This window comes from Mustelus asterias, chromosome 3 (genome assembly GCF_964213995.1).
Source record: "Mustelus asterias chromosome 3, sMusAst1.hap1.1, whole genome shotgun sequence".
NCBI classification, from domain to species: Eukaryota; Metazoa; Chordata; class Chondrichthyes; order Carcharhiniformes; family Triakidae; genus Mustelus; species Mustelus asterias.
The window spans coordinates 106218459-106286290 of NC_135803.1; the positions used below are offsets into that span (position 1 = coordinate 106218459).

Below are 67832 nucleotides of genomic sequence, written 5' to 3' on the forward strand. Positions count from 1 at the left end.
TGCTGCAACTGCTGATTTCATCCACATCCCCGAATGAATAAAGAAAATGCCTTGCAAGATTGTGTAGCCTAAATCAGAAGAATGACAACTGTCACTAAAGGCTGGACCTTGTCAGGTGCCAACAATGAAACAGGCTGCCAATCATCAATACCCTGGAGTGCTGTTGACTCTTGGTTATCAATTACCAAGTGTACTACACAGCAGGCATTTCATTCTGGAGCCAACTAAACACTGAACTGGTCTTGCTTATCCCCTGCATAAAATGTATGAATGTATTTCCACTGTGTCCTGACCACAGCATGGACGCATGCTATGCTAAAGGAATGGCACAGAGCAATAACTGACCTCTTTCTAAGCCAAAGTAAACACTGAACCTAGTTCACTCTATGTTCTGATATCCAATCTCCATTACCAAGTAACTGCTCTTCAACATCTTAAAATTTCCTCATCAGATATTTGACTTTTCAAGTTCAATGCTGCATACCAGATTGATTGTCACCATTGTTTAGTCTGGGGTACGATCAGTGGTGAGCTTTGGCAAAAACACATACCATCAAGAGAAGAACATGACAGCACTTTGGAGCGGGAATAAAGGATAGGAAAATAAAATTTATGGGGCCCAAATGCATTATCCTGTTCTAACTCGCAAAATAACTTTGCATCCGTGATGAAGCCAATAGAAAATAAATACTGTGGTTTGGTAATAGCAGTAGACTGTGATGATTTATTGGATTTAAAAACAATTTGTTTTCTTTTAAAAAATCTTTTCAACCAACAGCACTTAAAATTAAATTGAATGTGCTATTCCTCATTAATATATAAGGAGCCTATTTCCCTGTAACACAGTGAATGAAAACATGATTGCAATTTAAGTGACATGGTCAGTGCAAATCACCTGATCCAATCTCATGAGTCAGTTATTTGTTGATGGCTACCTGACACTAAACAAACGATTTAAAACAAATTACTGCAGTACCCACCATTATCTATCTGTATGTATCAAAATAATGGCACACAGAGGCATGCTCAAGATAATATTATGAGAGATGACAATGAACTATTTTAAGTTTTAGGTGTCATTTCAAGCCTTTAATGTCTGATGAACTTTAATATATTCTAGTTGGTGCTCACAACATATGCAGCACAGTGAAACAAAACTTCATATTACTGCAATTTATGTCATGTGGTAATAAATTGCTTCAATCAGAAGTGTGTATGCTATACCAGATAGTGTGATTCATCAGTCGCACTTACAAGTGTAGTCTGAAAGATTTGGATGTCTAACTTATCCATCAGTACCATTGTTTCCGAATTTCTTTGGAATGTCAGTATTCTTATTTTATACCATTTATAAGGAATATCAACTATTTAGAAGTCTGCATGAAAATTGTAATGTATTTTGGTATTCAGGTGACATTGAAAAACTGCTTGAGCTTTGCTCTCCTGCTTATGATATCACACCCCCTATCAGAGTACAATGAGAAAATGTCATCTTGCCACAAGAATAGAAAAGAAAGGATCTATTTCCAATCCTGGTGGAGATATACTTACTGCCGTCAGGGTCAGTGGCACCAGTCCAGTACATTGCAAGCTGTAAAAGGTCATGCTGCAGTTCCATGTTAGCTCTTGTTTATGTTTGAACTAGATTTCAGAAAGTGATCCATATTTTAATCATGTGGCTATGGCTAAAATATAATTTTCATAGGCTGGGAGTATTATTTAGTTGGAAATTTTAAATGAAACCTGATTTAAGGCTAAATGTGATCATGAATGGAGATAGAGTTCTCAGAGTGGTACTTGCAATACATAATGTGAATTGCAAAAGAATTATGTTGCCAATCAAGTGAGAACACAATATAAAATATTGCTCTTAAGCTGCCTCTGGCGAGCAGATGGTAAGTATCAACTACAGGAACCAGGAGGAACAGAAAGACATTGTGTTGATTTAATGTGCTTCATAGCAATTCAGAATTTGGACAAGCCAATTGAAAACATGTAACCCAGTAGACTGCAGATCTATAGATCTTGCCATGCTAACTATAGCCCAGTTTAAAAGGAGATATATTCCACAACTAATTCATCTTGAAAACAGAACTATAAGATCTACTGGCAAAATGAAGGTATTTTTAGATAAAAGGTGCATTTTTTAAAATGTTCATGTTAAGGGACCAGGGCTGTGATTTTCTGTGTATTGATGGAGAGGAGGGCAGAGGGTTTAAGGAACTACAGATATTATTTTCCTACCCATCTCCAACCTATTTCCCCAGCAAAATCTCATGCAACCAATGGCAGACTCAGTAATACACCTGTCACAGCTTGAATCTAAGATAGGTGAGAGTGAAGGAACTAAGCTGAGATCACTGTAGTACTACTTTTGAAATTACTAAATACATACATATTTCTAATATCTCAAATGCAACCTGCAGAGAAGACATTACTGCTTACGATTGTTTTTATTGCGATTATACGCTCTGATAGGACTTTCAATTTCATATTTATCAGTTACATGAGGCTGACGCAGTGTGAATGTATAGATCTGCCCCGCACAACGTGTATCCTATGCAATAGTGCCATCTACTGGATGATGCAGGATACACTATAGTGTTTTCAATCAGTTTAAAGCAGCGATTTCTTAAGTTTTTACATGTCGGTCATGTGGGTGAAATGCCACAGGGCTAAATTGATATTATCCTTAGGATTCAGCGGTGATAACATATACAGGCTCGACAATCAATTATGACCTTTGTGGATTATGTAATTCCTAATCTGAACGAGAGAAACAGAATGCTATAGACTACAGTACCTGACTTCCAGTTCAGAACCTTGTGGAAGGTGGGGCTGTGTGTGTGTTTTTGTTTGTCTGAGATGGCAACAATAATTAAAGGAACAAGATAACTTTACTTCAAGTGGATACTTAAGGGGACAAAATATTGGTAGACTTTCATAAATATTTTAGTCTTTAAAAAAGCTGTTCAGATGAGCAAGTGGTTGACAAAGTAAACGTGAAGGTGGGAAACCAAGGCTAAGAGATGGAGTGCTATAACACCTAGAAGTCTATTTCATGACTGATGACGTGGACATGGTGCTGCAGGAGTTGGCTCTATTTGCCATTCTGGAGCACAGAACCCAGATGATATTGGTCCTTGTCCAAAATATGTCAATTACCTGGAATTCTAATGCAAGGCTGGCTCAAAAGAATAAGTGTAAAAACATTAACCTAATTTGCAGCCCGCCCCTTTAAAGACAAAGCAACCCTATAAGTGAGCAATTTATTTGGGTCAAATTAGCAGTGAGGATAAAAATTCAGCTTCAGCATGGGTGCAAAACTGATAGCAGATCAGTCATCTGTATATACCGTGTCAAATGTTATCACCAATATATTTCCAAAGTTAAAGGTGAGAACTAACAAACTAAGTTATATCACTTCTATCCATTATAATATTGTAAATAAATTCCCACCTCTTTCTGGTGTTTCAGTCACCAGAAATGCACGTTATGTGCACTGTGGGCAGAGGTCAAACATAATTGATCATCATTCATATCACATTCCTTAGAGTTCAACTTTGTTGAGGGTGCAAAACTCATTATAGATCACACCCAATTTCTGTCTAGTCCCGTAAGAATTTTACAGGTTTCTATGAGATCCCCTCCTCATTCTTTTAAACTCCAGTGAATATAACCTTAACCGACTCAATCTCGCCTCTTATGTCAGTCCCGCCATCCTGGGAATCAGTGCATTCCCTCCATAGCAAGAATATTCTTCCTCAGATAAGGAGATCAAAATTGCACACAATATTCCAGGCGTGGTCTCACCAAGACCCTATATAACTGCAGCATGACATCCTTACTTCTGTACTCAAATCATCTCACTATGAAGGCCAATTTACCATTTGCCTTCTTCACGGCCTACTGCACCTGCATGCTTAATTTCAGCAACTGGTGTACAAGAGCACCCATGTCTCATTGTACATTCCCCTCTCCCAATCTTATAGCCATTCAGTCGTCACTCCTTGGTGACATTTTTAATTTGGTAATTAAGTAACACTGGGACTAATTCCCACATGTGGTTTTGCTGTAACATACAAATCTACTATTTTAAATCAAAGTCTCAAACAGAAATTAAATGGAAAATAAAATAAAATGTCATAGTCATAGAAGAGTCACAGAATCCCTACAGTGCAGAAACAGGCTATTTGGCCCATTGAGTCTGCACCGACAACAATCCCATCCAGGCCCCATCTCTGTAACCCAGTGGTTCCCAAACTTTTTTCACTGGGCCGCACTTTCGGAATAAAAATTTGCTCGCGCCACACCAAATTTTTTATTGATAAGAAATACATTCAAAAACAAAAAAAAAACTCCTCCTAGCAGTGCTTGATTCATAACATAGAACACAACTACTTTATAATACCATGGGACATTCAGATAGTATAAAACAATGCTTGTTTAAACCATGTTTAAATGTTTCTTTGATTGTCCTTGAATCTTCCCGCCACACTTGCCATCCTCTCTCGCCACACCAGTGTGGCGCGCCGCACCCTTTGGGAACCACTGCTGTAACCCCACATATTTATCCCTCTCACCTACACATTCCAGGACACTAAGGGGCAATTTAGTATGGCCAATGCATCTAACCTGCATGTCTGTGAACTGTGGAAGGAAACCTGAGCACCCGGAGGAAACCCACGCAGACAGGGAGAGAATGTGCAAACTCCACACAGACAGTGACCCAAGCCAGGAAGCGAACCCAGGTCCCTGGAGCTGTGAGGCAGCAGTCCTAACCACTGTGCCACCATGCCGCCCAATATGACAAAATGTTTATTCAGCTACTGAATCTTTAAATGTTTGCAGCAGAGTTTGTTTTAACTTGTGAAAAAACACAAGAACAAATTAATCTGTGAACTCAGTAGAGTTGAGTTTATTTCATCACTCTGCAAAACAGCAAAGGAATATTGTTCCCATTTTAAAAGTAGGTTTTCATTCTCCCATAAGTACTGGGTTGAGACTTATCTAATCAGGAATAAAACTTACCACCATGGCTACAAGTGTCAATTTGACACTCACCACATTTCAGCATTGTCACTGGGTGCAATGAGTTTAGTACTCACTGTCACCACACCGTACTGTCCTCATGGAATTTCTCAAAGCTGATTTCATTATACGTGCACATTAACCTCCTAGCTCGGATTGATGAGAATATTTTATAGTTACAGTTACTATTTAAACAGTTACTTCATTATTTCTGAGCAGAAAACTGGAACTAACTGCTAAATTATGCAGTGTAGCTCTATTTTTGATATTGCTTTGGAAATGAAGAACTGTAGCAAAAGAGTTTCAGAATTCAAGGCATCACTCTGGAAGAGAATTATACTTTCTGGTTGGCAGGAGGATGTATGTGTGGTAAATGTTCTTCTAAACAGCCACAGAGAATGGGTGTAGATAAAAAAAGAAAAGTGAATAATCTCAGGAATACTTCCAAGATAAGGCCAGTGTTTCAATATTCCAGGCAGATGGATAATTATACATGTCACAAAGAGTTTTGCGCACACCTTGTTAAATCTTGACTGAGGCAGTAAGCTGAGATGACATGCTAAACCTTCGTAACATAGCGTTAAGTTTCACTTCAATACCTTTACAAAGAACAAAACAGCACAGGAACAGGCCCTTCGGCCCTCCAAGCCTGCGCCGCTCATATGCCCAACTAGACCATTCGTTTGTATCCCTCTATTCCCAGTCTGTTCATGTGGTTAACTGGATAAGTCTTAAACGATCCCAGCGTGTCAGCCTCAATCACCTTGCTTGGCAGTGCATTCCAGGCCCCCACCACCCTCTGTGTAAAATACGTCCCCCTGACATCTGTGTTGAACCTTGCCCCCCTCACCTTGACGTGACCCCTTGTGTTCGTCACCTCCGACCTGGGAAAAAGCTTCCCACTGTTCACTCTATCTATGCCCTTCATAATTTTATACACCTCTATTAGGTCGCCCCTCATCCTCTGTCTTTCCAGGGAGAACATCCCCAGTTTACCCAATCTCTCTTCATAGCTAAGACCCTCCATATCAGGCAACATCCTGGTAAACCTTCTTTGTACTCTCTCCAAAGCCTCCACATCCTTCTGGTAGTGTGGCGACCAGGACTGGACGCAGTATTCCAAATGTGGCCTAACCATCGTTCTATACAGCTGCAACATCATATGCCAACTTTTATATTCTATGCCCCGTCCAATAAAGGCAAGCATGCCATATGTCTTCTTCACCACCCTCTCCACCTGTGCTGCCACCTTTAAGGATCTGTGGACTTGTACACCCAGGTCCCTCTGTGTGTCTATACTCCTGATGGTTCTGCCATTTATTGTATAGCTCCCCCTTACATTAGATCTACTGAAATGCATCACTTCGCATTTATCTGGATTAAATTCCATCTGCCATTTCTCCGCCCAATGTTCCAGCCTATCTATATCCTGCTGTATTCTCTGACAATGTTCATCACTGTCCGCAACTCCAGCAATCTTCGTGTCGTCCGCAAACTTACTGATCACACCAGCTACATCTTCCTCCAAATCATTTATATATATCACAAACAGCAGAGGTCCCAGTACAGAGCCCTGCGGAACACCACTAGTCACAGACCTCCAACCGGAAAAAGACCGCTCCACTGCTACCCTCTGTCTTCTATGGCTAAACCAGTTCTCCACCCATCCAACTAGCTCACCTTTTATCCCGTGAGATTTAACCTTTTGCACCAGCCTGCCATGAGGGACCTTGTCAAACGCTTTACTAAAATCCATATAGATGACATCCACGGCCCTTCCCTCGTCAATCGTTTTTGTCACCACCTCAAAAAACTCAACCAAATTTGTGAGGCATGACCTCCCTCGTACAAAACCATGCTGTCTATCGCTAATGAGATTATTCAGTTCTAAATGCGCATATATCTATCTCTAAGAATCCTCTCCAACAACTTCCCTACCATGGACGTCATGCTCACCGGCCTATAATTACCCGGGTTATCCTTGCTACCCTTCTTAAATAACGGGACCACATTTGCTATCCTCCAATCCTCTGGGACCTCACCTGTGTCCAGTGAAGAGACAAAGATTTCTGTTAGAGGCCCAGCAATTGCATCTCTCCCCTCCCTGAGGAGTCTAGGATAGATGCCATCCGGCCCTGGGGATTTTTCTGTCTTAATGTTTCCTAAAAAACATAACACTTCCTCCCTTGTAATTGATTAAACTTTAAATCGATGAAACAAAACAAGTTTACAATGCAACCTACCTGTATGATGTATATTCATGGATTCATGTTCAGATAGGAAACAATGGTGAACACTTGAGTGTCAGTCACTTTGTTCTTCAAACATGTGGCAAAATTGTATCTAGCAAATGCATGTCCTGGTGGCATCCGATCCTGTTGTGTTATGATTCCCCCATGGCTGTTCAGAAGGAAATAGTGGCAAACTGTAGCAATAAAAAAGAGAATAGTGATTTTGACAACTACGAGCAGAGCTGCTTATACTGATGATCTACGAAGTCGGCATTCACCCCTGCATTCTCATTTTGTTACTTACTGACTGTCAGTACACGCTGAGTAAAACCCCATGGAGTTCATGCATAGCTAGGATCCTATGTGCAAGTTAGTTAGTTACGTGACTAAACAGCAGTAATGCATTGGACTAAGGAAATTTTACAGAATGAATTAGTTGCAGGACCTCTTATGCCACAGCATTTTCAAGCAGAAAGTATTTAGTCTGAATCAACCAGTGACTCACTGGATACATGCGTGCATCATGCTAGTCCCACACTCTTAATTTGGAACACATCTGTGGTATTGAAGTTTATGAAATCACTGCATATTTGGTTGCATGGAAGGAAGGCAATGGTCACATTAGTTACTTTCAATGGCAGCAATGTAGGTTGGTGAGGTCTGAGGCTGCTTTTTTGGCTCTGAGATTCCATTATAATCAGTGGTGAGGGATCCTGTATTATGGCAGTGGGGATTGGATGGATTGCTTCACTGAGAAGGGAATAAATGCTGAATGCGGCTCGAGGAGTGAGCTCAGCCTGCCTGGTAGTTCTCAAATTCCAGATGCAGGAAGTATTACTTGTTCTGATCAGCTGATAATTCAGCCATGTGCTTGTTGTAGGACAGAATGTAAATAATGTTAAACTGGCCACAATTCCTCAAAGTATGGTATCCTGATCTGTCCAAGACTGCAATAAACTACAAAGGGTCGTGAACGAAGCCCAATACATCACTCAAACCAGCCTCCCATCCATTGGCACTGTCTACACTTCCCACTGCCTCGGAAAAGCAACCAGCATAATTAAGGACCCCACGCACCCCAGACATACTCTCTTCCATCTCCTTCCTTTGGAAGAAAGATACAAAAGTCTGAGGACACGTACCAACTGACTCAAAAACAGCTTCTTCCATGACTTTTGAATGGACCCAACTCGCATTAATCTTTCTCTACACTACATTCTGCACTCTCTCCTTTCGTTCCCTATGTATGGTATGCTTTGCCTGTATAGCGTGCAAGAAACAATACTTTTCACTGTATACTAATACATGTGACAATAATAAATCAAATCAAAGTAATGACAGAAACCATCCATATGTTCATACAATGTTTCTCAGTTGACCTGCTCCTGATGGGCAATCTAAGAGTATACATTTGTTTTTGGAAGTTGACATGGTGAAGTGCAAGTACAAAGTGATTTGTGAAGGTCTGGGTAAATAGACCATCAAAATTTCATCAACTGGTACAAAAAATTATCAAAAAGACTAATGGAATGCTGACCTTTATATCTGGAGGTTGAGAATACAAGACAATAGACCAGATTTGGAATACTGTGTTCAATTCTGGGCACCAAATGTTTGGAAGGATATATTGACCTTGAAGGTAGTGCAGCATAGATTTACTGTAATGACACTTGGACTCCAATGACCAAGGTACAGGGAGATATTAAACAAAAACCACATAAACAACATATCTGGCTTACTATTGACCAAAAACAGAACTGGACTAGCCATATAAATATGTGGCTGCAAGAGCAAATGAGGGGCTGGAAATTCTGTAGCAAGTAACTCAACTCCGGACTCCCCGTAGCTTGTCCACCATCTACAAGGCATGAGTCACTCTGGAGCATCTGAGAGACTGAGATTTTTGTGGATGGGAATGGGTGACTGCCAGGAAAAGTAGAGGTAGGCAGGGAGTGCCAGAGTCCCTTGGGACCATAGACCCTCAAATAGATATGCTGCTTTGGATAATGTTGGAGGTAGTTGACTTCTTGAGGGAATGCAGTGAAAGCCAAGTCTGTGAAACCACAGGTGGCTCAACTGCGCAGATGGGGAAGAGAGAGGTAGGGCTATAATTATAGGTGATTCAATTGTGAGGGAGCAGATAGGTCTTTCTGTGGCCACAAGTGATTCCAGGATAGTTGATTGCCTCCCTGCTGCTAGGGTCCAGGATGTCACACAGCAACTGCAGAATATTTTGGAGGGGAGGGTGAAGAGCTAGCAGTTGTGGTACATATTAGTGCAAATGATAGGTTCAAAAAAGGGGTGAGATCCTAAAAGCTGAATGCAGGGTGTTAGGTGCTAATTTAAGGACTTCCAAGGTTGTAATCTCAGGATTACTCCCAGTGCCACATGCTAGCGAGAGCAGAAATAGAAATATAGGTAAGGATGAATGCATGGCTAGAGAGGTCGTGTAAGAGGATTGGTTGCAGCTTCCTCAGTCAATGGGACACGTTCTAGGGAAGATGGGATCGGAACAAACTGGATGGATTATATCCCAATAGGACTGGGACCAATATCCTTATAGGGGTGTTTGCTAGTGTTCTTGGGGAGGTTTTAAACTAGTATAGCAGGGAATGGGTACCTGAACAGGAAGTTAACAAAAAGCAGAAAAAGTGAAAGCAAAAAAGAAAGACATAGGAATAAAAGGCAATAAACAAACAAACAACTCTACTGTCCCGAGAGATGGGCTTAGCGCAAGGATAAGTGGTAAAAAAACAAAATTAAGAGTTCTGTATCTTAATGCGTGGAGCATAAAACAATGAGATAAATGAAATGATGACACAAATAGAGTTAATTGTGTATGGTCTGATAGCTATTACTGAGGCATGATTGTAGGAAATTAAAGTTGGGAAATCAATATTCAGAGTTATTTGACTTTTAGGAAAAACAGGCAGGAAGGAAAAGGCAGTGGGGCAGTTCTACTAAGAGAGGAAGTAGGTACAGTTCTGAGGGACGATCTATGCTCAGAGGATGTGGAGTTGATTTGGGCAGAATTTACACGTACTAAAGAAAGAAAAAGAGTGATTGGAGTATTTTCTATGCTCATGAAAAGTAGCCACACTGTAGAAAAGAATTTAAAATCAAGAAATATCAAAAGTATGTAAAATAAAACACTGCATTAATCATGGGCAACTTCAATTTTCATAGCTTTGGTTAATTAAATTGGAAATGGCAGTCAAGGGAATGAATTCATAGAGTACATTTGAAATTGCTTTTTGGAGTAATATATTATGGAATCAATTAGAGATCAGGCTATTTTGGATCTGGTAATGTGTATGAAATAAGTTTAATAAATGATCTCATGGTCAAGGATTCCCTAGGAAGTAGTGATCACAGTGTGATAGAATTTAGCATTCAGCTTGACTGTGAGAAAATTGGGACTGAAATATCAGTGTTAATAAAGAGAATTACAAAAATATGAGAATGGAACTGGCCGCAGTGGACTGGTCAGATGGATTAGTAGGTAAGACAATAAATGAGCAGCGGCAGCCATTTAGGAGATAATTCATGACTCCCAGCAAAAATACATCCCAATCAGTAGGAAAGACTCTAAGGGGAGGAAGAACCTACCATGCATAACCAAGGACATTAAGGAGAGCATTAAGTTAAAATTGGAAACATATAAACTGGCAAAGATTAGTGATAGGCCAAAGGAGTGGGGTAGATTCAGAATGCAGCAAAGATGGACTAAATAAAATCAGGAAGGAGAAAGTAAACTATGAGGGCAAGCTAGAGAGTAACATAAAAACAGGCAATACTTTTTTTTATGTAAATGAAAAGGAAGAGAGAAGTAAAAGAATGCATTGGTCCCTTCAAGAATGAAACTGGGGAAGTAATTATGGGGAACAAAAAAAATGACAGGAGTTAAACAGATATTTTGCATCAATCTTTACTGTAGCAGATACTACAAGCATCCCAGAAATAGTAAAAAATATAGGGGACAAATTAAATAGTCACCATCACCAGAGAATTAGTTTTAGATAAACTAATGGGGTTGAAGGCTGACAAGTCCCCTGGACCTGATGGTTTGCACCCCAGGATCTTAAACAAGTTAGCTACAGACATCTTGGATGCATTGGTGGTCATTTTTCAAAAATCCTTGAATTCAAGAACTGTGTCAAATGATTGGGAAATTGCTAATGTGATACCCGTGTTCAAAAAGAGGTAAAATCCACGAAACTACAGGCTAGTTAGTCTAGCTTCAGCTATCGATCATTAAGGAGAGAATAGCAGTGGATGTGGAAAGTGGATCTGATCAAGCAGAGTCAGCATGGTTTCATGATGGGAAATCATATCTGACAAATTTACTGGAGTGCTTTGAGGAGGTATCAGTCAAAGTAGAGAAGAACTAGTTGATGTACATTTGGATTGGCAAAAGGCATTTGATAAGGTGCAACACAAAAGGCAAGATGGAAGCTCATGGTATTGTAAATAATATTCTGGAATGGATAAAGCATTGGCTAACTGACAGAAAGCAGCAAGTAGTGAGAGGGGGTCCTTCTTAGGTTGAAGGGAAGTAACCAGTGGAGTGCCACAGGAATCAAGACCACAGCTCTTCACAATATATATATTAATGATCTGAAGATAGGAACAGAGTGTACTGTGGCCAAATTTGCAGTTGATACAAAGGTGAGAGGGAAGGCAGGTTGTAAGGAGGATACAAATAGCTTACAGGTTAAGTGAGTGGGCAGAAAATTGGCAAATGGAATTCAATGTGGGAAATGTGAGATTGCTCATATGGAAGAAAAAAATGAGAATGCAGGTTATTATTTAAATGGAGAGAGCTGGAGCACACAGACATGGAGGTCCTTGGTCACAAAACCCAGAAATCTAGTATACAGATGCAGAAGGCAACAGGGAAGGCAAATTAATCCTGGCTTATATTTCAAAGGGGCTGGAGTATAAAAATAGAGTTGTTGCTACAAGTGTACAAGGTACTAGTGAGGTCACATTTAGAATACTGTGTACAGTTTTGGTCTCCTTATCTACACCCGAGCTATGATTGTAATATTACGTCCTGCATCCTCTCCTTCGCTATGTACGGTATGGTTTGTCTATATAGCGCACAAGAAACAATACTTTTCACTGCACATTAATACATGTGACAATAATAAATCAAATATTAAAGATATATGTCATTGTAGGCAGTAGAGGAAGTTCACTAGGATGATCCCGGATATGGAGGGACTGACATATGGGGAAAGATTAAACAGGTTGTGTCTATACTCTTGGAGTTCAGAAGAATTAATGATGACATGATTGAAACATACAAATGGTCTGCAGTTTTAACTTTTAATGTGCCGAAAGATCTTCAATCAAGCAAACCTGATTTTTTGGTTAAAGTTGTTTTTTCACTATGCTGGGATTTCTTGTGGTCAGTGGCCTGGAATTTGTCAAAGGACAGGTGTCAGATGTGACAGGTTGTCCTTGGCATGGATGAGTTCTTTTTGGACTTTTGGGAGTCAGTGTTCCTTATCTGGGCATTGGAATGTAAACAATAAGGGGCCTATAGATGGGGAGTCCTGGAGTGACCGATGACATTATCCTGGCTGTATTTGATTGGCCTAATCGAATGATGCAATTGGGGTTCTGATCAATTCATTAGCTGGATGACAGAGAATCTTCCAGGAGTGAGTGGAGAATTGTGGATAAAAAGACATGTGAGCCTTTGTTTGGCAGCGATAACTCGAAGAGACCAACCATCGCAAGACTCATGCCCTGAAGGATGCTTCAGAGAAGGAGAAGATAGATTCTACATCAAGGATATTTCTCGGCCAAGGTTTTCCTAAACTCGATAGCATCAATTTGCAGTTAAAAAGTTGATGTTTAATTAAATTTGATGTTCAGTTAAAGTTAATGTGCAGTTTAAGAGTTAAAGTTCAGTTGAAAGTTGATGTCCAGTTAAAGTTCAGTAAAGAGTTAATGAGTTGCAGCTGCTTATGTTTGAGTCGGTGCTAGAAGTGTTAAATAAAGGAAAAATTGACTTACTGTCCTTGTTTGTCTCATTAAACTGGAATGCTTGGAAGGTGCTTAAATTAAAGCTGTATAACACAAGACTCTTAGAGGATTAGATAAGGTCATTTTTGGGAGTATAGGACCAGAGGGCATAGTCACAGAACAAGCAGGTGCTCATTTACGATGGATATGAGGAAGAATTACTTCTCAGAATGGTGAATCTTTGCAAGTATTTACCCCAGGAAGCTGTGAAGACGGAGTTATTGAACATTTTCAAGGCTGAGATTGATAGGTTTTCAATCAGTAGGGGAATTAAGGGTTGGAGAGAAGATAGGAAAGTGGATTTAGTGAGTGTTATATCAGCCATATCTTACTAAATTGCAGAACAGGCTTGAAGGGCTGAAAAGCCTACTCCTGTTGTTACGAGTCAGGAGTACAATGGAATACTCTCCACTTGCCTGGATGAGTGCAACTCCAACAACACTCCAGAAGCTGGACATCAGTCAGTACAGAGCAGCTTGCTTGAATGGCACCCCATTCACCACCTTCCATGTTCACTCCATCCACTGGCACAGTGGCAGTATTGTGTACCATCCAGACAATGCACTACTGCAACTCACCAAGGATTCTTCCAAATAGAGATTCAAGAGGGCAGCTCAGCACTACCTTCTCAAGGGCAATTCGGGATGGGCATTAAATGTTGGTCTAACCAGTGATGCCCGCATCCCACGAACAGAGAAATAATTTAAAAAATTGTGATTCATCAGTCCATATCTTCAGGTCTCCGAATTGTTAGAGGTTGGTCATGCAACTGAAGATGCAGTTCAGGATCCTATGGGTGTCCTGATGTGTAAACTACTTGGGAATTGGGGTGTTTAAACTTTCAATGAGTATAGTGCAGGGATCAATCCTGGTCTCACTTTTTAGAACCATCTACTTTTCCAATAAATCTATTGCAGGAGGCATTTGGCCTGCAAATGTTGCTGATCACAGTATAATCTAATACAGACACCTCTTGTTGCTGTAGTCAAATCAATAAACAGGAGGCAATAATATAGCAACATAGGAATTAGGAGTAGAAGTAGGCAATTCAGTCCTTTGAGCCTGCTCCGTCATTCAGCCAGATCATAGTTGATCTCTTCCTGGTCTCAAATTCACCTCCCTACCTGTTCCCCATATCTCTAACACATTTTCAAAAAAATCAGAAATATATCTATCTCCTTCTTGAAACCATTTAATGATTCAGACTCCACCATGCTATGAGGCAGCGAGTTCCACAAATTCACCACCCTCTGCGAGTAGTTGTTCCTCCTCATCTGTTTTAAATCTACCACCTCTCAACCTTTACCTGTGACCTCTTGTTCTAGATTGCCCCACAAGGGGAAACAGCCAGTCCACGTTTACTTTATCAATCCCTTTTAGTATTTTATATACCTCGATCAGATCCCCTCTCACCTTTTGAAACTCCAGTGAGTACAAGCCCAAACTCTTTCATGCCCAGAGCCAATCTGATGAACCTCTTCTGAACTGCCTCCAATGCCACCACATCCTTCCTCAAATAAGGAGACTAAATCTTGACACAATACTCCAGATGTGATCTCACCAACACCATATACAATTGCAACAACACTTCTCTACTTTTATACTCCAGTCTTTTTGCAATAAATACTAAGATTCCATTTGCCTTTTTTTAATTACATGCTGTACCTGCATACCGACTTTCTCTGATTCATGAACAAAGACATCCAGGTCCCTCTGCCCAGATGCATTTTGAATCTGCTTTCCATTTAGATAATAATTTGCCTTTCTATTTTTTCCGTCAAAATAGATAACCTCACATTTACCCACATTAAACTCTATCTGCCAAATGTTGGCCCATTCTCCAGCCTATCTATATCCATCTGTAAAATCTTTATCTCCTTTTCATTGCCTGCTTTCCTATCTATTTTAGCATCATCCGCAAATTTTACTATGTCACACTCTGTACCTGCTTGCAGATCATTTATATAGATTATAAACAGTTGAGGTCTGAGGACTGTCCCCTGTGGCACCCCCTAGTTACAGAGAAGGACCCATTTATCCTGACTCTCTGCTTTCTGCCAATCAGCCAATTCTCAATCCAATCGAGTACTCTATCCCCAATCCTATGCAATCTCATCTTTTGGATCAGTCTTTTATGCAGCACCTTGTCAAATGCCTTCTGGTAGTCTAGATATACCACATCCACAGCTTCCCCATTATTCACCGTGCTGGTTATGTCCTCAAAGCACTCAAGCAAGTTTGTCAAGCATGACTTACCCTTCATAAAACCATACTGACAATGGTGGAGTAAGCTTTTAACTTTCCAAATGTTGTCATTTCCTCCTTAATGATTGATTCCAGCACATTCCACACCAGAGGTCAAGCTAACCACCCTATAGTTTCCTACCTTTTGCCTCTCTCCCTTTTTGAATGTGGGTGTCACATTAGCGTGTTTCCAATCCAGCAGGACCTTTCCAGAATCCAAGGAATTTTGAAATATCACAACCACTATTTTTGCTGCCACCTCCTTTAATACCAATCTAAAAACTCCAAACACCTGGTGTTGCAGGTGGCATCAGAACATATGCAACCAAGTCAGCGAAACTAGCAGAAAGGAACCAAATTCTTATACACAGAGTGTAAGGAATTATAATCAAGGCAATTGTGGGACTCATCGGCTTATAGTTGTTGGTTAATAGCTTATCCCAAAAAACTGTAATAGAAAAGTTGAAGGAGACAAGAATTCAAACCACTGTTCCCATTTTTTCCAGATTGTAAATATTGCTACAGATTTTGCTATTGCCATTTACAGCTCCAGACCCATCTTCAATTTTTTTGCCTATTCTATTCCATCCATCTCATTTAAAACTCTGCTGGTGTTCTAACTCACATCAAGTTCTGTTCACTTGCCACCTGGGCTTGCTGACCTACACGGACTCCCATTAAGCAAAAGCTTGATGTAAAAATTCCCATCCAAGTTTTCAAATTCCTCCATGGTTTCTTTCTTCCCTATCTATATAACTTGCTCCATCCCAAAAATTTTCCAGTTCAGGCTTCTTGAGCATCCCTTATTTTAATTGCTCCACCATTGGTAACTATACCTTCAGCTGCAAAGATCTAAAGCTGCAAAATTTCCTCCCTAAACTTCTCCACTTTTTCCATCTTTAAGACAACATTTAAACCTATTTCATTGAGTTTTTGGCTCTCTGCTCTAATATCTCCTGTGTCTCAGTTTTAAATAGTGTTTAAGGTTACTGTGAAGTACCATAGAATGTTTTACTATGCTAAAGGTGCTTTATAAATATAAATTGTTGTTTGGCCTTGCACCATTAATCCTTTCCTCATTTATACACTTGTATTCCAACTCATTACAGACCTTCCCTTTTTATCTTTCCTCCACTAATTTCCTTTCCCTACCTCTGCATTTGCTGAAAGAACTGTTACATTCTAAAGTGCATAGTTCTAAAAAGGCATCAATCTGTAATGTGAACTGTTTCTCTCTCCACAGGTGTTGTGTCACCAGCACAGAAACATCATTTCAAACATTTGTGGTATTTTGCTTTTTATCAGGTATTTTAAATAGTCTGCCAAGCACAGATGAAGGTTCCATGCCTTTCAACATCATTCTCTAATTTCTATTGTTGCTCTCACAAGCAATGTTCTGTGTATGCTATGATGAAAAACCAAACTTTCAAAAGCTGATATTAAGCAGTATTGAGAAGGGTTTTTGAATACATGATAGAAAGAGACAGGCTTTTTGAGGTCACCATTTAAATCAAGGTTTTCCACATTATAGTTTTGTTTCTATCAAAAGCAATCTAATAACATTTGATATTCCTACACATATAATCTAGGCTAACATTTCAGTGTCAATGCTACATTGTCAGAAATACAACCTTTACAATGAAATTGGGGCCTCAGCTGTTTTCCCAAGAGGACTAAAAGATCCAACAGTACTACTTGAAGAGCAGGTGGTATTGATTGTCTATAACTTACCCACTTCTCTCCTTACCCACATCACAATGATGCAAAGATAGCAGAAGGTGGTTCAATCATACATGACATACGCACTGATTGTGCCACTTTAATTTTGTTCCTTATTCAAAAGTTTGGACATCCTTTCAGTCAATTGGCATGTCTACTGGATAAGAACCCAAGGTAAGATTTCATCATGCCAACATACCAAAATTATGGTAGGGTCCTGGAATTTTACAGCTCCTAAAGAGACCAGACAGCTTATCATGCTTGTGCTGGGACTCTGAAGGACTTACCTACTCTGCCACATTCCCTTGTTCTTTTAAATTTTCAAATATTTATCCACTGCTTTATTAACCTATTGTAATTTTGCGCACCTTTAAGTATCAACTCAACTTTATTTGTTTTAGTAGATAAAGCTGCAATTTCTCTGATCTTTCTTCATAACCAGTCACCCATCTCAGGAGAATTATATCTGCACTCCTTCCATGCTAGGGTGCGCAGTAATTTTATGATAATGCAACCAATAATTTCTATTGATTTGGCAAACCATTTTCCATTTGCACCTTACACCTCTATTCGTAAAAAACTAGCGCCAAAGGGCTAGGATGTTGCAGTCAGTGGTGAGTGGAAAGCTGTAGCCTTTGTAATAGTTGTCCACTAACTTTCTTTACATACCCTTTTGACTGAGTGCCCAGGTTCACAATCGTTTATGTTACCAGTTTGAACAAACATTTTTTTTCGTTCCAATCAACTGGAACTGAAGCATCTGCTGAATCCAGCAAAAGCCTGAGGACAGGTACCAACCGACTCAAGAACAGCTTCTTTCCTGCTGCCATCAGGCTTCTGATGGACCAACCTCGCATTAAGTTGATCTTTCTCTACAACCTAGCTATGACTCTAACACAAAATTCTACACTTTCTCCTTTCCTTCTCTATGTACAGTGTGCTTTGTCTGCATAGCACACAAGAAACAATACTTTTCATTGTATACTAATATATGTGACAATAAATCAAATCTTCCTGATCAATTATTTTGAATACCACTTGTTTTTAGATGTTCACTATCCCTTGCAACATTAAAGTGGCAGCTCCATCCCGAGCTTATACATCAACAAGTTCCCAGCTTGAAATTATGCCGAATTCTTCCTCCGCTAGCTTTGCCCCACTATTTCCTTTTGTGCTCCTCCCCTTTGCCTTGCTGAGCTTCCGAATCCTCCGAGCATATTTTGATTTCAAACTGGAGTCACCTGAGTTTTGACATCACCCAACTCACTTAATATGTCTCCCACAGCACTATTTGGTCTCAATTCACTTTTTTTTCAATCTTTTAAGTGTTGTGATCAAATCAGCCAATGATCATGTCATCATTGTGTGCTTTAAACAGTATCTATTTGAATCCTATCTCCATGTAGCCAAAAGAGGGTGCTATCAGACAATTACCAAACTGTGAATGAACATCATCCAATAAAATAAACCATGCACAATTCTATCAATAAACAAAAATCAATAACAGTGGATTTAGCAAATTTTATTCAACAAAGAAAAAATATTGAGCAGTATCTGGAAAATGTTGCATAATTCCCCTTAAGGGACTATTCCTGCATACGTTTGTCAGTTGACTAATACAAATAAATGGTATGTATGCTGAAAATTAATGCTTTATTCACCCGATGGCTGTGTTGATTTAGAGTATTTGAGGGGTACAGACCAGAATTGTCCCAGGTTTAATCCTCAGGTTGTACTGTGTTTTATTTCAAACTGGGCAGCAATAGACATTATATTTCACATCAGTAACCTGAAATAGTTGGAGGAAAATCATCCAGGATTCCCATCCCTGATTGTTTGGTAACAGCTCTTGCTTAAAATAATGTTTCTGTTGATACTGGACAAGGGCAAGACCAGACTCAGCTGTTCTGCCCCCTACAACTGACTGTTGATGCACTAAGGCTTGCACAAAAATAATAGCCACTTATGAAACTAGTGACCCTGAAATAGTTGACCAGCAGTCTATGCCTTTTGGAAAAGGAGCAAAGGAAGAAGGTTGAGAATGGATTTTGTTTTCATACCTGTGATGAGTAAAAAGAGAACAGAAGCATGCGCCCTTATCCAATTAATTTCACCAATGTTTCCTCAGTTCAACACATCAAGTTCATATGCGATAGTTAAAAATTTCAAAGCCAGAAGATTGGACTTCACATGCTGACATACTTTTGAATCACTCCTGTGTCCGATGGCTGTTTTTGGCAAGAAAAGGTAGTCCTCGCTATAAGTTTATAGAAATCTCACTTAATAAGTGAATTAAGTAAGGGAAATCACGTTGGATTTTTCAATGTGGACAAGTCTTCACCCCCAATGAACTGCTTATCCATGAAAAATAGGTGCATCTTCTTCAAAATTACAAACAAATCACAGGAACCTTGCTTGCCAGCGGAATCACCATAGATTTTTGAGGAAGGACTCCTCAAAAGGTAAATATTTGGGGGGGGGGGGGGGGGGTTAGTCGGGAGAGATGCCATAACTCGAGAGTGTTATTGATAGAACCCCAGGTGGCCATTAGAGCTCAATGATAAAATGTTTTCATGAATAAAGAGTTTCCACTTTATCAACCATGCAGGTGATTAATGATCTGGGAAATATACTCCTGCATGTCAATTATAATTTCCAGGAAGCAGCAGCGACATGTTTATTCTGTAATAGTCTATTATGTTCCAACTGTCTGAAAATTTGAAGGTTGGCTTTTAAAAGAGCAGAAGCAGTTCCTCCCTATCTATTCTGTCAAGCCATATTTATCTGTCCTAATAATTTAGTGCTCTAGACTTTCATATCATTCTGGTAAATCTACACCATAATCCCCTCAAAGGCCAAAAGATATTCGAGGTCCAGTGCTCATTACGAAGTACAGTATTCTAACTGAGATTTGACCAAGCTTTGAGATAACTGAAGCATATTTCCTCCCCTTTGTATTCCAGCCTCTTTAAAGGTCAGCATTCCATTGTCTTTACTTTCACTATGCTAGTAATTTGCATAAATTCTTTTCCTCCTCCAGCTCCTGGTTTTCCACCATCAAAAGATATTCAAATTTGTCTTTCTTGGACCCTTACTACTCCACTTAGATTTCCATTATCACTTTTGCCCACTCACTTAGTTTGTCTATGTCCCTTTGTAATGTCCTGCATATATACAACTTACTGTGCCTCTTAACTGACCGAACTGATGTCTGGGCAGGCTGAGTGCAGTTAAACTTCTTGATTGCCAATTACTTTGGGTTTGTGCAATCGTGGATCAACAATGAAAGCACACACATTCCAACTCACATAGCAACAATGCAAATTCCATCTGCTCAGACTAACATGCCCATGTCATGGTCACACTTTAAGTATCTTTCCATCAGTAACATCCCCCCCCCCCCACCAAACATCATACAACTAGGTATTATATCTCACCTTCTCAAATATTTACCAAGACCTATGCATTTGCTTTAGTATCCATGTAAATTGTAGTTGTTTTCCTTAAGACAGATGATGTTCCCTGCATGAGATAAATAATGATAGAGGCAACTTAGTTTGGGAAGCTGTGAGATCGTTCCGATGGTTGCAGGGTCCCTGCACCACATATTAGCGTCTGTTTACTTCAGTCCTCAATTTTCCCAGGGGCCCAGCTGAAGAGAAAAATCACAGGATTCAGAGAACTCTAAGAAGAATATATGCCGTAGGAGCAGGACTAGGTTATAAGGCTCAAAAACAGAAAACAAATGTTTTTGTTTTAGATTCCAGCATCCGCAGTATTTTGCTTTTATTTTAGGTTATAAGGTTCATTCAGTCCAAAGAACAAAGAACAATACAGCAACAGGAACAGGCCCTTCGGCCCTCCAAGCCCGTGCCGCTCCCTGGTCCAAACTAGACCATTCTTTTGTATCCCTCCATTCCCACTCCGTTCATGTGGCTATCTAGATAAGTCTTAAACGTTCCCAGTGTGTCCGCCTCCACCACCTTGCCTGGCAGCGCATTCCAGGCCCCCACCACCCTCTGTGTAAAATATGTCCTTCTGATATCTGTGTTAAACCTCCCCCCCTTCACCTTGAACCTATGACCCCTCGTGAACGTCACCACCGACCCGGGGAAAAGCTTCCCACCGTTCACCCTATCTATGCCTTTCATAATTTTATACACCTCTATTAAGTCTCCCCACATCCTCCGTCTTTCCAGGGAGAACAACGCCAGTTTACCCAATCTCTCCTCATAACTAAGCCCCTCCATACCAGGCAACATCCTGGTAAACCTCCTCTGTACTCTCTCCAAAGCCTCCACGTACTTCTAGTAGTGTGGCGCCCAGAACTGGACGCAGTATTCCAAATGCGGCCGAACCAACGTTCTATACATCTGCAACACCAGACCCCAACTTTTATACTCTATGCCCCGTCCTATAAAGGCAAGCATGCCATATGCCTTCTTCACCACCTTCTCCACCTGTGACGTCACCTTCAAGGAACTGTGGACTTGCACACCCAGGTCCCTCTGCGTATCTACAGCCTTTATGGTTCTGCCATTTATCATATAGCTCCTCCCGACATTATTTCTACCAAAATGCATCACTTGGCATTTATCAGGATTGAACTCCATCTGCCATTTCTTTGCCCAAATTTCCAGCCTATCTATATCCTTCTGTAGCCTCTGACAATGCTCCTCACTATCTGCAAGTCCTGCCAATTTTGTGTCGTCCGCAAACTTACTGATCACCCCGCTCTGCCATTCAATGACAGCTTGGTTGAACTTCTATATCAACTGCGCATTCCTGCCCTATCAATTGCCCCGACTCCCTCAGAGCTCAAAAATGAATCAATGCTAATATTAAATATGGTCTGAGTATCCACAGACAACTGAGGCTGAGAAGTAGGGATATAATTCATCCTTTGTTGCAGAGGGATGAGAATATATTCCACACTCTATATTTGATCAAGTCCTTCCAACAGAATTTCAGTGATGTCAAATGGACACTTCTATAAATTTGGTTACATCCAGTGCAAGCTGATGAGATCATAGAATCATAGAAACCCTACAGTACAGAAAGAGGCCATTCGGCCCATCGAGTCTGCACCGACCACAATCCCACCCAGGCCCTACCCCCACATATTTACCCACTAATCCCTCGAACCTCCGCATCTCAGGACACTAAGGGCAACTTTTAGCATGACCAATCAACCTAACCCGCACATCTTTGGACTGTGGGAAGAAACCGGAGCACCCAGAGGAAACCCACGCAGACGCAAGGAGAATGTGCAAACTCCACACAGACAGTGGCCCAAGCTGGGAATCGAATCCAGGTCCCTGGAGCTGTGAAGCAGCAGTGCTAACCACTGTGCTACCGTGCCGCCCATAATGATGATGATCATTATGTGGTGTATATATATATATATAGATGATGCTATAGATAGATAGAGAGATATATATATATATATATCTCGAAGGATACTTTTAAGTGGACTGATCAGTATTTAAAAACCTCTGCGACCGGCCTGAACAAGTACACCACTACAGTAACTGACTTCATTGGTAAGTGTGTAGAAGACTGTGTGCCAAAAAAGGAAATCCACGTGTTTCCCAACTGGAAACCATGGATGAATAGGGATATCCACTGCCTGCTTAAGTCCAGGTCCGAGACATTCAAGTCAGGTGACCCTAACTTATACAAGAAAGCCAGATATGATCTAAGAAGATCCAAAGATGTCAAAAGACAGTACCAGACCAAGCTAGAATCCCAGGCTAGCCACATGGACTCCCACCAACTATGGCAAGGTCTGCAAGACGTAACAGCTAAAAGAGAGTTAAAATTGCCGGCTCCAATGCACCCCTCCCTGATGAGCTCAATGTATTCTATGCCCGTTTTGGGCAAGAGGTCAGCGAGAGCATGCCCTCCACCTCAGAAGTCTCGGATAAACCAGTGTCCAAGGTCACTATTGCAGATGTCAGAGCAACCTTCTCGAAGGTCAACCGACGGAAAGCGACTGGCCCAGATGGGGCACCGGATGAGCACTCAGATCCTGTGCAGACCAGCTGGCAGGGGTATTTGCAGACATCTTCAACCCCTCTTTACAACAACCGAGGTCCCTATCTGCTTCAAGAAGATGACTATCATCCCGGTACCAAAGAAAAGCCAGGCAGCGTGCCTTAATGATGATCTTCCGGTGGCTCTGGCATCCATCATTATGAAGTGCTTCAAAAAGGTTTATCGTGGTACAAATCAATTCCTGCCTCCCAGACTGCCTGGATCCTCTACTATTCACCTATCCTTGCAACAGGTCCACAGCAGACATCATCTCCCTGGCCCTACACTTAACGCTGGAACACCTAGTTAACAAAGACACCCATGTCAGACTCCTATTCAGACTATAGCTCAGCCTTTAACACCATTATTCCTACGAGACTCATCTCCAAACTTCATGGCCTGGGGCTCGGCTCCTCCCACTGCAATAAGGCAATAGTTGCAACAAAACCCCATGATCATCCTCAACACCGGTGTTCCACAAGGCTGTGTCCTCAGCCCTTTACTATTTCCTTGTATTCCTTTGACTGTGTGGTCAAATTCCCTTCCAACTCAATTTTCAAGTTTGCTGATGACATTACTGTTGTGGGTCGGATCTCAAATAATGACAAGACACAATACAGGAAAGAGATAGAGAATCTGGTGAACTGTTGCGATGACAATAATCTCTCCCTCAATGTAAAATAAATGAAGGAGGTACTCATCGACTTCAGGAAGCGCAGTGGAGGGCATGCCCCTGTCTACATCATGTGGAGATGCCGACGTTGGACTGGGGTAAACACAGTAAGAAGTCTCACAACACCAGGTTAAAGTCCAACAGGTTTATTTGGTAGCAAAAGCCACTAGCTTTCGGAGCGCTGCTCCTTTGTCAGGTAAGTGGGAGTTCTGTTCACAAACAGGGCATATAAAGACACAAACTCAATTTACAAAATAATGGTTGGAATGCGAGTCTTTACAGGTAATCAAGTATTAAAAGGTACAGACAATGTGAGTAGAGAGAGCGTTAAGTAAGCACAGGTTAAAGAGATGTGTATTGTCTCCAGACAAGAAAGTTAGTGAGATTTTGCAAGCCAAGGCAAGTCGTAGGGGTTACAGATAGTGTGACATGAACCCAAGATCCCAGTTGAGGCCGTCCTCACGCGTGCGGAACTTGGCTATCAGTCTCTGCTCAGCAACTCTGCGTTGTCGTGAAGGCCGCCTTGGAGAACGCTTACCCGAAGATCAGAGGCCGAATGCCCGTGACCGCTGAAGTGTTCCCCAACAGGAAGAGAACACTCTTGCCTGGTGATTGTCAAACGGTGTTCATTCATCCGTTGTCATAGCGCTACAAGCCATTGTTTTGTAAATTGAGTTTGTGTCTTTATATGCCCTGTTTGTGAACAGAACTCCCACTTATCTGACGAAGGAGCAGCGCTCCGAAAGCTAGTGGCTTTTGCTATCAAAGAACCCTGTTGGATTTTAACCTGGTGTTGTGAGATTTCTTACCGTCTACATCAACAGGGACAAAGTAGAAATGGTCGAGAGCTTCATGTTTTTCGGTGTCCAGGTCATCAACAACCTGTCCTGTCCCTCCATGCAGATGCTATAGTTCAGAAAACCCACCACATCTCCACTTTCTCAGGAGACTAAGGAAATTTGGCCTGTCTGCGACAACTCTCACCAACATCTACAGATGCACCACAGAAAGCATTTTTTCTGGTTGTATCCCAACTTGACATGGCTCCTGCTCTGTCCAAAACCACAAGAAACTAAAAGGGCCGTGAATGAAGCCTCTTCTTCCATGCTGCCAACAGACTTTTGAATGGGCCTACCTCACATTAAGTTGATCTATCTGTACACCCTAGTTATGACTAACACTACATTCTGCACTCTCTCCTTTCCTAAGAACGGTATGCTTTGTCTGAACAGCGTGCAAGAAACAGTACTTTTCACTGTATATTAATAAATGTGAAAATAATAAGTCAAATCAAATAAAGCTTTCTCTTCAATCATTCATACTCTTCAAGGCAGGACCAGTAAAATATAAATTTTCCTGCCGTTTTGGTGTTGGGAGATAGAACATAGAACAGTACAGCACAGAACAGGCCCTTCGGCCCACGATGTTGTGCCGAGCTTTATCTGAAACCAAGATCAAGCTATCCCACTCCCTATCATCCTGGTGTGCTCCATGTGCCTATCCAATAACCGCTTAAATGTTCCTAATGTGTCTGACTCCACTATCACTGTAGGCAGTCCATTCCACACCCCAACCACTCTCTGCGTAAAGAACCTACCTCTGATATCCTTCCTGTATCTCCCACCATGAACCCTATAGTTATGCCCCCTTGTAATAGCTCCATCCACCCGAGGAAATAGTCTTTGAACGTTCACTCTATCTATCCACCTCATCATTTTATAAACCTCTAAGTCTCCCCTCAGCCTCCTCCGCTCCAGAGAGAACAGCCCTAGTTCCCTCAACCTTTCCTCATAAGACCTACCCTCCAAACCAGGCAGCATCCTGGTAAATCTCCTCTGCACTCTTTCCAGCGCTTCCACATCCTTCTTATAGTGAGGTGACCAGAACTGCACACAATATTCCAAATGTGGTCTCACCAAGGTCCTGTACAGTTGCAGCATAACCCCACGGCTCTTAAACTCCAATCCCCTGTTAATAAAAGCTAACACACTGTAGGCCTTCTTCACAGCTCTATCCACTTGAGCGGCAACCTTTAGAGATCTGTGGATATGGACCCCAAGATCTCTCTGTTCCTCCACAGTCTTCAGAACCCTACCTTTGACCCTGTAATCCACATTTAAATTTGTCCTACCAAAATGAATCACCTCACATTTATCAGGGTTAAACTCCATTTGCCATTTTTCAGCCCAGCTTTGCATCCTATCTATGTCTCTTTGCAGCCTACAACAGCCCTCCACCTCATCCACTACTCCACCAATCTTGGTGTCATCAGCAAATTTACTGATCCACCCTTCAGCCCCCTGCTCGAAATCATTAATAAAAATCACAAAGAGCAGAGGACCAAGCACTGATCCCTGCGGCACTCCGCTAGCAACCTACCTCCAGTCCGAAAATTTTCCATCCACCACCACCCCCCGTCTTCGATCAGATAGCCACTTACCTATCCAATCGGCCACTTTTCCTCTATCCCACACCTCCTTACTTTCACCATAAGCCGACCATGGGGGACCTCATCAAACGCCTTACTAAAATCCATGTATATGACATCAACTTCCCTACCTTCATCAACACACTTAGTTACCTCCTCAAAAAATTCAATAAAATTTGTGAGGCACGACTTGCCCTTCACGAATCCGTGCTGACTATCCCGGATTAATCCGCATCTTTCGAAATGGTCGTAAATCCCATCCCCAAGGACCCTTTCCATCAATTTACCAACCACCGAAGTGAGACTAACCGGTCTATAATTAACAGGGTCATTTCTATTCCCTTTCTTAAACAGAGGAACAACATTCGCCACTCTCCAGTTCTCTGGCACATTCCCCGTGGACAGTGAGGACCCAAAGATCAAAGCCAAAGCAATCTCATCCCTTGCCTCCCAAAGAATCCTAGGATATATTTCATCAGGCCCAGGGGACTTATCGACCTTCAGTTTATTCAAAACTGCCAGAACATCCTCCCTCCGAACATCTATTTCCTCCAGCCTATTAGCCTGTAGCACCTTCTCTTCCTCAAAAACATGGCCTCTCTCCTTGGTGAACACTGAAGAAAAGTATTCATTCATCACCTCGCCTATCTCTACTGACTCCATACACAAGTTCCCACTACTGTCCTTGACCGGCCCTAACCTCACCCTGGTCATTCTTTTATTCCTCACATAAGAGTAAAAAGCCTTGGGGTTTTCCTTGATCCGACCCGCCAAGGACTTCTCATGTCCCCTCCTAGCTCTCCTAAGCCCCTTTTTCAGCTCATTCCTTGCTAACTTGTAACCCTCAATCGAGCCATCTGAACCTTGTTTCCTCATCCCTACATAAGCTTCCCTCTTCCTTTTCACAAGACATTCCACCTCTTTCGTGAACCATGGTTCCCTCACTCGGCCATTTCCTCCCTGCCTGACAGAGACATTCCTGTCGTCAAGGACACCCAGTATTTGTTCCTTGAAAAAGTTCCACTTTTCATTAGTGCCTTTCCCTGACAGTTTCTGTTCCCATCTTATGCCCCCTAATCGCATCATAATTACCTCTCCCCCAATTGTAAACCTTGCCCTGCCGTACAGCCCTATCCCTCTCCATTGCAATAACAAAAGATACCGAATTGTGGTCACTATCTCCAAAGTGCTCTCCCACAACCAAATCTAACACTTGGCCCGGTTCATTTCCCAGTACCAAATCCAATGTGTCCTCACCTCTTGTCGGCCTATCCACATATTGTGTCAGGAAACCCTCCTGCACACACTGCACAAAAACTGCCCCATCCGAACTATTTGACCTACAAAGGTTCCAATCAATATTTGGAAAGTTAAAGTCCCCCATGACAACTACCCTGTGACCCCCACACATATCCCTAATCTGCTTAGCAATTTCTTCCTCCACATCTCTATTACTATTTGGGGGCTATAGTAAACTCCTAACAACGTGACCGCTCCTTTCCTATTTCTAACTTCCGCCCATATTACCTCAGTGTACAGATCCCCCTCGAAGTGCCTTTCCGCAGCAGTTAAACTATCCTTGATTAACAATGCTACTCCTCCACCTCTTTTACCAGCTTCCCTACACTTACTGAAACATCTATACCCCGAAACGCCCAACAACCATTCCTGTCCTTGTTCTACCCACGTCTCCGTAATGGCCACAACATCGTAGTCCCAGGTACTAATCCACGCCCCAAGTTCATCTACCTTGTTCCGGATGCTCCTTGCATTGAAGTAGACACACTTCAACCCACCTTCCTGTCTACCGGTACCCACCCTTGACCTTGAAACCTTCCCCAAGGTGGTGATGGTGTTGCATATCGCCTTTTTCTTGCTACTTTCACTTGCTCCTCCTAACTTGTGAACTATAGTTCATTTGGTGCCCGTTGCTCGAAACCATTAACTATATTTTCCAAAGTTGCAGTAAACACTGGTCCGAAAGGCAGGGTAGGATTGTTTGTCAAAACATTCTGTGGGGTGCTAGTAACACTGGGAGAAGGGTAATTCTCTCTGGGCTTATTTTCTAGAAGGAAAAGGAGTATTATTTAGAATAGTAATAGCAATAGCCAGACAATGCTTTACAAGACAGAGAAGATGATACTTCTCAAGTGTTTCATATGCGTGTGAATGGTGATAAATATAAGTGCTGTCGTGAGGATTAGGTGAGGCAGTGACACCGAAAGATTCAACAAATGGATACTTGTTTGGTGGTGCCATTTCCATTTCAAACTGGCTACTTTCAATGCACAGCACTGTTTCCTGATCACATAGTTAAGTACTGTCTTATAGGTGGTCAGCTAAGCAATTACAATTTAGCCATGTATCTTTTCTTCCTTTCCTACGGTTGTGGGCAGCTTTGGTCTTTAAACAGAGTATATTGATGTGCTTTAGTTTGTGAATGATCAATGGAAAAAGCATCTTTGTGCATTAAGTACTTACTGTAATTTGCATCCTGTTATATTCAAGTTGTCTACTGCAAGTGAACAGTGAAGAGATCTGTGCCAACATATCATCGTGCAACACCGCTTCCATAGAATGAAGGTGGGTAGCATTAAGGGCGAGAGGAAATTGTGTGGAATCCTGTATACCTGCACCCCAAAAGGATCTAGCAAATGGACGATTAGGCTGATGCCAAGCAGTGCGTGATGGACAAATGTGAATGCATGTCTCAGTAAATAGATTTCGCTCAGCACCTCAACGGCACTGAAATTATTCCTCACTTGGAGCTCGATTTATTTGGCTATCTCATCCCAGACAGTTCAAACATCTAGAATCTACAGCAGGGGTTTAGCCTTTCATAATCATTCACACCACATCTAAAGCACGTGGAATAAAAACTGACATTATTCTCATGGCCTATTGTAAACAACTCCAACCAGTTTTCAGTAATTCCAAGCAACTGATAAAGTTGTTTCCCCTTTAAGGTCTTTTCATTCCTGGTTTCTGAACGTACATTTTCAACAAAAATCATACAAGCAAAAGGCTTTAAAAATTCAGACCCTTGTGATATTTATGAGATTTGCAAGCAGGTTGAGACACGCAAATTTTCCCACAGGAATGAGGGCAAGTCAAGTAAAATGAGGCTAAGCAAATCTGGTAGCTTGGAGAACAAGGGACATTGCACACCCTAAAAGGGATATGACATTGCTCAGTTTTTATTTTAAAATATTCATTTGGGTTGTGTCATAATTTTGATTTCCTGGGAGAAAATTAAAAAGGGAGTCAAAAAAAGCTTTTCTTTCCCTCGAACCCTTCCACTTCCTCAAACAAAATCTACACATGTACTGCCTAGAAATTAACTCAAGTTCTGTTGTTTTTAAATTGGAGTGGAAAACATATTGTTCCCTGGATAATTCTGCTATGAAGAATTTATAACAGACCCTGGAGAAGCAATTATCAATGACAAACCATTTCAGCTGTTCTCAAGGTGAATGTCAACTTAGAATTAGAATCATACAGCACAGCAGGCCATTCCCCTCATCACACCTGTGCATTTTGAAAGAGCGATTTCAATTGACTCTGCCACCATTTTCCCCACAGCCTCGCAAATTTCTCCTCGCTGTCAAATTGTCTCAGCTTCACAATACAGCACATGTGCTGAGGCTACAGACCTTGTAGATAAGCATCTTGGTCCTGTGGGTCAGTTGTTGTTTCTCCATGCCCTCTTGTTTGTTAGTTGGCCAAAATTTGTGGTTGCCTAAGACGCGTACTGAGTTTGTCAAGAGACAGTTTCTCTGTCAATGCAGATCTAAGGTAACAGGATTTGTTGTTGTTGAGTGTGATCACAGGAGGAGATACAATATCCTTTCCCATAACTACAGTCTTGACACTGATGGTGGGGACAAGATAACATTGGTAATGAGACACATGATCCATCAGCCTTTGGAGCTGGTTTTCTATCCAGGCGCCTTGGCATCAAATGGAAAGAGAAAGTCACGAATGATGCTGACTGTTCTAGGGCAAAGTATGTCAGCATTAGTCAAACAAAGAAGGCGTCCCTGGCTCAGTCATGTTTCAAGGACGGATAATGGCCTCATCCCCAAGGACATGGGGGATACGAGAAGAAACTCCATGCCAGAGACCAGCAGGCTACCCAAAGGTCCGATTCAAGGTTATTGTTAAGAGATGAGAGCCTGCAACATCAATCATGTCAAATGAGAAACTGTAGCTGGCAATGGATCTAAACTGTGACACCAGCTGTGGTCAAAAGATTGCCACCCATGACAACATGTGGTTCAGAAGCTTCAAAGCAGATGCTCATCCTGAAAACAAGGCATCAATTGAGGTTATTCCCCACCATTTGCAAGGCACAACTTCTGTTTGGCACTTGTGGCAGACTTTGCTTTTCCAGAATCAGTTTGTTCAGCCATTAAAAGAAGTGCAGCAGATGATCTCACCTAACCTCAAAGTTCTGAGGCACCATTCCAGTTGTCTCTCGCGGATAGAAGGATGCCACCTATTCAGCCTGTACATTCCAGATTATAACTCTGTATAAAAACAATTCTTATTTCCTTAAACTCCTTCCAGTGCAGTTTTTCCCCATCTATTCGAACAGAATTCCACACTATATTGAGCACTTTTATCAAATCATTATTTAACCATTTTTGTTCGAACAAGAATAATCCCAAATTCTCTAATCGCTCCACATGACTGGTCGCTCATCCAAGGTACCATGCTAGTAAATTTACTCCGAATATTTTCCAAGGCCCCAACATTAATCCTAAAAGGTGATTCGCAGAAATCTTCTGAATTGTAGTTTTTCTTTTTTGTAGGTTAGTTATCACAGTGCATTACATGACACTATTTTAACTGGGAAGGTTTGAAGATTTGATTCTGGCGATTGCTGGGAGCATAAATGCTTTAAGAAATTCAACTGGTGTGTCACGCTTCATTTTCAAGTCTTTGCAAAGCTGTAGAACACAGACTTCATTTGTTCACAGCAGACATGTAGAACAGATTTCCAACAGAACTGGTTGGTTCATTAATAAACAACTCCTTTAAATGAAGCCAGATGAATAGCTTGTGACAAAACAGATTAGAACACAAGGATAAGAACAGAATAAATAGGAACAGGAGTAGATTATGTAAACCCTCAAACCTGCTCTGCCATTGCATACAATCATGTCTAATATTCTTATTTTTAAGTTATTCGATCATAGGATGTGGGCATCATTGGCTATGCCAGTATTTATTGCCCATCTCTAATTGCCCAAGGTGATGATGGTGAGTTGCCTTCTTGAATCACTGAGATCCACCTGGTGTACGTACATCCACAGTGCTGTTAAGAGTTCCAGGATTTTGACCCAACAACAGTAAAAGAATGGTGACATAGTTCCAAGTCAGGATGGTGTGTGGCTTGGAGAACATGCCAGTGGCAGTGCTCTCATACATCCCCTGCCCTCGTCCTTCTAGGTGATAGAGCTTGTAGTTTAGAAGGTGGTGTTGAGGGAGCTTTGAGTTACTGTATGCATCTTATAGGTGGTGCACACTATTACCAAAGTGCGTCAGTAGTGGAGGGAATGAATGTTTGGGTTTGGATGGGATGCCAAACAAGTGACTGCTTTGTCCTAGAGGGTGTTAAGCTTCTCAAGTGTTGATGGAGCTGCACTCATCCACGCAAGTGGAGTGTATTCCATCACACTCCCAAATGGTGCCTTTTACATACTGGACAGGCTTTGGAGCGTTAGGAGGAGAGTAACTTGCTGCAGAATTCCCAACTTCTGACCTGCTTTTCATAGAATCATAGCATTCTACAGTGCAGGAGGCCATTGAGCACAATCCCACTCAGATCCCATCCCCACAACCCCATGCATTTACCCTAGCTAGTCCCCCTGACACTAATGGGCAATTTAGCATGGCCAATCCACCAAACCTGCACATCTTTGGACGGTGAGAGGAAACCGAAGCACACAGAATGTGCAAACTCCACATAGACAGTGAACCAAGCCGGGAGACGAACCCAGATCCCTGGTGCTGTGAAGCAACAGTGCTAACCACTGTGCCACTGTACCGCCCATTATTGAAGGTCAAGGGGAGATGGTTAGATTCTGTTGTCACATCTGCCTTGATTCCACTTTTCTGCCCACTCCCCATACCATTTGATTCCGAGAGAACAAAAATTTGTCTCCATCAGCCTTGAATATACTCAATGATGGAGACCCATAACCCTGGGGAGTAGACAACTGCAAAGATTCACAATCCTGAGTAAAGAAGTTTCTCCTCATCTCAATTGTAAATGATCACCCTCCTATGCTGTGACTGTGCCTGCATAGTTAGCTAGCTCATGAATAAAGCCAGCAGTATGCGTTTGATTCCGGTTCCGGCAGGTGCTGCCTCCTTGCCCTTTGAAAGAGTGGAAGACAATGACTAACCATCACTGACAAAAAAAACTGCCGAAAGAATGGCTCAGGATGTACATCAGCAGACAATGAGCCATGGACCTGTTGGGCAGAGCATATATGACATAATGTGAATAACCAGAATAAAAGCTTACAACACAAGATTAAATTGGGGAAAGTCCATGATGTAATAGGATAAACAATGTCATTAGCATATAATCAAAGTATAATAAATGTTTATAGTTACAGTAAATCAATCTTTCCCATTTGTCTGCTCTTTCCTCTCCTACAATTGTCATACATTTGTCTCACCGCTGTGCCTGTCCAAATCTTTTTCTAATTGTATTTGTTGACTCATTTTTGTTGTTGCTTCCAGTTTTTCTTTTGTACATTGTCTATTATCTGTATTCCTTTCACTGACATGTATCGTCTATACTTTTTAAAAATAGTGTGGGAAAAGACTGCTTGATGCCCGATTGGTGAGGAAAGTGCTTGGGAGAAAGAGTTGGAGTTACACTGGGTTGCAGGGGCTGCAGCTTGGTAGGGTGAGGGTTAAGCACAGGTGCAATCATGTGTGATGGGATTTGGTTACAGTCAGTGTAATTGTAGTCTACAGTCAATGCATTCAGTGAGGGTGGGAAAGAACAGTAATACACCCATGACAGATTTAGCTCTCTTCCACACACCTACATAGTAAATATTTAAAAGGATGTCCCTTTTATTACTCAGATATACTGGGTCCCCATGCATATTGTTTTGATAACCCAAAAGCATCTTTCCCACATATAAAAAACTTTATATCTTGAAACCATTCTAGATGCCTAAAAACTTGCAATACCCTTCTTGAGTACAGACACATGCCTTTTTGTGCCTGCACGCATTATCCTTTCATAGTCATAGAGTCCCTAGTGCAGAAGGAGGCCATTCAAGTCTGCACTAATCCTTCGAAAGGCCCACTCCCCTGCATCGTATTGATCATGGCCAACCCCCCAACCTACACATCCTTGGACACAAAGGGGCACTCTTAGCATGACCAATCTACCCAATTTGCACATCTTTGGATTGTGGGAGGAAACCCACACAGTAGTGGGGAGAATGTGCAAACTCCACACAGACTGTCACCCAAGGTCATAATCAAACCCAGGTGCCTTGCACTGTGAGGCAGCAGTGCTAACCACTGTGCCACCGTGATGCCCATATTCCCTACATTGGCAATGACGACAATCTTCTCATTTGAATTCACACCTATCTTTCACGCTCATTTCCAAATTCCCAGCAAGGCCTAAATTGTAATCTCCATTGTTCACTAATCTGTCAACAGTTCAAGTCCCACAATCCAAACGCGTTCTTTTAAAAACTCATTAATCTCTGTGCCCACGACACAAACATCCCAACTCTTCTCAAATAAAACATGGCCCCATCCCCTTTGGAAATAAATCTTCCTCTTCAAAAAATGGAGCAGATTTTACAACAGAGCTCTACAACACTGATTTTCATACAACGATAGTGCTACACAGACAAACAAGTACCATTGTTAGTGACTCAATTCCTGGTTCACCTAATTTCCAACCAGGTGAACTGCAGAATGTTTTTATTCATATTATCCATGCTAGAAGCATTCTTTGTGAAATTTGTCCCATGCAAGCTTCATACATGACCCCCTGTTAAAACTCACCAATACAATTTTAGCCACCAAACACAAACTGATACACAAAAGCAAAATTCCATACATCTTTTTATTATATCCAAAATTGATACAAAATACCTCATTCTAATTATATTGGATGCACACAAATAATGATTGCTCATCCTTACTCAGTTTTGGTTCCATCGGAACCACCCTATTCTAGACCTTATTACAGCTGTGTTCCTAACATAGTCATAAGAGTTGAACTCCAGAGGTGGAGGCGGAGGTTGTTTCTGTGGCAGTACCTCCAAATCCCATGACTATTACCAATATCATGGAAACACCGCCACCTTCAAGTTCCCCTCCAAGTCAGAATGCACCACAAACTGGAGAGAAACTATTTTTTTAAAATACTTTTCCAATTCAATCAAATCAAATCCAATTCAGAGTCTCAACAAGTTGAGACATTTCTGATCCAGGCTGACAAGACAGGGTGGGCGACTAAACCACCTTGTCCTGGGCCCGATCTACATGAGCCAAGCTGATTGGAGAAGGGGGAGGTTCCTCCTCCAAGACTTGAGCTCATTTGCATCTTAGCCAAAAGGCCGAGATGCCGCTTTTAAAAATTGCTTCATATGAAACATATGAAGCCTCAGCGTAACCTAATGACCTCAACCAAGCGCAGCATCCTCTCCATGCTACACTTGATCTTAGCCAAAAGGCCGAACTATTCCTTCATTGTCACAGGGTCAAAATCCCAGAACATACTATTTCAGCTGCATACCATCTGTGGCTGTTGTAGCATTATCACCATTGAGTCAGGTTGAGAGTCAAGTCCCACTCTAAAACTTGGCTGATACCAGGGATGTGTTGCACTCTTGGGAGTGTTTGTTGTCTTTCAGATGAGACATGAAACTGAGGCCTTAGCTGCCTCTCAGAAGGATGTAAAAGAATCTGTGGTACTTTTTCAAAGAAGAGCAGTCATCCCTATGCCCTGGTTAATACTTTTCCACCCTGTCCTGGGCCTGATCTACATGAGTCAAGCTGATTGGAGAAGGGGGAGGATCCTCCTCCAAGACTTGAGCTCATTTGCATCTTAGCCAAAAGGCCGAGATGCCGCTTTTAAAAATTGCTTCATATGAAACACATGAAGCCTCAGTGGTCCACAGCCTTGTATGCAACGACGTTTCAAAAAAAATCTACATGTCTATAAAATACATTCACTCTGATCAAAGCTCATCTAAGTGCTGAGGGTTTCCACCTCCACCACCCTTTGAGGTTTTTCCTCAAATTCCCTCTAAATATCCTGCAATTTACCTTAAATCTGTGCCCCCTTGGTTATTGACTCCTCTACTGAAGTGAAATATATTTTCCTATCTAATTTATGTCCCTCAAATTTATACATCTCAATCAGGTCCCCCACTCCACCTCTCTCTGTCTTCTGTTCTCCAAGGAAAACAATTTCAGCCTCTCTTCATAGCTGAAATGCTCCAGACGATGCAACTTCTTAGTGAATTTCCTTTGCACCCTTTTGAGTGCAATCACATCCTTACTATTTGTGTGGTGACCAAAACTGCACAAGTAGTCTAGCTGTGCCTTGATGAGCTTTTTCGCAGCTCCATCATAACCTTCCTGTTCTCATATTTTATAGTAAGAAGTTTAACAACACCAGGTTAAAGTCCAACAGGTTTATTTGGTAGCAAAAGCCACACAACGCCTCGGTTAGTAGATTATATAAATAATGTAGTATTGTGTGTGCCTTCCTAATCACTTTGTATGCCCTGCTGCCTTCAGAAATCTTTGGACATACACCCCAAGGTCTCTCTGGTCCTTTGCACGTCCTAGCGCCTACCATTGTTCATTCTCTTGCCTTATTAGTCAACGTCATTAGGTTGTGCAAGAGTAGTCAGGTCGGGTCAAAGGGAGTTTGGGAGGTGGGGGAAAGTCAAGTATGATTGATTTGGATGGGTAGAGGGTTACTCAGGAGTTAGATCAGGGTATTTTCCTGTCTTACCTTTCTTAATAACTATCCAGGTAAATATATCAGTCTCCAACTTTAGTTGGGGACTTTTTCAGCTGATCCCAGGGAGCCAAAACCTCCCAGGAAATTCCAATGGAGTCTTGGTATTGGAACCTATGTGATCCCCTAGGGCATCTTATGGGATACGTTCAGTTTCCAACTATCCAGAGATTAGAAGATCTAGGCCACTATTTCAAGTTTACTTTCCCAAAATTCAGCAATTTGTAAAGGCCCACATCCTTCAGTCTCCTCCACCAAAACAGTATTTTTGCAGATCAAACTTCATTCCAAACCTAAAACACCTCCCCCCCCCCCCCCCCCCAAATGGACTCTAAGACTCCTGGTTGTGTTTTCTGCTTTAAAAATGATAAAATAGTATTTATAGCAAAAGTAAATGAAATCTACTGTTGTGCAATATCAGGATCAGTAATGAAAAGTGGCCCTATATTTGAGAGGCAAACATTGAATCCCATGAGGACCCAGTCTCAGCAATATCCAGTTGTTCACAATATTCAATCTGCAGAACAGAGATAACTCTCCCTCATCACTATCCAATATAGAAAAAAATACAACGGAGTCGCGTGGTAATCAATGGCCCTTATAGTCTCAATAGGTTGCTTGAGAGCAAGAATGAATGTCTTTTGCTGCGGAGAAACTGCTTATCCTGCAATGCTGGGGCAGTAAACACCATAAAGGGCTGTACATATGAGGCTCATCTGTGGATAAAAACAGAAACTGAAAATACACATCAGTGTGTGGTTAAGACTCTACAGGAAAGAACCCCCTTTGCTTCCTCCCACCCTATGAAGAGAGAAGCGGGTGGAACTAGACTAAAGCCAGCGATTTGATTCGCTGCCCCAGGAGTTTGTGCTCACATCCAAGTTGGCGGCTCTTGCCATGGCAGAGGGTAGGTAGCGCTCGCGTTTATCTCCTTCCACGCCACGCTTTTCCGACTAAACTATCTCGCCCGTGTGCAGTCGTCGGGCTCCGGTTTCTTTCCGAGTGTCTCCTTCGCTGCGGATGAGCCGGGGAACAACCCCTCCCCCCCCTTTGAAGTATTGGGAGAGGAGCACGGAAAAAGAACAGGAGGCTCTGCGCGCTTCTTTTTGCCCGCACTCAAAATGGCTGCCGGGGCTCTCACTCCGGTTGGGGAGGGGTGGCAGTCACGTGAGCCGCACCAAGATGGCGGCCTGGCTGCTCGCTGCGCATGTGCTGGGTCGCTGACCTTGCGCCTGCGCCGGCCGCAGCTCGGTTGCTAGGGGCGGCGGTGAGCGAGTCAGGAGCCGGCGTCTCCCACCAACCTTCCCCCCACCCCCCTGGTGATGGCGGAGGCCGAGGTGGAAGCGACGCTGGGCAATCCGCCGTCCGAAACCTCGGAGAGCGACGGCGACGAGACTCCGGAGAGCGAGTCGCCCGAATGGGCCGAAAGGCCGCCGCCCGGTCTGCGCCACCAGCAGCACCAAGCGACCGTCAACCCTGCGGCCCGGGAGCGGGTGTGCGGCCGCCTGCAGGACAGCAAAAGCCTGGACGGCCTCAGCGAGGTGCTGGGCGGCATCCGAGGCCGAGATGGCAAGCTGGAAGGACGGAGGGCGACCATCTCCAGTGCGCTGGAGCTGGAGGGCACCGTCAGTCACGATGGGGATCTCACCCACTACGTGGCCAACAACCTGCAGCATAAGATCAAGATGAGTTCAAGGCAGAGCCTGGACCTGGAGTGTGAGTACAGGGGAGGGGAAAGAGAGGGACGGTGGGCTCTGCCTCTGTACCCGCACCCAACCTGTGACTGCGTGTCTCCAGCTTTGGTTTGTGACTTTGCGCAATGTATCCGGTGCAGCAAGTTAGCGCCGCATCCACTTCGACGGGGTGGCCAGCCACACTGATAGAGTTTGCAAATTGCATATCATTGTTATTAGTTTAACAATATTGGGAAGTTCCCAAGGATAGCTCAGTGCTTGGGGCATTAAGGGCAAGGTGACCTATTCTCCAGGAGAATATTATGGGGGAATGGGGGTGGGTGTTGTCAGAGTTGTGACAGCGGTGGGGTAAGGTGGTTGACGTGAGAGGTGTTGGAATGGGGGTAGTGGCATTGACTGATGTGAGAGTGGAGGGGGGCAGTCGCTGTCAGAGGAGAGCGTGGGGTGGGGGGAGATTGCTGTCAGAGAGGAGAGTGGGGGGGGGGGGGGGAAGTTGCTGTCAGAGGGGAGAGCGGAGGGGGATGGCTGTCGGAAGGGGATGCTTTCTGTGGGTGGTTGGTTGTCAAGAGGGGGAGCGGGGTCAGAAACAGTTGAGGGCTCTATCAGCCATAGTGAGGAGAATCCTCCATTGGGGAAATAGGAGGACCTATCAGACCTGCTGATATGGCGGCACACTGGCGCATAGCACCAGGGACCTGGGTTCAATTCCGGCCTAGGTCACTGTTTGTGAGAGTTTGCACATTCTCCTGTGTCTGTGTAGGTTTCCTCCAGGTGATCTGGTTTCCATCCACAGTCCAAAGATGTGCAGGTTAGGTTGATTGGCCATGCTTAATTGCCACTTAGTGTTAGGGGGACTAGCAGGGTAAATACATGGGGATAGGGCCTGGGTACGATTGTTGTCAGTGCAGGCTCGATGGGCATAATGACTTCCTTCTGCACTGCAGGGATTCTATGATTCGATGATTCTATGGTGAGATGGAGAAATTGGGGGAATAGAATCCTTCCAGTGTGTCGGGTTTGAGGAAGTGTAATCAATGTAGCTGAGAGAGTCAGTGGGCTGAGGGTGAATATTAGTTGACAACCTATCCGCAGAAATGGGGACAGGGAAGTCAAGAAAGGTAAGTTAGAGTCTTCTTGAACCATATGAATGTCAGAGAAGCATGGAAATCAGAAGTAACGTTAAAATATTTCAATTCGGGGCAAGAGAAGGAAATGACATTTATACAGTCAGCAAAGTACCAGAAAAAGAATTGAGGGACGATACCAAATTAGGGGGTACATATTTCATAGACAAGCATGGCAAGGACCCATGTGAGCCCACGATGGAGCTAACTTAAAATAAAAATAATTGTTGGATCTATGTGGCAGACAGTAGATTGATACAAGAAGGACCAGCCCGGTAGGAACTGTTGATCATAAGAATAGGTGGGGACGCGGGAGAGAAGCAAAACACAGGAAACAACTTGACTTCTGATTTGACACAGGAATTATTTCCTAGTTATGGTCAGGGTGTGTGAAGTTAATATGATTTTCTTTAATTCGCTCTTTGCCAATGAATAAAATTGATGTAAAACTTCTGTACAGATATGTAGATGATGGGGATCATTTTAAAGGTGATCTTTATGTCACAGCGATGCATTGGAAAAAGCCAGCAGCCAGATACATGTTATATTTATTGTTACCAATACAAGGAAAGCAGTATGTTATATTTAAGAATGTATGGGGCACATTTAGGCCAGTCCATACTTATGGTCCCCATTTATAGGGAGTGAGATATTTCACTTTTTAAGTTAGTATAATAGTAAGCAGAATGCTCAGGTACAGGTTTCATTCACATTAAATGTGAATAAATACAATATTAAACAAATAAACTTGTTTAATATTGCTTTAACGAACTGGGCACTTAAAAGAAATACATCAGGCAGCAAAGACTTAGCACCCTTTCTTTTCTTTCCCAGCTGGAAATAGTGTGAACACCAGAAGTATGCAAAGGTTAAAATCAGACAATCCTCCAATAGATCCTGGGGTACTGCTAGATCTGGAGAAAGACGCAAAGGAGGTGGCACAGAAAGTCGATCAAATGATGAAAAGCCTAAATGCCACCATCCAGAATGTACGTATGAATTGGTGTCTGATCAGGATCTCACCATGACAAGTTGGTTGCTAATCATGTTGAAAATATTGGAGAATGTTTGTAACTTAGTCCGGTTTGTCGTTTTCCTCACATTCTTAATTTTTTGTTTTGACGTAATTATCTACTTGCATTTTTTAAAAGCTGTTTTGGATTCTGCTGCTTAGATATTCTATGTCCTGATGAGGTTCCATCTCATGGTAAATAGTACTTCTTTCTCTTGTTATTGTTTTTTGTTTGAGATGATGAATCTGTGTGCCTCAGTGACCTATATAAATAGCCTTTCCAAAACGTTATCAAAACCCCTTATAATTATGTGCTTTTGTATAACTGTAAGTGAAAAGAACCCTGGTTTCTCTTTTTTTTAAAATTTCCTATTTAAAGCACCTAATTGCTGGCTTCACCAATGCCTCTTCAGTGTCATCAATCCGGGTCGGGACTGCAATTGCTTGGTTCCATTCTTATTTATCTAATCTTAGCCAGTGTCATTTGCAATGGCTTTCAGCCCTGCTTTACACCATTACAGCTGGTATCCCTCCAGAATCAATCCTTGGCCCCCTCTAATTTTTTAATCTACAGCTCTCCATAGAACCATAGAAAATTACAGCTCAGAAACAGGCCTTTTGGCCCTTCTTGGCTGTGCGGAACCATTTTTTGCTGAGTCCCACTGACCTGCACTTGGACCATATCCTTCCACACTCCTCTCATCCATGAACCCGTCCAAGTTTTTCTTAAATGTTAAAAGCATTTACCACTTTATCAGGCAGCTCATTCCACACTCCCACCACTCTCTGCGTGAAGAAGCCCCCCCTAATATTCCCTTTAAACTTTTCTCCTTTCACCCTTAACCCATGCCCTCTGGTTTTTTTTCTCCCCTAGCCTCAGCGGAAAAAGCCTGCTTGCATTCACTCTATCTATACCCATCAAAATCTTATACACCTCTATCAAATCTCCCCTCAATCTTCTACGCTCCAGGGAATAAAGTCCCAACCTATTCAATCTCTCTCTGTAACTCAGCTTCTCAAGTCCCGGCAACATCCTTGTGAACCTTCTCTGCACTCTTTCAACCTTATTTACATCCTTCCTGTAACTAGGTGACCAAAACTGTACACAATACTCCAAATTCGGCCTCACCAATGCCTTATATAACCTTACCATAACACTCCAACTTTTATACTCGATACTCCGATTTATAAAGGCCAATGTACCAAAGGCACTCTTTACGACCCTATCCACCTGTGACGTCACTTTTAGGGAATTCTGTACCTGTATTCCCAGATCCCTCTGTTCAACTGCACTCTTCAGAGTCCTACCATTTTCCCTGTACGTTCTACTTTGGTTTGTCCTTCCAATGTGCAATATCTCACACTTGTCTGCGTTAAATTCCATTTGCCATTTTTCAGCCCATTTTTCTAGTTGGTCCAAATCCCTCTGCAAGCTTTGAAAACCTTCCTCACTGTCCACTACACCTCCAATCTTTGTATCATCAACAAACTTGCTGATCCAATTTACCACATTATCATCCAGATCATTGATATAGATGACAAACAACAATGGACTCAACACCGATCCCTGCGGCACACCACTAGTCACAGGCCTCCACTCAGAGAAGCAATCCTCCACAACCACTCTCTGGCTTCTTCCATTGAGCCAGTGTCTAATCCAATTTACTACCTCCCCATGTATACCGAGCGACTGAACCTTCCTAACTAACCTCCCATGAGGGACCTTGTCAAAGGCCTTGCTGAAATCCAGGTAGACAACATCCACCGCCTTCCCTTCATCCACTTTCCTGGTAACCTCCTCGAAAAACTCTAATAGATTGGTCAAACATGACCTACCACGCACAAAGCCATGTTGACTCTCCCTAATAGGTCCCTGTCTATCCAAATATTTGTAGATCCTATCCCTTATCACACCTTCCAATAACTTGCCCACCACCGACGTCAAATTTACTGGCCTATAATTTCCCGGATTTCTTTTGGAACCTTTTTTAAACAGCGGAACAACATGAGCCACCCTCCAATCATCCGGCACCTCCCCCGTGAATACTGACATTTTAAATATGTCTGCCAGGGCCCCTGCAAGTTCAACACTAGCTTCCCTCAAGGTCCGTGGGAATACCCTGTCCGGTCCTGAGGATTTATCCACTCTGATTTGCCTCAAGACAGCGAGCACCTCCTCCCCTTTAATCTGTAAAGGTTCCATGACCTCCCTACCTGTTTGCCCTATTTCCGTAGACTCCATGCCCGTTTCCTCAGTAAATATGGATGCAAAAAAACCATTTAGTATCGCCCCCATCTCTTTTGGTTCCATACACAGTCTACTACTCTGGTCTTCAAGAGGACCAATTTTATCCCTCACTATCCTTTTGCTCCTAACATACCTATAGAAGCTCTTTGGATTTTCCTTCACTCTGTCTGCCAAAGCAACCTCATGTCTTCTTTTAGCCCTCCTGATTTCCCTCTTAAGTAGCTTCTTGCACTTTTTATACTCCTCGAGCATCTGATCTGTTCCTTGCTGCCTGTACATTTCATACAACTCTCTCTTCCTCTTAATCAGTGTTACAATCTCCCTCGAGAACCAAAGTTCCTTATTCCTATTTACTTTGCCTTTAATCCTGACAGGAACATACAAACTCTGCACTCTCAAAGTTTCTCCTTTGAAGGCCTCCCACTTTCCATTTACATCCTTACCAGAGAACAGCCTGTGCCAATCCACGCTTCCCAGATCCCTTCTCATTTCATCAAATTTGGCCTTTTTCCAGTTCAGAACTTCAACCCGAGGACCAGATCTATCCTTATCCATGATCAGGTTGAAACTAATGGCATTATGATCACTGGATCCAAAGTGTTCCCTCACACTCACATCCATCACCTGCCCTAACTCATTTCCCAATAGGAGATCCAATATCGCATCCTCTCTCGTTGGCACCTCTATATACTGATGTAGAAAATTCTCCTGAACACATTTTACAAACTCTACCCCATCTAAACCTTTAACAGTATGCGAGTCCCAATCTATATGGGGAAAATTAAAATCCCCTACTATCACAACTTTGTGTTTCTTGCAGTTGTCAGCTATCTCTCTGCAGATTTACTCCTCCAATTCTCGCTGACTATTGGGTGGTCTATAATACAACCCCATTAATGTGGTCATACCTTTCCTGTTTCTCAGCTCCACCCATAGGGCCTCTGTAGACAAGCTCCCTAATCTATCCTGCCTGAGTACCGCTGTAACATTTTCCCTGACCAACAATGCCAACCCCCCACCTTTTATCCCTCTGCCTCTATCCCGCCTGAAACATTGGAACCCTGGAACATTGAGCTGCCAGTCCTGCCCCTCCTGTAGCCAAGTTTCACTAATGGCTATAATGTCATATTTCCATGTGTCTATCCACGCCTTCAGCTCATCTGCCTTCCCTACCATACTCCTGGCAATACTCCCTTGGCAACATCATTTGAAAGCATTAGTTTTCACCTGTACACAGCATTACCTCACCACCACCTCTTTCAAATTCTCTGCTGCTAAATTATCAGACTGCTTATCCGATGAACAGAAATTTCCTCCAACTTTATACTGGAAAACCTGAAGCCACTGACTTCCATTCCACTCCAAATTCCATTCCCTAACTACTGTCACCATCCTGCTCCCTGACAACTGTCTGAGATTAAACCAGACTGTTCGCAACCTTGATGTTGTCTTTGAGCTAAGCTTACAGGCATCTATTTGTTCCATCACGAAGACTGCCCAGCTGCGTAACATCACTGACTTTGTCTCTGCCTCAGTTCATTGGCCATTACACTGCTTGGGTTCACTTGAAATTGAACAATATTATGTAGCAATATTTTGTTGCTTACAATTGAATGTTGCTTTTCATTTTCAGCATGTGGAGTCAAAACTTCCACTCCATTTGATAATTTACTTCTCATTCTGGTATCCTTCCATCTATAAAAGTAAATGGGCACACAGAAAACCAATCCATTTCAGGTGGGATGTCTTCATATGTTAATGGTTCAACCGGCCACTCCTTGAGTGGCAGGTTCTGCCACAAATGTCACACATGAAGCTACGAAGGATCATTATGGGTCGTCATTGACATCTGCCACTGGGGCCATCCTGGTGGTGCACACCAGCCTATAGAAGTTGTCACCATTTGCCCCCTTGTCAGCTGGTGGGTCCCAGGTACAATAATTGATGTCTAGGGCCTTCATCTCAAGTTTGCAAGCATCCTTGAAGCAGAACTTTGGGCATTGCACTAGTTGTCTGGCTGCAGCTACCTCACCATACAGAAAATTCATGAGCATGCGACCATCTTCCATTTTGTGGATGTGCCTCAGCCAACAAAGCAGATTTTGTTTGATGAGTGCGAACAAACTGGGAGCTCTGTCTTTGAGAGGACTGCTGTATTTGTGACTTTTTGTCCGCTAGGATAAGCCCATAATGTATCCCAGACAGCGAAAATGGAAATTGTTGAGCTTTTCATGATATTGATAAGCTGTTCGTGTTTCACTGCCTTCCAGCAAGATGCTGAGAACAAAGACTGTATAAGGCATCAGCTTGGGCCTATTGATCAACTTGATGGTATTCTGTGCACCTTTACTAAGTTGGTAATAGTGGTAGCTGTTTCTCCACAGGTTTATCAAGTCCTGAATCAAAGAATAGATTGTCTGTCATCTTGGACCTGACATAGCAGAATTTGCTAACCATTTTTAGCAGGGTGTTATTAAGTGTAATTGGGGGTGGAGATGCAAAACCTTTTTCCGTGACAATTGTTTTCTTAACACTTCTTCTCCCTGACAATAAGTTACAAGTATGGGAGAGACAATCCATGAGCCTTTATGGTTGAGTTTCTGTGAGGGCAACTAGTGCATCATTGTCACTGTAGAGGAGTTCCAGCATTTTCTCTCTTGGGGTTAGAGAAGTTCCCTGATTAAGATGTGATGTGTTTTTGACTTCATTTCCAGTCATGATGGATTGTAGAGCTTGTATCAGCTAGTATAGGAATAGAATCCTTCCATATTTGCAGGGAAGGCAAAGGCCAGGAGCATGGAGAAGGTATGACAAACAGTGTGGGGGTGAGGACACAGCCCTATTTGCACTGAAACTGTTGGAAGTGGAGCCCTCTAAGAGTTTATGAGATTGAAGTGCTTTGGTGGACAGCCAGCTTTCCCTAAATTCTTGCAGAGTCTTGCTCTGTCGGTGGTATCAATGCTTTAGTGAGCTCTAAGAAAGTAAGATCAAGAGCTATACTCAACTCTACATTTCCCTTTTAGCTGGCATATGGAGAAGCTCATGTCTACAGTAGATCTACCAGCAAGAAAACTGCACTGTACTTTTGGGTGCATTCGTTCTACAAGTAGATGGAGTCTTTTAAGTATAACTCTAACAAAGGCCTTCCTCATGATGCTAAGGAGTGAGTTGTCCCTGGAGTTGTTGCAGTCTCCTCTGTCACTTTTGTTTTTGTATGTGATGATGTTTGTATCATGCATCCCCTGTGGAACGGAGCTTATTCTACAGCGGTGAAGGTGATAAAGATCTGACAATGGATGAGACTTTCCATACTTGAGGAGGTGGCTGGGATTCCATCCTTGTTCAGGTGTCCTCCTGTTTGCTAAGTAGTCTCTGGTCTTCTCACGCTCATGATGAAGGTTCTTCATCTAACCTGTCCATGCCAGGAAGCTGTGCGAGAACATCAAGTGTGGACTGGGAGATGTTTACTTCTATCAGTGACTTCTTCGCTGTCTTCTAATTTTGGGTGACCTTTGGTGATGGTAGGACCAAGAGTCTTCTTGATCCCTTCATACATAGCTTGTAAATTTCAATTGTTATCATTTATTTAGAATCATTGGATTCTACAGCAACAACTTATTTATATAGCGCCTTTAACATAATGAATGTCCCAAGGCATTTCACAGTAGGATTTTAAAACAAATTATGGCACTGAGCCGTAAGGAGATATTAGCACAGGTGACCAAAAATTCAGTTGAATATAAAGGTTTTAAGTAGTGTTATAAAAGGATAAGTGATATAGTGAGGCGGAGGGGGTGTAAGGAGGGTATTTTCAGAGCTAAACAGTATGAAGCAGGCTATTTGGCCCAGATCTGTGCCTATCTTTTGAAGGACAAATCTGTTAGTCCCACTCCCCATCCTTTCCCCTTATCCCTGAACTTTTTTTCTCCTTCAAATATTTATTCAATTCCCTATTGAAGTCTTCAATACCTGATCAGGTAGTGCATTCCAAATCCGAATCATTTGTTGCATAAAGATTTGTTGTCTTTGGTTCTTCAGACAGTGATTTTAAATCTGTGCACACTGATCATCAACCCTTCCCCCATTGCAAACAATTTCTTTTTAATGCTATCTAAATCATTATGATTTTACATTTGTAAAAATGAAAGATTTTAAAATTTCATCTCAACTTCCTCTGCTCTAAGAAGTTGCTACTTTTTAATCTCATCTTTTGCTATTTCCCAAATAAGTCTGTTATGTGGTACTTCATCAAAATGCCTTTTTAAAGTCCATATGTACTACATTTTCTACACAATTACATTCATTAACCCTCTTTGTTAATTTAACAAAGAACTCAATCAGGTTAGTCAGGCATGCTTTGCCTTTAATAGATCAGTGCTGACTTTTTGCTATTAACCAAAGCTTCTCCAAGTGAGAATTAATTTTGTCCTGGACAATGGGTTTTTAGAAGTTATCCCAACATTGACGTCAGATTAACTGATCTATAGTTATCAGGCACCCTGTGCCCTTTCTTTAAACATGGGTGTTAGATTTTCAATCCTCCAGCTTTCTGGCACCACTTCCTTATCCATGAAGGATTGAAAAATTGTGGTCAGGGCTCCTGCACAGGCTTCCAATCTGGACCTGGTGACTTACTAACTTTAAATGGTATTAAACGATTAAGCTCTTCTTTCTATTTTTAATCCTATCCAATGTCTCTTGCTCCCTTCTCTACTGTGGTATAATTTTATCATCTTCAGTGAAAACAGACGCAAAGTACTAATTTAATACATCAGCAATGCCCTCTCCCTTCATTGGAAGATTTCCTTTTTTGTCCCTAATCAGTCCCACCATTCCTTTAACTATCCTTTTATTTTAAATATGTGTAAGAATGATTTCTGAGTTCCCGTTTATATGATCACTCTACTTTATTTATACTTTCTCTTTGCCCTTCTTGTGTCCATTTCCAATTTCCCCCTGCACTCGATGTTCAGCCTGTTTTTTTTTTGCATTCTGTGTCGGATGTTTGTTATAATCTTCCTTTTTCTGTTTTATTTTATCTTCTTTTCAGAGAACTCTAACTGTGGATGTCCTTTCATTGCTCTTTATAGGGATATTCTGGCTTTGAATCTGAACTATCTCTGCCTTGAAGGCTTGTCATTGCTCGTTTATTGTTTTCTTGCCAGTCTTTGTTTTCAGTATCTAGATCCCTTCACAAAACACTGAAATTGGCTCTCCTTCAGTTGGATATTTTTACTTTTAATCTTTATTCTTTCCTGTAACTAATTTAAACATGATTATATTATCATTATTTCACAGATGTTCTCCTGCTGAGCCACATTACACTTGCCCTGCATCATTCTCCAGAGCTGGATCCAGCATCGGTTCCTTCATCATTAGACTAGAAACATACTGACTAAAACTTCTCCAGTATACATTTTAAAAATTCATCACCCACCTTACATTTTGGACTATTTTTGTCTCAGTTAATATTAGGATATTTGGAAGTTTCCTATCTCCCTCTCTATTTTTATATATTTCTCATATATCCCTTTCTCTTGCTAGTCAAATATTTAAATTCAGGAAGTCACAGCTTCATGTTCAATATTGACTTGAGGTTATCTTTTTTAAATGCAGATGACAGCATTAAGTGTGGGCTACATCCAAACTTATCGAGATTCAGTGGACAGTCTTGGAGAGTCAGTGGATATGAGTATAAAGGTGAGAGCATAGAAATAAAAAATGAAACCTTGTTTAATTCTATTTCGATTATTTTAATTTGGTTTTATTTTTTAAAAAGCCAAAATTTGTGATAGTTAGAAATGGTTCAACTGCAGTCAGGATAGAACTTTACAATATTGTACAGGTATATCTATAATATTCATTTTAGTGTCTTTATTAAGTGTAGTTTTGCGATTGTTCTAGGTTTGTCTTTTTAAAAATGTTTCACCCTTGTATTACTTGCCATCGGTTAGGTTATTCTGTCATATAAGTGGCTGCATGATATGCCAGCATGATAATGTTTATAGTACAAGATGTCTACAACTTTTGGATATTCCTGTAGTTCTTGTGCTAAATTACTGAGTACTAAATTAACACCTAAATTTGAACTTCAGATCGTAGTCTTTCTTGTCTGTTGTTTGCACAATTTCCTTCAAAATGAATGTCAGTCTGAGCAGGGGCAGAATGTTCCCATCAGCATCAATTCAGGCACCTTCTGGCTGGCTAGTCAAAGAACAAAGAAAATTATAACACAGGAACAGGCCCTTCGCCCTCCAAGCCTGCACCGACCATGCTGCCCGACTGAACTAAAACCCCCTACCCTTCCGGGGACCATATCCCTCTATTTGCATCCTATTCATGTATTTGTCCAGACGCCCCTTAAAACTCACTATTGTATCTGCTTCCACTATCTCCCCCGGCAGCGAGTTCCAGGCACCCACCACCCTCTGTGTAAAAAAAAACTTGCCTCGTACATCTTTAAACCTTGCCCCTCACACCTTAAACCTATGCCCCCTAGTAATTGACTCTTCCACCCTGGGAAAAAGTTTCTGACTATCCACTCTGTCCATGCCCCTCATAATCTTGTAGACTTCTATCAGGTCGCCCCTCAACTTCTGTCATTCCAGTGAGGCCAAACCAAGTTTCTCCAACCTCTTCTCATAGCTAATGCCCTCCATGCCAGGAGGTTCTATAAAGCTGTAACATGACTTGCCAATTTTTAAATGCAATGCCCCGGCCGATGAAGGCAAGCATGCCGTATGCCTTCTTGACTACCTTCTTCATCTGCGTTGCCACTTTCAGTGACCTGTGTACCTGTACACCCAGATCCCTCTGCCTATCAAAGGTTCTGCCATTTACTGTAGATTTTCTATTTTTATTAGACCTTCCCAAATACATTACCTCACATTTGTCTGGATTAGATTCCATCTGCCATCTCTCCACCCAAGCCTCCAACCTATCTATATCCTGCGGTATCCTCTGATGGTCCTCATCGCTATCCGCAAATCCACCAACCTTTGTGTCATCCGCAAACTTACTAATCAAACCAGTTACATTTTCTTCCAGATCATTTATATATATTACAAACAGCAAAGGTCCCAGCACTGATCCCCGAGGAACGCCACTTGTCACAGCCCTCCATTCAGAAACGTACCCTTCCACTGCTACCCTCTGTCTTCTATGACCAAGCCAGTTCTGTATCCACCTTGCCAGCTCACCTCTGATCCCATGCGACTTCATCTTCTGCACCAGTCTGCCATGAGGAACCTTGTCAAAGGCCTTACTGAAGTTCATGTAGACAACATCCACTGCCCTATCCTCATCAATCATCTTCGTCACTTCCTCAAAAAACTCGATCAAGTTAGTGAGTCCATGAATATATTTGCAGGCAATCTCACCCTTAACAAGAACAAGTGTTATAATCCAGGCCATGAAGTCATAGAGGTTTGCAGCATGGGAACAGGCCCTTTAGCCCAACTTGTCCATGCCGTCCAGTCTTTACCATGAAGCTAGTCCCAATTGGCTGCTTTGGCCCATATCCCTCTATACAAATCTTACCCATGTAACTGTCTAAATGCTTTTTAAAAGACAAAATTGTACCCGCCTCTACTACTACCTCTGGCAGCTCGTTCCAGATACTCTCAACCCTCTGTGTGGAAAAATTTCCCTCTGGACCCTTTTGTATCTCTCCCATCTCACCTTAAACCTATGCCCAATTGTTTTAGACTCCCCTACCGTTGGGAAAATATGTTGACTATCTACCTTATCTATGCCCCTATAAAATAAACCTCTAAGATCACCCCTAAGTCTCCTACTATGCTCCAGGGGAAAAAGTCTCCTTATAACTCAAACCATCAAGTCCCGGTAGCATCCTAGTAAATCTTTTCTGCACTCTTTCTAATTGAATAACGTCCTTTCTATAATAGGGTGACCAGAACTGCACACAGTATTCCAAGTTCAGTGTGTACAACTTGAACAGGATGTCCCAACTCCTGTATTAAATGTTGTGACCAATGAAACCAAGCATGCCAAATGCTGCCTTCACCACCTTGTCCACCTGTGACTCCACTTTCAAAGAGTTATGAACCTGCACCCCTATATCTCTTTGTTCTCTAACTCTCTCCAGCGCCCTACCATTAACTGGGTAAGTCCTGCCCTGGTTCAATCAAACAAATTGCATCACCTCACATTTATCTAAATAAAACTCCATCTGTCATTCATGAGCCCACTGGCCCAATTGATCAAGATCCGTTGCAATCCTAGGTAACCTTCTTCATTGTCTACTATGCCACCAATCTTGGTGTCATCTGAAAATTTGCAAACCATGCTTCCTAAATTGTCATCCAAATCATTAATATAAATGACAAAAAACATTGGACCTGCACCGATCCCTGAGGCACACCACTGGTCACAGGCCTCCAGTTTGAAAAACAACTCTCTACAGCCACCCTCTGTCTTCTGTCATCAAACCAATTTTGTATCCAATTGGCTACCTCACCCTGGATCCCGTGAGATTTAACCTTGTGCAACAACCTACTATGTCAAAGGCCTTGCTAAAATCCATGTAGACAATGTTGACTGCACAGCCCCCATCTACCTTCTTGGTTACCCCTTCAAAAAACACAATCAAATTCATGAGATCAAATTCATGGCTTCTACTCACAAAGCCATGCTGACTGTCCCTAATCAGTCCGTGTCTCTCTAAACGCCTGTAGATCCTGTCTCTCAGAATACCTTCGAACAACTTATCCACTGCAGACATTAGGCTCACCGGCCTGTAGTTCCCAGGCTTTTCCATTCAGCCCTTCTTAAACAAAGGCACAATATTTGCCACTCTCCAATCTTCAGCCACCTCACCTGTGGCTGTCAATGATTCAAATATCTCTGCACGGGGACCTGCAATTTCCACCCTAGTCTCCCACAACATCCTGGAATATGCTTCATCAGGTGCTGGGGATTTATCTACCTTGATGTGCTTCAAGACTTCCAGCACCTCCTTCTCTGTAATATGTACACTCAAGATATCACTATTTATTTCCCCAAGTTCCCTAACATCCGCCTTTCTCAACAGTAAATACCGACAAGAAATATTCATTTCGGATCTCCCCCATCTCTTGTGGATCCGCACATAGATGACCTTGTTGATCCTTAAGAGGTCCTATTCTTTCCCTAGTTATTCTTTTGCCCTTTATATTTTTGCAGAACCTCTTTGGATTCTCGTTTGCCTTATCTGCCAAAACAATCTTTGCCCTCCTGATTTCTCACTTAACTCAACTCCGACACCCTCTATACTCTTCAAGGGATTCACTTGATCCCAGCTGCCAATGCATGTCATATGCTTCCTTTTTCTTTTTGAACAGGGCCTCAATATCCCGAGTCATCTAGGGTTCTCTACTCTTCCAGCCTTTCCCTTCACTCTAAAAGGGATGTGCTTACTCTGAACCCTGGTTAACACAATTTTGAAAGCCTCCTACTTACCAGATGCCCCTTTGCCTGACAATACTCCCTCAATCAACTTTTGGAAGTTCCTGTCTGATACCATCAAAATTGGCTTTGCCCCAAGTTAGAATTTTAACTTTTGGGCCAGACCTATCATTCTCCATAGCTATCTTAAAACTGATGGAATTATGATCACTGGTCCTAAAGTGATCCCTCACTAACACTTATGTTACCTTCCCTTCTTTATTTCTCAAGAGGAGGTCACGTTTTGCCCCCTCTCTAGTTGGGTCATCCACATATTGAATGAGAAATTCCTCCTGATAACACTCAACAAATTTGACTCCATCCAAGCCCCGAATGCTATGGCTATCCCAGTCGATGTTGGGAAAGTTAAAGTCCCCGACTATTACCACCCTATTTTTCTTGGCATTACCAATAATCTCCTTGCATATTTGTTCCTCAATTTCCCGCTGACTATTTGGGGGCCTATAGTACAATCCTATCAAAGTGATCTCCCCTTTCTTATTACTCAGTTCTACCCATATAGACTCAGTCAAAAATTCCAAAGTGTTTTATGAAGTCAGCCTAGACCATCAGTTTTGCACTTTGAATTTGGTATGGGTAAGCATGAGGTGTTTTACTCCAGTTATGATTTTCAAATGACCTACTAGGGAGCTTTTATCAAATAAAGTTACTTAAAAATACAGTTAATATATCACACAATTAGCAATAACTTTTACAAATTAAAAACAAGGAAACAAAATAGCCATGATATTTTATGTACCTTAACAGTTAAATGCTCCAACCATCAAACCCCTACATACACCCCTGTTCTAGGCTTAGCACAGAAAACTAGTATGTTCATGTGATGCTAGATTTTGCAGCTTGGCAACCCCTGCTGTCAATTACTCCTTTGGATGTTGAATTGAAAACACAGAGGCCTTCTCAATCCTGGAAACTTTTGTCCACTTTGAGACACCCAGAGATACTGTTTGCCTATAGCTTCTAACTGCACCTAACAGACAGCAGGATTTCCAGTACCAGGGAGAGAGACAAAAACATTGCTTTCAGCCTGCTTCTAACAAACTGAAACTAAAACTCTTGTTGAAAAAAAACTGTCCCAAGGTACCACCTCACCTACCCAACAGTCGCAAATCAATAGTTCCCAAAAAGGGTCCTAAAACTCCAGGGCACTATTAGGTAGGCTCAGCTTAAAAACAAACAAAAGGCCCATTATATGGCTTTAGCAACAATGAAAGGACATCGGCTCAGACAGCTCAGTGCCAAAATCAAAAAAAGGCCAGGCCTGTTTAAAACAACTGCAGATAAACATTATTGAAATACATTTCATAAAGGCACAGTAGCATCACATAAGCAGTATGAGAAATTCAGAAAATAAAATGTGACTTAGGTTACATAGCTTTAAGTGTGCAAACCATTTTAAGATTGCGTTCATCAGTGCAGGATCTTGCTCCTTCACCATTGGTCCAGCCTGCCACATCTTGTTGGTTGAGTTAGATGATAACCTGGGTAGTTGCAAGGGTGTTATTGGAAAGGCTCCTGTTCTTCATTGCTGCCTAATAAGTCTTGCTAAAAGTATGTAGTGTTGAGTGATGACAGAAATATGCTTACCTCTGATGCCTTGCCTCCCTCACCGCGTTCAAGCAGTCATCCTAACAAATGGTGGTCATTTAGATGAGGTAATAAAGGGCAATTGGCACACTTGAAACTGTGCCTCAGAAAAGAATCAGTGTCTTCTGGAAAGAAAAATTGTATAGATTGGAAGGAATAAAAAACTTCCTTCGTTTGCCATTGTGCAATAAAAATGTTATAATGTCTGTAATGTTGCAGATATGCAGTACCCCATGTAGCAATTCTCAAAAATTATGTTTTTAAAAGTATATTTTGTACACTACCATGGATGCCTTTCCTGGCAATTGGTAGACACTCAGGAAATGCTGCGAACATCACACTTGTGTTGGGAGAGTAATTTGCTATGAACTTGAGATTTGTGTTACCCCCAGCTTAACACTGCGCGTCTGAATGGGTTCAATGACCCTCCCATTTCCGGGATAAGGGGAAAGAGAAGAAAAGGAGTCTTATAGGGACCATCTAGAGACCAATATCAAGAATCAGATATTGGACCTGCCCGCTGAAATCCTGATAGCGTTGATTTTGTTTTCTAAAAGTTCGTTTGGGCCCTTTTAATTTAGGCCAATACAAAGAAGGAAAGTTTGCCATTAGGCAAATTGGGGATGGGAGAGTTGGTGTCTTCTGATTTTAGAGTAGTTGCTCAGCGGTATACAGTATGCCAGAACACTGCACTTTCAGATATTGTGACATGTATATAGTTCTGGAGCTGTTTCCTGCTTTGATCTTGGAGACTGATCATTTTTGATTGGCTGAATCCCCTTCCTTGATAAACACCAATACAAAGTACTAATTAAGTATTCTGGCCTTGGCTTGCACCTCTGGGCATATATCACCCTCTCTGCCCCTATTAGGCTTCACCTTGCCTCTTTTATGATAACTGCCAATCTATTATCAATCAAGTTAAATGGCAACAGTGAAACTTAAAAAGAACATTTGACCATCAAGTGGAAATATTCGGAAGAAATGTTGAGAAACGAGAGCATCAGTAAAATTGAGGAAGTGAAAAGGGGAAGGATATTAAAGGGTAGCGGTATAAATAACTGGTTGAATAGTTGTAAAGTCTCTTCACTGGAGCGCAACAAGAGATCTAATTCGCAATTCTTTCCAGAATTGTAATTTTTCAAGTTCTCAAACGATGGATTGGGTTTAGCATCATTAACGTTTATAAAGAGGCTATATTTATGGAGAAAACTAACCTGAAATTTTTTTTTGAGATATATTCTGAGAGATTATGCTGCAAAGTTTCACAGTAATTCGGAAGTGAAAGTGGGAACAACACAATGTAATTGAAATTATCACATTTCCATCTACCTCTCACAGATACTTTACAAAGTATTGCCGTTAACTTATCTTTGTATGGGAATGTCCAAAGATACCAAAATTGCGCTTTAACTCTGGATTTACATATTTAATGCATCAAATCTTTGCAAGAAATGAAATCCAAGTCCTAGTCACCATTTATTTTGAGTATCAGACTACTGAGAATGAAAGACATTCTAAAGGACATGCGTGACCTCCAAGTGAAGCCCTCTGACTTTTACTTTACCAACACCTTGCCATTGCCTATTGACATTAATAGAGTGTGATGAGGAAGGTGCCTAACATTTTCTGTACCTCGAGCAGTATTTTTATTCATTCGTGGGACATGCGCATCGCCGGTGGCCAGCATTTATTGCCCATCCCTAGTTGCCCTTGAGAAGGTGGTGGTGAGCTGCCATCTTGAAACGCTGCAGTCCACGTGCTGTGGGTTGACCCATAATGCCATTACAGAGGGAATTCCAGGATTTTGACCCAGAGACTGCAAAGGAACAACATGGTGGCACAGCACCGGAGACCCGGGTTCAATTCTGGCCTCAGGTGACTGTGTGGAGTTTACACGTTCTCCCCGTGTCTGCTTGGGTTTCCTCTGGGTGCTCCGGTTTCCTCCCAGAGTCCAAAGATGTGCAGGTTAGGTTGCTTGGCCATGTTAAACTGACTCTTGGTGTCAGGGGGATTAGCAGGGTAAATACATGGGGTTAAGGGGATAGAGCCTGGGTGGGATTGTTGTCGGTGAGGGCCCGATGGGCCGAATGGCCTCCTTTTGTACTGTAGGGATTCTATAATATATTTCCAAGTCAGGATGGTGAGTGGTGTTCCCATCTATCTGTTGCCCTTGTCCTTCTAGATGGAGGTGGTTGTGGGTTTGGAAGGTGCTGCCTAGGAATATGTCAGGTTGTTGCTTGATTAATCTGTGAGACAGCTCTCCCAGTTTTGGCACTAGCCCCCAGATGTTGGCAAAGAGGAATTTGCAGGGTTGACAGGGCTGTTTGTTTTGCTGTTGGCTTTTCCGGTGCCTTGGTCAATGCCAGTTGGTCTGCCTGGTTTCATTCCTTTTTATTGACTTCGTAGCAATTGATACAACCATTTCAGAGAGCAGTTGAGAGTCAACCACATTACTGTGGCTCTGGAATCACATGTGGGCAGACCAGGTAAGGATGGCAGATTTCCTTCATTACATTAGTGAACCAGATGGGTTTATCCAAAAATTGACAATGGTTTCATGGTCAGCAGTAGATTCTTAATTCCAGATTTTTTTTGTTGAATTCAAATTCCATCATCTGCTGTGGTGGGATTGGAACCCAGGTCCCCAGAACATTAACCGAGTTTCTGGATTAATAGTCTAGCGATAATACTGCTAGGCCATCGCCTCCCTTATGTTACTGTTGTGATCTTTTAAATACTAATTTCTGTGCACAATTATAAGTACAGAGTTTTTGGCTAAGATAGGATAAAGTGTGAGAGCAGTCTTGTCAGCTTGCATCTAGTAGTTCTCTTTTGTGGAGGCTGTGAATTGGATTCCGTTTGAATTTGAATTGTTTTTCGGAGCAAGCAAGGAGATGGATGGATCAGGGCTTGCCCTATCCACTTTGAGCTGAGAAAGGAATAATTTTAAAAAGTTATAAGTAGGGCTTGCTTGATAATTTTTTTTCACATTCTATTGATTTTTTGTGAAAGGTCATTCATGCATGGTCTGGGCTATGCGGAGAAGTTGGAGTAAGTGGCTCATGATGAACTGCTCCTTCGGAAAGCCAACACATACACGCTGGTCTGAATGGCCACTTTTTGTTTTGTAACAATTCAGTGATTCTGCAGCATTAAATTAGTGAGCACTCTTTATGGTGACACAAGATTGAGGGTGTTTGGAAGATGATGCAGCAAGCTTCATGTGAATTGATGCTGTCCTTTTAAAGAAATTCCAATATATTTTGAGATGTGAAATAGTGTACAAATGACTATCTTGCAAGTTGTCTAAGTATCACCTTTCATAATCATGGAAGCAATCTGTGTTATTGAAGGCTCTTGCATTGTTTTTCAACACCACTCTTTGATTGTGTTTCAGGGTATGTATACACTAATGGCCCGGTGTGAAGAGCTGGACAGATCAATGCAGCCTATTCTTGTGCTGTCTAAACAGATCCGCGAAGTGAAAAGAACTCTGGAGATGTTCGAAACACTCTGCAAATAACTGGCTTTGTTAATATGGTCTAACAATTGATTTTTTTGTTCAAATATTTTTACTGATTTGCAGAATGTCAATAACTGCTGCAACAGAAGAACATTGCTACAATTAGCAGCATTTGGGACACTGCGGTGATGGCATCTGCAAATCCTTCAAAGCCTAATTGTTGTGTTGCTAAACAAAACTTCATGCAGTTGGCTGAGCAAATTTGTTTACAAGCACCTTGAGGTTTACATTGTGTCCAACAAGAAGAAGAAAAACACATGTAAGCAGTCGATAATTCACTCCCCTTATTCCTCCTTCAAGATGAAGGTCTGCTGCTTTTGCATTGATTGAATTAGCAAGTTGGATTAACCTACCCACATATTTTCTGAGTCAATGTTGGAAGGAGCAGCTTGATTTGGGGCAACAGATCTTGAATAACAATGCAAATGGCGAGCACCATAAACCTGTCTATCTATTGACTGGGAAGCACAAATTTGGGAAAATTTAATGTTTATGAGAAAATGCACTTAAGATGATGAATTTGTTGGGAAAATAACAAAACAGTAACTCGATGAGAACTTGCACTGAAAGCATTTTAACCTGGGCATGTAACTGCTTTGAAACAGTCGTATTTGTTGAAATTACAAGAATATTTACAAAAAATATTTGGATGTAGAGAAGACTGTTAATTGATACTAGACTATGATCAATCATGCTTGATTCAAATTGAAATTCTAAGAAATTTGTTTTGAACTGCTTATTTATTAAAAGAGGTTAGTGTCTAGAATATATCCTACATCAGTAACTCTGCTCTGAATCTAGATTTGATCACAAAGCTGATGTGGTGAAATCTAAACCTTTTAGCTTTGTTGTCAAACAATTTGTGTGCCCATAGGTCCTATTAGCCACATGGCTTCATTTGGGATCTGGTAACAATTTAAAAGCCATGATGTTCATCTCTCAAAATATCTAAAATGAATTCATAAGCCACAATGGGAAGTGTCAAACCAGAATGATCCTGTGCATCATGTCAGCTTGGTTCAATAGTAGAAGTCTTACCTTTATTTGAAGATTATGTGTTCAAGCCCTGCTTCAGATTGAGAATGCATCATATAGAACATCGCTTCAGTGCCATTCTGACGAAGTATTGCACTGTTGGACACATCAGAAATGTTAAGCTATTGCCTGTTTTAGTGGATGTAAACAATCCAGTAACAATTTATTTGAAGAGTGGTTTGTTTGTCTGGTAGCTTGGCCAAATGAACTGATTATTGATCTTGCTAGTTATTGTGTTTCCTTCTATAACAATGACTGATAATCTATTGACTGTTCAGTGCTTTGGAACATCCTGAAGATATGAGAGGTATTAATGTAAATGCAGTCTGTCTTTCCATATTCTTTGAAATTGATTGCTGTTATATAAAGAGAAGGAAACTATAGGAGATGCACCTACTACTGAAAATGTTTTGTATGTAATGATTGCTCTATTATCTACGCAACAGGCTAATGGAGGTTCTCGTTCAGATGCAAACGATGGTTATTTCCTACAGAAAGAAAGACAATATCAGTGAAGGATCTGCATGGAGCAAATGCATGATTCCATAGTGACTTATATATTTTCTCTGCTTTCAGACTGATCAGAACCAATTTCAAAATGTTTGACCAAATCCTTACAAATTTGCTGGGTTTAAATCATTTCTAGAAATTGGTTAGTTTGAAAGATAATTTTAACCAAAGCATATCCTTCATTCCTTGCACTCCAAATCTCGTAATGTTTAGGTTTAAAAATAATGTCCATGGTGTTTTTCAAAGGCAACATTTCACTCCTTGCAGATTTGTACTGTGATTGCTGCATACTGGGTGTAACCATGTTTCCTCCCGCTCCTAAGGGACCGTAGAGTTATGCTAAATTGGTACTTGAAATGGATTACAAGATCGGCGACACGGTAGCACAGTGGTTAGCACTGCTACTTCACAGTTCCAGGGACCTGGGTTCATTTCCCGGCTTGGGTCACTGTCTGTGTGGAGTTTGCACATTCTCCTCGTGTCTGCGTGGGTTTCCTCTGGGTGCTCTGGTTTCCTCCCACAGTCCAAAGATGTGCGGGTTAGGTTGATTGGCCATGCTAAAATTGCCCTTAGTGTCCTGAGATGCGGAGGTTAGAGGGATTAGTGAGTAAATATGTAGGGATATGGAGGTAGGGCCTGGGTGGGATTGTGGTCGGTGCAGACTCGATGGGCCGAATGGCCTCTTTCTGTACTGTAGGGTTTCTATGATTTGGTCCTTTTTTACAGGCCATTTTAGTGATGACATGTTTTGACCTCAACTATTTGTAGAGTAACAAGCTTAATCTAGAAACAGAATGTGTTTGAGACAGGAAAATCATGGAGTTCAACCCTAATAATGTGTAACAATTCAGACACCTACCTCAGTTGAATGAGCTTTGTCTATTGTCCTTTTAGTGCCATTTCCTTCAAGGGAATACATTAATTTCCTCCTCAAAGGACAATAAAACTACTTGATCTACCTGATTCTCAGCTTAACTTTTGTACAGTAGAAGACATTCACTGACACTGACCTTGCATTTTGATCAGCCATAACACTTATTGCAGATCGATTTAAGGTATTTTAGAAAGGAATCAATCATCAAACTGGAAATGTATTTGCTATGAGCATATCAGTTGCTTATTCTTGTGTCTCAGAATATATCACACATATAGTAATTGTTTCCTATACACCTTAAATTTATGTAGTGCAGTTAATGTAGTAACATGTACCAGACATCTAACGAGAGTGATATCAATAACAGAACGTGCCACCTGCAAGAGCTGGAGAGATTATGAAAAACTTGATCAAAGAGGTAAGGAGCATCATAGAGGAGAGGGGGTGGAGAAATTCAGGGAGAGAATTCTAGACCTTAAGACTGAGAAGGTGAAAGCTTTGCTGTCACTTGTGAAGCGATTTAAATTAAATGTGTGATTGGAAGAACACACAGATCTCAAAGGCTGCAGGGCTGTGAGGGAATTATATATGGATAGATGGACAAACTCAGAAAGGGATCTGAAAACAAATAAGGATTTTAAAATTGATTAATTGTTGAATCAGGAGCTAGTGATGGTCAGCAAACACCGAGGTGATGGGTGAACAAGGTTTGAGGTAAGATGGATGCTTAACCAAATTGCTAAAGGCATTTAAATCTATTTATTGGACTTGAAGCAGAAATGAGGGGCTTTACCAAGGGGAATGATCAGTGTGAAACAGTAATAGTTGAACATGGCCAAGCGTATTGTAAGTGATGGAGATGGTGTGATTTTTAATAAATCGGTAGCTCCACAAATTTGATAAATTTTGGCTGAAGACTAGATAGTTGGAAATCTGAATGTGTAATGATAAGTGACTTGAGAAAGGGTTTTTCCAGGGGTGGACACAAAGGAAGGGTTGGGAGGGGGGAGGATAATTTTGGCAGCGAACAAAGCAAGGAAGTGATCTGTAATTGCCTCATCAATGATGGTTATAGAATAGCAAGACCGTGTGAGATGACAAGATTGGAAATGTGGTGTCCTTGTATGTGCCACGGACTGTTATGTTGAGGGAGAAATTTAGAGAGGAAAGGAGGGTAATGAAGTCAAGAGAGAGTGATCTAAAAATGTGAGATCGTGATGGAAATCAGGATAAGTTGCTCGATGGAGAAGCTATGGGGGGGTAGTGGCGGAGTGGTATTGTTGCTGGACTACAATCCAGAGACCCAGGGTAATGTTCTGAGGACCTGGGTTTGAATACCACCATGATAGATGGTGAAATTTGAATTCGATAAAAATCTGGAATTTATGACTGTGAAACCATTGCCAATTGTCCTAAAACCCATCTGGTTTGCTAGTGTCCTTTCGGGAAGGAAATCTGCTATCCTTACCTGCTCTAGCCTACATGTGACTCCAGACCCATAGCAATATGGTTGACTCCTAAAATCCCTCTAAAACGCACTCAGTTCAGCAGGATTTACAGGTTGATCAACTTTTTGGTCACATAACCACACCACCTATGGCCATTGAATCCTGGAGTTGGACTCCGACCCGGAGCTTCAGGCTCAGACTTTGGGATGCTACCCAGAGCTCAATAGAACCTCCTATTGGGATATGTAATTTCCAGAAAAACAAATATTTGTTGTGGCTCTTTTGAAACAGCTGTTGCTAACGTCTAAACGCCAAATGAAGGCAGAACAACCACTGGTGCCTATAGTGAATCACCCGAGAATCATTGTTGATAAACACAAAGGTGGAATAATAAAGTGCCATTTCTCTATCCATCAAAACTGAGAATGCTTTAGTGGAATAAGATGAACACACTCCTAATAATTTTATAAAGCGGTAAGCTATATGGTTCAAACTAAATTAATCCAAGCAGATCACTATCAGTAAGTCCGAAGCCAACATGGCAAGTCAGTGCTCCAATTGTCAGTTGTGTTTTGACAGTGAAGCAGCTGGAGACGGTAAGGGTAAAACATCTTCCTCTTTACTGTCTTAGCTTTTAAACATAACTGCCTGGATTTGGAAAGAAATGAGCAACCTGGTGACATGTCAAGTTTCTTTCAGAGTGAACATTCAAGGCTGCAGCTCTTGAAATTTAACCCAGCTGAATGTTTAAATACAAGCAATAAAACATTAAACATTTTCACTTTATCTGACACTTTTTCTTTTATTTCTTGTTGATGTGTCCACATTACGAGCATGCAGGAGCTTTGGATGTTGGCCTATCAATAATACCACCAGGCATTATTAGATTTGAAATACCTGATGTTCACTGTACATAGTATTCCAGATGCGGTTTCACCAAGGCCCTGTCCTGGGCTCAGTTGGCACGGACACTTGGATTGTTGGTACAATGTTTTGAAGTCTCTAGCACTTGAGTTGCATCTTAAAATTGGTCCTTCATATCAATTGTCAAATGATTAGATTCAATATGCTAGCGTCCAAAGAATTTAAACCATCTATTTCCGCCTACTGTTTGGCTTGGTATGTTCTGCAGCAAACATCAGGTATTTCAAGTCTAATAATGCCTGGTGGTTTATTGACAGGCCAAGATAAGCCCTTCACCCCAGGAGTGAATCGAGTGAACCTTCTCTGAACTTCTAAAGCAATTGTAACTATTTTTTCAAATGAGACCAAACTGTACATAGTATTCCAGATGCGGTTTTACCAAGGCCCTGTGCAGCTGCAGTAAAACTTCTCCACTTTTATATTGTATTCATCTTGCAATCAATATCCACAAAATTAATTGCATGTTAGATATATACCCAAGGTTCTTTTTCAGTTACCATGTACAGTTCGTGTACTATGGCTAACGGGGCTCAGACAGTGGCCTTATCCATTGAGCCTTTGCGGCAGCTGACCCAAGCTTTAGTGTCCCCTTCAGAATGTAGTCCTAGATCTTGGAATGTGCCAATCTGCAAAACCTGGTCATGGACAACTCTTTGCACTGGAAGACCAAGCTGATGGGCTTCCAGCACAGATTATGTTTATCGTGTCTTTGGGGACAGCCTGTACAGCACAGAGTCTGCCATCATGGAGCGACTTAGGATGAACCTCAACAACAACCACTGCATCTTTCTCCAGAAGGAAGTGGACAATAATCGCTTCCTAACATGCAGAAGGGGTGAGACTTCGGGGCATGCAGGAAGGATCTGATGAAGAGATCCATCTCGCCACCAACCAAGCTATGTTTTAGTTTTTGTTTGAAAGTTCTGGTGATCAGGCATTCTACCAAATGACTTTGATAGTCTACTCAGGGAATCTTCTGAAAAGATCCACCATATCCTTTTCTCGCACGGGCACAAAGATGATACATGTGGACCACTGCCTGATGAACTTGTTAAAGATGTTTTTCTGCAGAAGCTTATCCAGGAGGGAAAAATGGTATGACATGGTCCAATGGAATGGAGCATTCCACAGCAACATGGCCAGAATAATCCTTTAACACTGGGGGCAGATAGGACCTCAGCATTTAGTGGCTTTTGGTGTTGGTGTACCAAGGGTCTATGCACAGCTTGATGCAGGTGCGCACAAAGGTGTCCATTAAGATGAAAATAATGTTGGGTAGAATTTTTGCATTTGTATATCATGTCCATGTGTACACGGTCCATTTTCGATCTCCAGACAAATAGAAGATGGCTTGGGTGATCACAAGGTCCAGGAGTGAGTTCTGGGCTGGACCCATGTCACATACAGCAACACCGAGAGTGCCCCACACTTTATGACCAGAGTCTTACCCGCAATGGGGAGATTAGCATCCCTCCCACATGCACAGCAAGACTGACTGCCATTGACATCAAGGCAACAGGGATGTTCACTGATGATTGCACAATGTTCACCATCATTTATGATTCCACAGATACTGAAGCAGTTCATATTCATATGCAGCAAGACCAGTACAACATTCAGGCTTGGGCTGATATTTGGCACAAATGTGACTTGTCTCTTAAGTGCCAGGCAATGACCATCTCCAAGAGTCCAACCACCTCTCCTTGACATTAAATGGTATTGCCATCACTGAATTCTCCCACTATCAACATCCTGGGGTTACCACTGACTAAAATGTGAACTGATTGCAAGAGCAGGTCAGAGGCTGGGAATTCTGCAGCAAGTAACTCGCCTCCTGACTCCCGAAAGTCTGCCCACCATGTACAAGGCACAAGTCAGGAGTGTGATGGAATACTCAGTATTTGCCTGGATGAAGGCAACTCCAACAGCACACAAGAAGGTTGATGCCATTCAGGAGAAATCAGCTCGTTTGATTGGCATCCCATCCATCACCTTCATTCACTTCCTCCACCACCGATGCACAGTGGCAGCAATGTGCACCATCTACAAGGTGCCTGACAGCACCTGCCAAACCCACAACCCCTACCACCTAGAGGGACAAGAGCAACAGATGCATGGGCTATCACCATCTGCTAGTTTCCCTCCAAGCCACGCACCATCCTGACTTGGAAATATATTGCCATTACTTCACTGTCACTGCATGAAATTCCTGGAACTTCCTCCTTAATGGCACTGCTGGGTGTATCCATAACATATGGACTACAGAGGTTCAATAAGGCAGTTCACTACCACCTTCTAATTAGGGACAATAAATGCTCGCATAGCCAACAATACCTTTGGCAGGGGCATAAGGATACAAGAGAAAAGGCTCATGTTAGGTTGGTGCGATGGATGATGATGTGGGTCCTCACTTAGATTTTTTGTGCCCACTTTGCCCTGGGTGCAGGAGTGGTCCTCTTGCTCCCCTGCCAGCTGGAAGGCTCTCCTCAAACTGCAAGAGCATCCCTCTGCCCGTCTGGGATCTCTCCTGATTTTTGTGAGCCAGCTTGTCCTGCAGTAAAACAGATAGGGAGTATAAGAAGGCCATGTGCCAGGGCAGATGGTAAGGGGGTCTGGCATGTGTGGTTGGTGAGTGAGAGCAGGGAAGTGATGAGGAGATGAGCAGCAGGGAGATAAGCAACTGTGTGCAAGGGTGAGTGGTGGTGACTCTTGAGATGGCAGAGAATGATTTGTGATGAGCGGATGTGGCGACAGATGAGAAGAGTGACTTAACCTGGCTGGTTGCAGACCATTCAAACTCTTGTGGCACTGGATGCCTGTCCTCTGCAGCAAGCTGGTGCTTATCAGTGTTGCCACCACCTCCCATGTGGAGCTGGTGACTTTGCTTGGGGGTCTCTTCCCCATCTGCGGGTACATTCAGTATTCTGGTGCGAGAGCCCCCCAAGAACCTTGGAGCAGATTTCTTATCAGCAATTCTTTCGATTGTACTTGCAGGAATTGGCTGGTGAGTGCTGGGGTGACCATTGAATAGAGCGCCCCACAGATTGAGGAGCTCAGCTGATGGTGGGGTGGGCAAATCAAGAGTCCACCCGCCACAAAGGTGGTGTGAAACCAGTGATTTTATTTTTAAATGCCTTAAAATCTGGCGAGAAAATCTGCCAATGTCGCCAGTGAGCTGCACTTTGCTTTTCCTGCCCAAGATGACGCTTTGCCACAAATGGGAAAATTCTGTTCACGGTATAATTGGTGGACCTGAGCGATAGTTTAATTTGCTTCCCCTTATTGAGCAGGCCCAAACATTTAAGATGTCAATTGAACGAGGATTATCCATGGAACAGTTCTTTACTCTTGTGATGTTCGGGGTGAGGAATGCTGAGGGACTGTATCAAAGTGGGTAAATTCAGAACACTGAAACTATGCTCAGTGTGAAATCTTTCTAGCTGCAGTTCCTAACAGAGCCATTAGGTTGCAGCACCAGTCTGAGTCCAAGCACTGATATTTAGCACTAACTTTTAATTTGTGTATTTTTTTGGCAGACCTCTTGTAATCTTGTTAACTGACTGCTGGGAATTCTGTTCTAGTACATATCATACTCAATATTGTGAGGTGCCCAAGTACATGATTCACAAAAGGTTAGTATGCAGGCGCAGCAAGTAATAAGGAAAGCCAATGGAATGTTATTTACTGAGAGGGGAATTGAATACAAGAGTAGGAAGGTTCTGCTTCAGTTATACAGAGCGTTAGTGATGCCACATCTGGAATACTGTGTACAGTATTGGTCAACGTATTTAAGAAAATATGTAGATGTGTTGGAAACAGTTCAGCGAAGGTTTACTGGACGAATACCTGGAATGGGCAGGCTGTCTTAGGAGGAAAGATTAGACAGGCTAGGCTTGTATCTGCTGGAGTTTAGAAGAATTAGAAGTGACTTGATTGAAAAAGATAAGATCCTGAGGTGATTTGACAGGGTGGATATAGAGATTATGTTTCCTGTTGTGGAAGAATCTAGCACTGGGGGCAACCATTGAAAATAAGGAGTCACCCATTTAAGACAGACGAGGAAACGTTTTTTCTCTGAGGGTTGTGAGACTTTGGAATTCTCTTTGGAAAGGCAGCCGAGGCAGAGTTTTTGACTATCTTTGAGGCAGAGGAAGATAGATTTTTCATAAGCAAGGGGGTGAAAGGTTATCAGCAGTAGGCAAGAATGCAAAATGTGAGGTTAAAATTAGATCAGCCATGATTTTATTGAATGGCAGAGTGGTCTACTCCTGTTCATAATTCGTATGTTTGTATGTTTGAGTGAAATATTGACCTGGGTTTTGTGATAGAAATAATAGTGAGGCTATCAATTGTGAAGTAAATTGGCCTACAATTTTCGGTTCCCTTACATGTCCCAGTAAATGCAAAAATATGGACATTATTGTCCAATTTACCTGCTCCTCCACAAGCGTTGCTATTGTTATGATGGCCGTGAAGGCCATGGGGGATTGTCGATAGATCTCCCCGTGGGACGAGCTCCCTAATGGAGGTTTGCCCAATAGGAAGCATTCAACGGAGGATTTTAAACCTGTGACATCACCTGGACTGTTGTTATAGGTCCCAAGGTGCTGAATTATCTAGTTGTGAGCCAGGGAGCGGTTTCTCTCTCGGTACTCAGTAAAGGGTGCTTGGTGACAGGAAACTGGAATTTGGCTGAATTACTACATTGGTGACAGGCAAAAAAATGTTTCCCCATCTCCCTCCTCCAGACAACCTCCATAAGTCAAGAATCTTCTCCAGTATGAAAATTATTATGCCTCTTTACAGGAAACTTGAACCCGATGATGCCAGTGTGAAGACTGAGTCCAATATATGGAGTGCATGAGCTACTTCTTCCATGCCAACAACAATGAAGGAGACAAAAAACAAAAGGTGATATTGTTGATGGTGTGCGGGACCCCAACTTTCAGCATGATAAAATGTCTGACCTATCCTGATACCCCTGACTTTAAAAGTTTTAATGTGCTCGTAGACCTTGTGAAACCATTATGACACAAAATCCTCTGTAATCCTCCAGCGATATCGCTTCAGCTTGGCTTGGAGAGCTCCTGGGGAACCTGTCACTGAGTATTTGGCTAGGATATGGAAATTAACCGAACATTGTGAAGTTGGACCACTTAATTAAATTTTGCAAGACAGATTGATATGTGGCACAAATGACTTAACCACCCAAAGGAAGCTGTTGTCAGAAGCTGATTTGTATTTAAAGAAAGCCATTGAAATAGCCTTATCATTTGAGAATGCAAAGAAATGGACTCATGAACCACAGGGGGCATCAGACAGCAACATCTTCCAACTAGGGGAGGGACCCCCCTGTAATCAGTCCTTCACGGAGTGTGCTTGTGTAAACCAGGTATTAAAGGGCCTCTGTTGAAATAGGAATCCTAATGTCACCAACAGACAGATAAGGAAAGGCAGTGATGATCTCAAGGGTATTAGAGAACATTCTCTAGAAAGGTACAATTGCCAGATGATGGATTATTGCAAGCATTGTCAAAGGACACGGCCAAGGCAAAGCTTCAGGAACAGGCAAAACGTGTGCTACCTAGTGAAAAAGCCGAGGCCAGGACCTGACTGTACCATGCAGATATTCCCCTCTTCCAGACACAGGGACATTACAACTGTATCATATCACAACAATAGTTACCCCAATAATGATATAATTACGAGTGAATGGCCATCCCTTGAAGATGGTAGTGGACACAGTAACTGCAGTCTCCGTTATTGGAGAACAGACATAAAAGTGTGTCCAATCTGGCATCCAACTCCTGAGATTGGAAGATACGATACTGCTAAGCTAGCGGTTGGCAAGATATTCTCCAAGTTGGACATGAACTACACCTATCTTCAGCTTGAATTGAACGAGTCCTCCCAGAAACATATGATGACCAACACACTTAAGTGACACTGTGAGTATACCG

At 42.0% G+C, this 67832-nt stretch overlaps 1 protein-coding gene across 1 annotated transcript; it reads left to right on the top strand.

The window, feature by feature from the left end:
• The first annotated feature begins 37589 nt into the window (after positions 1-37589).
• borcs6 (BLOC-1 related complex subunit 6) lies at positions 37590-59584 on the top strand. Its single transcript, XM_078209429.1, has 4 exons — positions 37590-38141; positions 40078-40232; positions 48120-48203; positions 56956-59584. The coding sequence occupies exons 1-4, from the start codon at positions 37748-37750 to the stop codon at positions 57079-57081; spliced, it is 759 nt and encodes a 252-aa protein (XP_078065555.1). The 5' UTR covers positions 37590-37747; the 3' UTR covers positions 57082-59584.
• The last annotated feature ends 8248 nt before the right edge of the window (positions 59585-67832 follow it).

Bases quoted from the DNA above. Each gene is read 5' to 3' on its own strand.
- borcs6 (XM_078209429.1), top strand. From the start codon at position 37,748: ATGGCGGAGGCCGAGGTGGAAGCGACGCTGGGCAATCCGCCGTCCGAA. The intron at 40,233-48,119 runs GTACGTATGAAT...TTTTAAATGCAG, and splicing joins TAAATGCCACCATCCAGAAT to ATGACAGCATTAAGTGTGGG. The intron at 48,204-56,955 runs GTGAGAGCATAG...ATTGTGTTTCAG, and splicing joins CAGTGGATATGAGTATAAAG to GGTATGTATACACTAATGGC.